Source organism: Pinus tabuliformis, chromosome 5_1 (genome assembly GCF_031772625.1).
Source record: "Pinus tabuliformis cultivar Carrire ecotype Pingquan chromosome 5_1, CPIR1, whole genome shotgun sequence".
Lineage (NCBI taxonomy): Eukaryota > Viridiplantae > Streptophyta > Pinopsida > Pinales > Pinaceae > Pinus > Pinus tabuliformis.
In genome coordinates, this window is record NC_142305.1 from 439,008,529 (window position 1) to 439,080,617 (window position 72,089).

Genomic DNA, 72,089 nt, shown 5'->3' on the forward strand with positions numbered 1-72,089 from the left:
CCTCCTATAGCTCAAGTAGGGTAGTAAAAACATCATACAAATAAGCTTCTCCAACTTGGATTCAATTGACTTCTTTAGTAGTTCATTAGGTATGAACCTCAAACTTTCTCCTCCACTTCCCTAAAACATAACCAAATTGCTTGAGTGATGGCTAAAACCTATCCTTCTCACACCTATTTATAGATATTTTTGGGTGTATGGTAGGGATGACTTTTCCACTAGTTGGTATGACTTCTGAAAAACTTGTAAAAATAGTGACACACACACACACACACATTCAAAAATTCATTTCCCCTCATCTGTGAGGAGTTATGAGGCATGCCAGCTATCATCAGAAAGGTCTCGAAACATAATACTTGACTATGTAACTTTCTCTTTCATTTGGACAACCTTTGACGTCAATAACAAACATTTTCAATAGACCAATCTTCGAGTTAAGTTGATAGATATGAATGTCGAGTTGTCCATATTATTTGAGATAAACATTTTGTTTCTTCAAGTATAAACACTTTGTTTCTTGAATTCCATACTAGAGTCGAAAGTAATTTTTCTTTCTATAGTATATTGTGTTCTTCCAAAAGCACATGAAGATCCCTACATTATTGAAGAAACAATGGCTTCCTTCAAATACCCTATTGTGATTTTCCAAATTTGAGAATATCACTTTGAAAAAACCATCTTCTCCTAGTTACAAGTCCACTTGATCCTTTGGTTGTCATTTCTGCTAGATCTAGTTGATGAGCACCTTTTTTGCGGGAAAAGGACTTATAAATTTGTAGATGAAGGTGTGATATTTTATATATTGGATATAACTATCCATTTTTGTGGAGAATACTACATATTTTGGATCTCTCATTGCTTTTGTAAAGCATTCTTTGGATTTTTTTCCCCAGGTTTCTCCCATAGCTAGATTTTCTCCAAAATTTCCTACCCTATTAAATCCAGGGTTCATTCGATGAGCTTCCCTTTCAAAAGCACTCACTTTAGCTCCACCTCTAATATCCCCTATGAGAATGAATTTGAAGGATGGGTTATCATACCCCGCTCATTCAATTTCCATAATCGGGGTGCTTGGCACTTTTAAATGCAAGCCCTATAAAACGATATGGGAAATAATCTCCATTCAAAAGAGTTTGTACCATTACTGCCGCCTATTAACCCTGTAAAACCCTAATTTTTTTCAATAGTTAAAAGGGTACCATTAGTGCTATGTATCATAGTAATAATTTTGAGCAATGAAAAATGTAAACAATATAAAGGTCGCCCTTTGAATACAATAGAAAATAAATTATAAATAAATTATATGATGATATCTTCAATCTTTATTTTTTATTTTTTCTCATAATTTTCCATATTTCATAATGATGATATGAGATAGAAGTTTCAAATTAAAATTCATTCAAAAATATAAATTAATATTATACTATTGTTATCTCAAAATATACATATTTAAAATTAAATATTTAAATATTAGGCAAAAGATGCACTCTAACTAATAGATAAAATGATCATTTTCTTGGAATTTGGTAATATAATATAAAGAAAGATTGTGATTTCTTCTTATCTAAAATAATCTTTTTGAATGCATAAATAGATTCAACACACTAAAAACTTTAGGGCATTTGAACTTACACAAGTTAAACAACTTAGACTTATGATTCTTAAAAATAGCTATCGGATTTTACAAAATTAACTGAAAAAAGATGCCACAAAATTAGTTTTACCTATTAATTAGACTATGCTTTATAAAAAATATAACCCTAAACCATTCAAAAAATATCTTTATATTAAAAATAATTAATTAAAATATTTTGAAACAATAAATAACTCACCAATACAAAAAAAACATTTAAGGAAAACCACAAGTAAGTTTAGCTTTATATTCTAAATACATTTCACATTGTTAATGCAATTAAGTTTTTACAATAGAATTATAATTTATTGAATATTATAAATTTGTTAAAAAATAAAAGTGAATTAATAAGTGGACAAATCTAACTTTGTGATCTATATATATTAGAGGTAGTCTAGTAGAAGATTTCACAACATTTTTTCTTGTTAATTTTAACATAGATTTTTTGAAAACTTAATTTTTTAATCTATAGAATTGGAATGCCCCAGTGGTTTCCTAGGGTGCTGAATCCCTTTATGTATTTAAAAATGCATTTTAAACAACAAAAAATCACATTCTTGCTTGAAAATGTATCCCTTGTGAGACTACACCCTAAAAAATTGCCCAAGCACTCTATTTTTGCAGATTAAACAACTTAAAGTTATAATTTTTAAAAATATTTACCAATTTTTTGATATATATATATATTTATCCTTTTTCTAAGTGTATCCATCTTTTGCCGAGCTAATTTGCCAGCTATAAAACTACAACCACTGGTATGTAAGTCATGACAACACATAGCTTTAAAGTATTAATATAATCTCATACGTGGCATGAGACTATTAATACACGCTCTCAAGGTGCAACGACATGCTCAACTACTATTTCAAGGTGACCCCATACTTTTAGGGTAAGGGATACACATGAAAATTGAATACTAACAAACAAAAGATATGAGAGTGGGCTTTGGTCCACTTATGTGTGCACTAGTAAAGAGACCATTAATATCCTATATTTGGTTGCAACCAAAAACCACTACCTTAAGGTGCCTCAAGTGCTAAAGAATTTTCATGAGAATGGAACATTAATGAGCACTTGAACCATAAATAACAAAATACATGGAGTGGGATTTGTTCCACTTACACTTGGAGTGTGACTTGGTCCACTTACGCGTGCACAATTCAAGAGACCAATAATATATTCTATTTGTTTCCTTTTTGGTATTAGATCTAATTGTTTAGACAATTTTTACTAAAACTTTTAATTAATTTTTAAAAAATCAATAATACATAAATAAATATGTTACTAAACAAAATATAAAAATAATTATTTATTTTTATAATTACGTCCATAATGGTAATAAATATTATTGTTCTAAAATAGGTTAAAATTAGACCAATTTTAATAATTTTTTATTTAAATTTTTATGTTAATTAATTAATTTTTAAAAATTTAAAGAGTGGCAATAAAATAGAGTTAAATAATCTTAATAATAAAAGTCGTAGTCTAACTAGCTGGAGGAATTGCTCGGAAAGTTATGGAAATTTTGGTCATATTTAGAGAAAATCCGGTAAAGATTTTTGTAAGTTTAAGTTATAGTTGTTAAACTTCAAAATTTTAGGTGCGCTAGATGTTTTTGATGGTGCTGAATCAATTTCCACCATCAGAAACAGGATTCAAATACTGCATTTACAAGATTTTTTGAATTTTTTTTACCCGGATTCCGATCACTTTTGACCATCAAAGCAATTCTTCCACCTCAGACGACTCCATAAAAAAATGTGTTCCTAACTTACTCATAAATGATTATATTTGCGACTTCTTAACCTAAGTTAAGAACGAAAACAAATTTAAAATAATTTAAAAGTTCAAATAAATTTAGAATAATTAGCTATCTTTTTTTTAACGTAGATTGAGCTTAACCTGGGACTAGCCCAATGCTATTTTCTGTGATGAGATAGAGAAAATTTCCATATCTGCAGAGCCTGTCCTAGTGTTACTTGCACCATCTTTCCAGGCCATTGTCTTCATCTGAGTATTTTTTTAACAATGGAAAACTGTTTTCTCAACATCAGGGAGGACATTGTTCATCTCCAGCATCACCTGGACAACTATAGAAATCAGTTGAGAATGTTGTCCCGAGAATTTGATACTATGAGAGCGGCCCCAGCCTCTCATCCACAAGATATGTGGATAATGAGGGTGGAAGAGCTGTCAAGCGCGCTGCGGAGATGTCAAGAAGGGTTGGCGATAATAGGGGCAAATATAGATATATTGTACCAGACACTGAATGATGATAACAGTGAAGAACGGACGACAAGCAACCTCGTAGAACCAGGTGATTCAGATACTTGTTCGACACTTAGCTCAGTGAGTCAAGATGCAGATTACGCCGTTGGCGGCGCAGTGAACGCAGAGGACTTGGAAAGCAGCGGTAGCTGCATAGAGGATGATTAGTTTGCCACCTGTCTCATCATGCATCTGTGAGTCTCCGTTATCACCCTTTTTTATTTCTGCGTTTCGATGAAATTTTGTAGAGCAACGGAATAATATAGTTAGGGTTTTACATTTAAGAAATATTATATATATAGTCAGACGATTATGGGGAGTTTTATTACTATTAGGATAGTTATGTTATGGGTTGATTCTTACCACCACTACTCTATATATATAGTCAGACGATTATGGAGAGTTTTATTACTATTAGTTAGGTATGGGGTCGATTCTTACTATCACTACTACATTATAGCAGTAGGTATTATAACTTTAGGTTAATTAAACGGATCACTATCAATGGATTGTAGACTCTTACTAAGTTGTAGAATCTTACTATTACTACTGAACCATTTATAAAATTTCAAGGGTAAATTGATTGTCAAGGAGTGATTTGCTTGTTGAGTAGCTGAGAAAATTTGCAAATTTGTCTAAATCTCTTGTTTAGACCGTGAAAATAGTTGGATGAGATGTCAAAACAGTGATGGCTCTGTTTTGAAATTCTAGCCATGATTATAACCCTCAGTGCATTGCCCACTACCTAACTTTTAGGTCAACCCCACCTAATATTATAATATTAGGTTCAATGTTCAATGTTTATTGGCGTAATTTTTACAAGGAAGATTTAAGCTTTTTTGTTGGGAGTGAATTTGGCATATTTATTGTATTCTCTATATTGTGATTAGTATATCGATTACTATATATTTTATGAAAGGTCGTATTTAAATCTAATTACTGAAAATTTGAATTTTTACACAATTGTATTATCTTAACAATAATAAGAGTAAGTTAGAATTAGTTTTAAGAGATCAATTGTCATAATTGTAGAAATCTAATGTTATATATGAATGTGATTTTTGTTCAATGAATGAATTTGAGATATTTGATATTTTAGTTCAATGTTTGTATTGTTTGATGTTTTTTTCTAAAAGTGTTTGTCTCAAAATTTCTACACTTTGGTACTAAGGCCAATTACATCAGTGGGTAACATTAAATTGTTTGTGACCCTTGTATGTAATTAAAATGTTGACAAAACTGCTATAGATTTAAGCAAATTGTTAATGATAATAGTAGTATTTATGTCTCTTAGCTTCACTTACTCATCTTTTTGAGTGAGAATTACAGAGCTTTTGGAGTATTAGAATGAAAACTTTATTTTTTTCAAAAGATTTTTGGGATGGGGTGGAAAATGACTATAAGAAACCAGTCCAGATCTTGTTGGTTGGACCCTAGTCCAAAGAAAACAATTAAGTGAAAATTGGAAGAAATGACTAGAAATCTTTTTTCTTTTCATCAAACAAGTATCTCGTGATTATATATATATATATATATATATATATATATTATATATATTGTTCCTTTTCTGCTGCTAGGTAGGGCACATAATCTGAGTAATTTGTTAATGGAAGAGTTGAGACATTGTGATGATTAAATTTGAAATGACTAAATTGGAATTGATGTATTATTTTCTTGGCATATAAGTGAAGAAAATGAATGATAGTGTCATTATTTCACAAGAAAAATATGCACAACCTATGCTAGTTTGGTAGAAAGTCTTATGTATCTTCTTGGGATTAGACCTCATATTATGCAAATAGTAAGGCTGATTTATAAATTCATGCAAAGAGAAAATATGATTTTGGAAAAGAAATTAAGGTTATGTTTTCAAACTAGGAATAGGTGCAATATCATGGTCTTCAAAGAAACAACCAACTATTTCATTATATTCTATGTTCCATATGTGGTTATATGTTACATCTATGCTTTACATCTTTTGAACAACTACCCTTGGCACTATACATTTTCTTTAGAGTAACTCTGGAGGATAATTCCCCCAATTCCTATAGATAGTTTTAGCTTTTAGCAGTTTTTTTTATGGATGGTAGTTCAACACATAGCTGGAACTATCCTTATATTATAATAAGGATAAATTGTGATATATATCTATATAATATACTAAAAAAATTCTAAAATATATCTAAAGTAAAATCTCTATATTAATATATATGTTTATGATTACATCTTTCAATTCTATTAAGAATTTATTTACAACAAAATACATCAAATTAAAACCAAACCTATATGTGGTGTGCGCTATGTAGAAACAACAAAGAAACAGCCCAACATTTATTTTGGAATGCCATTTTGCTAAGGAAACGTGGAGCTTCATCCTACAGGGATTATAGACTCCGTCATTTCCCCACTGTTCTATTGACGATTTTTTGCTGATTGGAATAATCAATACCCGCAAAGAATTCGCATAAAATCCTTCTGGAACAAAGTTTGGACACCCATTCCTTCCCATAAAATCCTTCTGGAACAAAGTTTGGACAGCCATTCAAAAATTTATTTGCTGCCAGATTTGGTTGGCCTGCAACGATCAGATTTTCAATGGGCATCAACTCTCCCCTTTCGAGGTTGTAGCTAAAGCCAAAGCCTTCCTTTTGGAAGCAGCACAACAACAGTTTCATAAAAGGATCCGCTTTTACTCCCTGAAGAAAGGAGGTGGAGTCTGCTCTTCGAAAATCTCCTCCCACACCCCAATCAGCAAATCCAGAATGGCGCAAAAGAGACCCAGAGGATGTCTTCTCAACGTGGTGTAGATCCAAAAAACTAACCACAATCTTCTTCGACGGAAACCCCGGAACTGCTGGTGTAGGATGTATCATTTATTCCACAGATGGGATACTAAAAGACTGTTTTAGCTGGAGTTTAGGACAGAAATCCAATAACCAAGCTGAGATTTATGGTCTCCTCAAAGCCTGCCAAATAGCAAGAGAACAGGGTATTAAAGAGCTGCAAGTTTTAGGAGATTCAGAGATACTAATTAAGAAATTCAATACGGAAGAGCTTTTTAGTAATGCTGCTTTAAACAAAATCCTAGGCAGATTAAAAAGAGTGCTGCAAGATTTCAACACCTATAAGTTCTACCACATCCTCAGAAACTTGAACTGGGAAGCTGATCAAATGGCGAATAAAGGATGCTCTCTCCCAAAAAGACAGTTGATAGTAAATGGTAACATCTTCCTCCAGATACCATAAAGTCGATGTATTCCAAAATCTGAAACAGAAAGCTGCTCACATTGTAATCGGGGCTGCCATGGCAAAGTCCCCTCTTATCTTCTCCACATAAATAAAATTCACAACCCTTTCAGTTAAAAAAAAAATCCAAAGCTAGAAAGACTTTGGTTTTTAAAAATTAGCTTTTCTCTGTTTAAATTACTAACCATTTCCTTTCCTCATAAAAATTGATTTTGCAGATCTCTTACAGTTTACTTTAAACAACGTTCATAGAAATAAAAACATAGAAATGTCCACTTCTGTACGGTGGTCCGTGAAATAATTACGTGTGGCTCTTTTGCAGGGTAGTTTTTGTATCAGTTGTCAGTCATCTGCATACGTTTATCATACTTCGAATTAAATCATTATTACATGGAAACAAGCTTTCAGTTGTAGAGAGATGCTTAATCCAGTTTGCTGGTTTTCTTATATGCTTCTGCTGGATAAAAATCAGTCATATGTTGATGGTTGCATAAATCTCTGACATGTTAGTTGTTGTATATTGCAGTTATGGACGACTTGCCACGTGCCTGCTTCAACTTTTCTGTAATCAAATGTGATTACCATTACCCAGTTTCATAGAAAGAATGGTACTTCAAAACATTTGAAAATTTTATTAGTTATATTTAGCCCACAGTTGGTGCCTTTTATTCAACTTTTACACCGATGGAAAACATATTGAACCATCCGGATATTTGTAGTTAAATATTTAAAAAATCAACATCATGAAGTATTAGTGTTCTATATATGAGCTACCTACAATGCATTTTCTTTTGGCAAGATTCTATAAAATACCACTTATTCAATCATATTGTTTATCGGTGTGATGCATTCTTTTTTGTGCTGTAAATATCTTAGAGTTAAATAGAGAAATTCCTACGCTCAGTTATCTTTATACGTAGACAGATTCAGAGAATTGTGGCTGGAAAAAAGACAAATTCCTACGCTCAGTTATCTTTAGCTTTAGATAGATTTAAAGAATTGCCGCTGGAAAATTTTGAATATTTAGGAATTCCATATCAAGAAGTTTAAGTATTCTATATCGCTCAGTTATCTTTAGTTTTAGAGAATTGCGGCTGGAAAAGTTTGAATATTTAGAAATTCCAAATCAAAGAGTTTAAGTTTTCCATATATGTAACCAAATTACGACTGCATCTTTTAAGACGAGATTGGTTAAAGGATTTATATGTAAGAATTCAGAATTCAAATTACAGCTGCATTTTTAAGACTGCCTTTCAAGAATTTTATTTTGTCTATCATGCATATGCATTCTTTGTGATGTTTTTGTTTTTATAGATGAATTTTCGAGTTATCTTCAGTTATCTTTATTCTTATCATTTTTTTATCATAGATTTTGGGTTTGGTTTTTCTCTAGGTGCGATCGAGTTTAACCTAACCTTAATTACCCCTGCGTTATTTAATGCCCTTGTGATGAATCTTAATTACCCCTGCATTATCTAATGCCCTTGTGATGAATGATTATGGTATAGTTCATCATTTTCTGTTTTTATCTAATTTTAATAGTTTTTGAACTATAAATATAGATTGTTTTTGTTGTTTTGTTTTTTCATTAAACTGAGTTTGACTTTTTTATTACATGACTTTTTTTATTGCATGAAAAATAATCTATTAGATAAATAAATTATTTAGATGACATATCATCATGATTGATTGATTAGAAGCATCTAAATTGCTACAAATTATTAAAATTATTTTATAGTCATTAATAAAATTATAATGTTCTTATCTTGTAAGGCATTTTAGATAGAAAAAGCACTTGCAAAATTCATCTAGGAAAGGAATTTGATGTTAGCTAAATTTTCTTGATAATTTTTTAGAGGATCTATTCTTTAATGATCTCTAAGACCTGTTCTTTCCACAATGGTTATCAATTGAGAATTAAGAGAGCAATGAGTGTCCACACTCCTCCTTCCTTCATGTGAGGAGGGTTCTAGAGTAAAGCAGAAATAGGAGAGGATCCTGTGGGGGGGTACGTTGAGAAAACTAACAATATAGGACACCAAAAAGATCACCAAGCTCAATTCAAATGCATCTCATTTTCCTATTTTTATATGAATATCCATCCTAAACTCCCAATCCAAGTGTTGAAGTGCGTCCATCCTAAACTCCTAGTCCCAAGTGTTGAAGTGCTCTAAGATGGATGTTGCCTTCAATGACATATCAGTCTTGCTCTTGAATGTGCATATTGGAACCTGCAAAATGACTAAAACAAGGAAAGAAAACTACAATATCCACATAGCATAAAATAAAGTCTCTAATCAATGATTCAAAAGGAATTGAAATACATAAACATCAACATGTCAGAAGTATAAGAAAACAGAGTGCTTTTTGTGTTAAAAAATGAAGGAGAGAGTTACAACCATTTATAGATTTTTGACTCTTTGTATGTATCCCCACTTGTCTTGTTCTTCCTCGCCATAAAGAAAACCTTCAAACTCAACCCTAATACATTAATGGAGGATGATTCATTGGGCTCAAAGCAACAACATGAGGGCACTAGTAATCTCCACACACCAACCCATACTATATGGGAGGTAGTGTATTTAGGGTAAAAGTGGTAGTTTAATTTTTACCAATCTACGCTTGAGATCCACATATGAAGGAGGATAAGCTCTAAGGATAAGAGATAAGACCTCTAGAGTAGGCAATCGAGATCGCTATCTATGGTAAATGGTTAAAACTTCCTTAGAAGCTTCTCAAAGGAGAAGTTTCATAAATAATTTTTATTTTTCTGCACCTGCAAATTAGAGCAGCCTACACTAGTCGATGTAGGTGTTTAGTTGTGCAACATGTGATCATCGTAGGAATACTAAAGGGAAGGGTGCGTTGAGGCCAAAAACATGATTTTTGGGCTGATTGACCCAGAAACTCAGACTTTTTAGAGAAATGATGCTTAGGGCTTTGCAAAGGGTAAATGACAAAGTGTTAAGGATGTTGATTGATCTGTATCTTCAGGCCATTTGATTGGATGTGACAAAATGAACTATAATAGTCCACATAGATAGTATATTCTGAATTATCATTAGTTTGTTATGTTTTTCTCTCTCACCATGCTTTGTCTATTCTTACATCAATACTTTCCACAACTTTTCTTAGTCTTATATTGTAGCAACTACAAGTTTTACTTCTTATTGAGTATCTAAGGAAGATTCCTTTATTTACTCTAAAGCCAAATTTTCCTAATTTATGATCATTTACCTTCATGTAACATTATCTCCCAAAATATTTGAAAAACTTAATTGAAGTTGGTCTACCTTTCCGTAGCTCATATGGTGTCTTGTTTTTGTTAACTTGGAGTTGTGCTTTGTTCATGATGTACATTGTTGTAGAAACTGCTTATTTCCAAAAATTATTTGGTAATTTGGCTTCTAGCAACATTGTTCTCACTGTTTCTTGCACTTAGCTATTCTTTCCTTCTATGACTCCATTATATTGTGGAATTCTTGTGGCTGAAAATTGTCTCTTAATTCCCCATTTCTCAGAAAAATAATTAAAGTCATTTAAGGTAAATTTACCTCGCATGTTTGATCTAAAACATTTTATTATAAGATCACTTTCACTTTCAACTAAGGCATTGAATGAAGTGAAAGTATCTAGTGCTTTTTATTTTTCTTTAAGAAATGCAACTCGTATCATTCTAGTATAATAATTAATAAACAACATAACTTACCTTTCACCTTGTAGGGTTGGTGCTCTTATTGGTCCACATAAATATATTTGAACAAACTCTAGTGGTCTTGGTGTCAAGCACTCCCTTGATTTGAAGCTCACATTTGTCTATTTCTCATGTTGGTAAGATTCACAAATGATTCTTTTGGTTTTGAGATTTTGAACATATGACTCACTATTTGTGTTCTACTAAGTTTCACCAAAATTTCAAAGCTCAAGTGTCCTAACCCTTTATGCCACAACCAACTCATTTTTCTGTCCCATGTAGCATTTTTCTCCTTGAATTTCATCAAGAATATATACATTTCCCGGAGTCCTTATCACTCTTCCCACTAATATTACAAAATCAATCTTCCTTATTTCACATTTTTTAACACAAAAAGTGAGATTGTAACCTTGATCAAACATCTAGGTGACACTTAAAAGATTATGATTGAGTCCTTCAATGTATAAAATATTTTGCGCTTTATCCTTACCATGTTTAAGGAATATGGTACCTTTCCTAGCGATTCTTGCAGATCCATTCTATCCAAAAGTCACATTTCCTCCTTTATCTTCTTTTATAGTAATAATTTTTGTTTTGATCTTCGGTCATACATCTAGAGAACCCATTATTAACGTACCACTTACTTTGATTGTTTCGAGCATAGTTAACTAGTACACATTTTTATTTTGGTGGTTCTTCTTATTTTTTCTTCCAAACCTTTCTCTTGATTTAGTAGGACAGTTGTGTGCCATATGTCAAATATTGTTGCATCTATAACACTCTATAATATACATGGATAATGGAGCAAATGAATTATTCTTTTTGTCATCTACGAGCTTATTTCTAGAGGTTTTATGAGAACCCTTTTAACAAACATTTTTGGCCTAATATATAAAATATCTTGCTTGATGTCCAAAATTTTTGCATGAAAAATAATGACTAAGAAAAATAGTTTTCTACTTGGCAATATATGATTTCCTTAATGGCACAATTATTTTGAACTCGATGTGATTTGGAGATGATTAAATTCTTTGTTGTTCCTTGTCCCTTATCATATTGGTACCTGCATTGTAAATGGACTTTTTGAGAGCATCAACATAAATGTTTGGTGTAGCAGTGTTTCCAAAATCCTCTCAACTTATGTCCTTTCTTTTATTGAGATTGGAGCTTTCAAACTTTTTCCAACTTCCTTTCCCAGTGACTTAGGGCTTACATCTTCTTTGTATGAAGTCTCACCCATATAACCAAGACAGGTCCTGTCATATGGTGATCTTTGAATGATGAGAATAATGTTTGGGGATTGAGAGATTTTCATTTTTTGTTGAGCTTATCTATCTCTTTCCTTAATGTGACAATTTATGCTTCAAATTTTTCATAGTTTTCTTCCTTCTTTTAGCTCACTATTCAACACTTGTTCCACTCTTTCTGCTTCATCTTTTTCAGTCTCGAGGAAGATGATTTCCTTGGATGGTATATTTTCTTCTTCCTGAGGTTATCAATATCTTCTAATATACTAATGAGTTATGCTTCAAGATCCACTATGCCTTCAACACCTTCTTCATTTTCTTTTTCTTTTCTCTCATCTGATTTTTGTATGTTAGATTCTTCATTTGTGTATAAAACTTGGATCTCCCTTCTATCATCATCGAAATCATATTATTCTTCTTCAGAAATATAATTATCCTCTTTGGAGTAGATATTTTCCTTTTTTGAAGATTTTCCTTTAAAGACCCTTTTTCTGGGTTCTTCCTCATCATCACTATTTTCCCTAAAAGGACACTTAGCAGAAAAATGTCTTATATTGCCATAATTAAAAAAAAAAATGAGAGGTAAATTACCTTTGAATATAGATCTTTTCTTTAGTTTTCTAACTAGTTGATCCATTCTTTACTAGATTCATCATTAGAACAACCAACAAACTTACATTTTCTCGACTTCCAAGATTTTTCAAATGTTTCTTCCTTATGCTATGAGTTTATCATCATCATTTCATATGAAATGAGAATTATGTGAAGCTCGTCCATTTTAAGATTCTCCAAATCATTTAATTCTTCTATGGTAGAGACTTTGGCATCAAAACATAGAGGAAGAGACCTCAGTTTTTTTTAAAAAACCTTTTTTTCTTCAATTATTTCAACAATTCCTTTGAGATAATTAATCACTTCATCCACTCAAAGCAAATAAGGAGTAACATTTTCTTCATCATTCAATTTTATGCTTTCAAATTGTATTTGGAAGGTCTAAATATTTCCCTTCTTTACTTTGTCATCTCCTTCATAGTTTCTTAGATCTTTGTCCCAAATCTCTTTAGCTAATTCACACTATATAAATTTAACAAATTTTGAATCTGACAAGCCATTTAGAATTGGAGTACATATCTTTTTCACTTGAGATATAGTAGTTTTTCCCATTTTGATCATTTGGAGAAGAATATGGAACCTTATATCCATCTGTAGCAGACTGCCAAACTTCAGCACCAAGAGACGTCCTGTGGCTTTTCATTCTCATCTTCCAAAAGGAAAAAAATGGTCTATCAAACAAAGGAATATTCATTGAGCCTTCTTGACTAGCCATGGTCCGTATAATATGTTCTTCGAGTTAGACTATTCTTGAAAAAGCCCACTTTGATAGAAATTATTGAAATACAAATTGACACAAGAGGGGGTGAATCAATATCACTTACTTTTTAATTATTTTCACTTTATTAATCCTAAAAATAAAATCTCATCACATAATCAATTATCTACACAATACATGAACACAGATTAAAGTGAACATCCAACCTTGAAGAATAAACACTTGAATGATTTTCAAATATTACTTAATTTATTATAACCGCTTGTGAGGACACCAATCATTGGAAAGCACCAACTTACAAAAATTTCAGGTTCCATTCTGTTAAGAAAATGAGGACACCAATCCTTTATAAGCGCCAACTTACAACTGTTCATTGCTCAAGAGTCAATCTTTAAGCTTAGTAAGAGAAGGTTTTCCTTCCTAATAGATTGTACCCAACATTGTTCCTTTATCCAAGACTTTGCATCCTACATAATTAAACCTCCTCATTGTGACTTCACCTCCAACAAAAAAAATTAGAACTTGGCTTGCAATAGAGCTCAACCACATGCAATGCTAGATTTTAGGCTCACTAAAAATTGGACTCAAATAGTCTTCAAAATAGACCAAGAAACCTTTCACAAAAAGATGTGCCAAAGACCCTACTATAGCTCAGGTAGGGCATTAAAAACATCATATAAAGAAGCTTCTCCAACTTGGATTCAATTCACTTCTTTAATGGTTCATGAGGTATGAACATCAAAATATCTCCTTCACTTCCATAAAACATAACCAAACTACTTGAGTGATTGCTAAAACCTATCCTTCTCACACTTATTTATAGCACTTTTGGGGTTTATGGTAGGGATGACTTGTCCATTGGTTGGGCTGACTTGTGCAAAACTTGTAAAATTGATACAAACACACACACACACACACATTCAAAAATTCATTTCTCCTCAATTGTGAGGAGTTATGTGGCATGCCAAAAATCCTGGGAAAAGTCTCGAAATATGATATTTGACTTTGCAACTTTCTCTTTTAGTTGGACAACCTTTGACATCAATAACAAAAAAATTCAAAACACTAATCTTTGAGCTAAGTTGATAGATCTCAGTATCTAGTTGTCCATTTTAGTTGAGATATGTTGTATGAGAGCTTTATAATGCTTTGTTCTTAAGTATTTGTCTATTAAGAGAGCCCCCTAATATTTTTCTAGAAATACACTTCTCTGGAAACCAATAATTCAAACAAGATTGGCTTGAATGACCATATTAGTATTGAATAGATAGACTTGAGATTTTGAAAAATTTATATCCATAGCTTAAATATTCATAAAATCATCAAGGATATGTCAAATGGCATTTTATTTCTCGATCATTGAAACCCATATGACCATGGAATCATCTACAAACTATTGATGGGTGAGCAGGAGATCCTCTCTATAAAGATGCAACCATTTCAAAGTAGAGAGACCTAAACCTTTAATGACCAAGATGAAGAGGAACAATAAGAATAGACTCCCCTGCCAAATTCTTATTGAATCTTTAAATGGAGCTTTAGGGGATCCATTAGGAAGTATTGAGAGTAGTGGCGAGGAGATTAATGCTCAAATACATTCTTCTATGAATCCAAAAGTCCTTAAAATTTCAAAAAGACCAGTCCAAATAAGCTTTCCAAACGCCTTTGAAAGGTCCAACTTGTTAAGTATACTGGCTTTTCCACTTTTTTAAATAGAGTGAATGACTTCATGTGCTACTACAATGACATCTAAAATTTTACGCGCCTCCACATGACTCATTTTTTCCAGCAAAATCAAAGATGGAAGTAGGGGTTTTAATATATGGAGATAATTTTGGAGAAAATATTATATATCACATTGTATAAAGAAATTGGTTTGAAGTTACCAACCTCCATTGTTTTTTTCTGACTTAGGAGCTAGCATAAGAAATGTAACATTCAATGTTGGATAAAGGGATCTAGATTTCCTAGATTCTTGAACTACCAAATGTGTATAATTTCCTAATAAGGGAGATCCTTCTTGGAAGAAATATGAAATGAACCCATCCAGCTTGGGTGCTTGATTCTTTAGCAAATATTTGGGTGCATCTTCCATCTCCAAAATTGATATTTCATGAAGAAATGTCTTCTTTTCCAACTAATATCATAATATTGGATGTAATCTTACAGATGGCATGTATTATGTTGGAGGATGCCTTGCTGAGGAGGGATTTATAGAATCCATTTAGATGACCCTCTAATTTGTTGTGGCCTAGTAATAGGTTAATAGCAAGAAAATGTGATTGTGATTGATGTGCTTAATCACTGACTTATGAAACAATTTTGAATTTTTTCCCCTTCCTTAATCGAAGTGACTTTGAATTTCTTCCTTCATAAGATTTCCTCCTACTTCCTTGTGTCTTCAAGTTTTGTTAAAATGGTTCCCTATTTCTAAGCTAGTTCCTCTGTTCTACCTTCTAGAATTTTTCTTTTTTGAAGCTCTTGAATCTATGGTTCCAATTTGTGTTTTTTTTCTTACCAAAGTATTCCTTGTTCCAAATCTTGATCCTAGATTTTAGAATTTTAAAGTTTTTTTGAAATATTTGCATAATTTAGTCTCCTCGGATTTGTAATTCTTCGAACAAGGTTTTCACATTTTCGAGGAAAGATGGATCTTGAAGCCAAAATATTTCAAATATGAAGGGTCTATTATGTGGTGTGGCTTTTAGATTAGATTGTAAGAAAATGGTATAATGGTAAAATCACACACATTAAAGAATAGAAGCCTCTATAAAAATATCCCTTTTGTTTTGTTTTTTGTTTTGTTTTGTTTTGTTTTTTGTTTTGTTTTTTTTTTGTTTTTTGTTTGTTTGTTTGTTTGTTTGTTTTTTTTTTTTTTTTTTTTTTTTTCTATTACAGATTCAAAGATAAAAATGTTATCTAGATGTGAGATTATTTGGTGCTTACCTCCCCATTGATTATTGCAAGTGTAAATGCCATTGATGGTGTTGATATATACTATGCTTAACTACTGAAAGGTTTTTTTCTTGCAAGGAGGTTATCATATGGAAATCTCCCCGTAGGATCCAAAAGTGTGGTTTTCTCAGAATTCCTAACCTCTTGATCCATTTCAAAAATTGTTCCTTTTCTAATGTTAGGTATGGCCCATAAAAAATTAAGAGGAGTCCTTTTTCATTCAAACCCAGGTACCAAAAACACTTGATATTGTTCCTCAATTGGTGGTCCAATACGAAAACAATACTTTGTGTGGATTCCATAGGATGGCTAGTCCTCTGAGTATGTTATTTGCATCTAGGGTTATAAATCCACATCTCTTTCCAACATTTATAATTCAATGCATTCAGATTTTCTTCTAAACCTTTTGTGTCGTGCAGTATAAATGTTGTTGGCATATCCTTACAAATTCTATCCCTAAGAAGCTTGTAATTTCTCTTATTATTCATACCTTAGATATTCCATGAGAGGATTTTCATTTAGGGGTTGGGGGAATGGGAGAAAACAATCTCGATGATCCAGGTGGATGTTGGTGGCCACCCACCTATCCCATTTGGACCCCCACAACTGTCTCTTTCAGCTTTTTTAGTTTCCTAAATTGTAGCGTAGTTTACTATTTTTAGCAGTTTTTTGGGTCCTGAACTTCCGGAGCCGTTTTGAGGCCCTAAACGACATTTTTTTGGGAATCTGGGGCAACATGGGTCCATGGGTTGCCTCCCAAAGTGGTAGTACTCGGATAGATCTTTCTAACAAGCTATTGTACGCGTCAAACGGAGATCGTATGCCAAAGTTACGACCCTGGGAAATTGATGTACCAATTTACCCAAACGGGGCCCACAATTTGGCGTTTCATCTTCTAGGGTTAGGTTTCGGGATGTGAAAGGTTTTCCATTGTTTCTCAACAATAGATAGGCCTTCGAGCCTCATTGTAACACAGTTTTTAGAACAGTTCAGAGGCATGTAGCCGCCACATCTCTTCTCAGAGATAAGCTACCATCGCCCTAGCTGGTTTCTTTCCATTTCTATTTGCAAGCATATTTCAGTATTTTACAGTAATGAAATGAAGTATTATTTCCGCTGCATCTCAGTATTTATGGTTATCTCATCTCTGTATTTATGGTTATCTCTGTAATTTGTTGCGTTCCTGTCTAAATCCGGATCAGTGGTATCAGAGCGGTCTGCTTTTTCTCTGTTTTTCTTTGCATGTCCCCAACAAGGTCGGGATATAAGGAGTTAGGGCTTGAACTGGTCAAACCTTTGCAAGACCAGCCTCGCAAATCCCGACGGCCTCCCATGGCGGATGAGAAGAAAGACGAGGGAGCAGGAGATCCTATCAAAATCTTGCTCGAAGAAGCCCTCGAGCGACAAAGGAACGCGATGATGGATAGCTTTGCGCAGATCCTTCAGCGGCTACCCAGAGGCGACGCATCGACTTCCAACAGCGACTCTGGAAACGCCACACCATTTAAGGTACAAGTTAATTTTGAAATCCCCATCTTCGAGGGTCAAATAGATGCAGATGCCGTAGATAAATGGTTAAATCTGCTAGATGGGTACTTTTCTGTTCATGAATTTTCAAGTCGGGAAAAGATTGTTTTTGCTCTTCTCAAAGCGAGCCCCCCACGTCAAGGACTGGTGGGAAACCTACTGCGAGCAGAAGGATGAAAGTATAGGCTCACTATTTTCAGCCTCACCCACTTGGAATGACTTCCGGGATGCCATCAAGGAGCAGTACTACCCTATCGGAAGCTATGAGGACAAATACATCAAATGGACCACACTGCGGCAGGGACGAGACCAAGATGTGCCGGAGTTCACAAACATTTTTCATACCCTTCGCGCACAGTTGGGTATCAAAGATTCTGAGCTACATCTGGTACTCAAATACCACGGCTGCCTACACAGATACATCCAAGAAGAGATGGGGTTCTTGAACATCTCCTCACTCGGCACAGCATACCGATACACTGTCAAAATCGAGCAAAAGTTCAAACAGAAGAAGTGAGACTTTGGATCTGCAAATCCAAAGCCCAAAGGACAAAGCCAAGGCGGGGTGACCCAAGACAACTTGTCGAAGCCACAAGAAAAGAACAACACCATGAAGCCGAAGAAGGACACAGGGAAATGGTGTGAGTTCCACAAGAGTCCCACTCATAACACAAGTGAGTGTTGGACCAAGCAGTCGCTGGTGGCTGAGTTGAAGGCTTCCGAATCAGATGCATGTTCCGACCCTGAGCCAGAACCCAACAAGGGGAATGGAAAAGGGAAGCAGATCATTGATGCGGATCCCAGTGCCATTATTGCCACCGCCAAGATCCAAAAAGATGAGCCCGAAAATCCAGAAGAGGGGGAGCGCCTTTTCCACTCACAGATGTGGGTGAAGGGTTTGCCGCTGCAATTCATTGTCGATAGTGGCAGCCAAAAGAACCTCATTTCAACAGAGGTCGTGAAGCGGTTGGGCCTATCGACTACACCACACCCGCACCCGTATAGTATCGGGTGGCTTCACGAAGGATGAGATCTGAAAGTTCGCCAGCAGTGCCGCCTTTCCTACAGCATCAAACCCTTCACAGACGAGGTATTGTGTGATGTTACACCTCTGGATGTTTGTGATGTATTATTAGGCCAGCCATACTTGTGGAGGCGACATGCTGTATATGAGTCCAGGCCTCGTGCTGTCATTATTTCTTTGAATAATTCATTATACAGGATACCGGAGGTAGACCCACCTACTGCCACATCTTTGATCACTGCTAAGAAAGGCAGTAAGCTCATCTCCCAGACCAGGAAATTTATCTGTCTGGTTCACTCCCAAAGTAAGGGGAAGATCGTTGCTACATCCATGACCCCTGCAAAGGGTTCCTCCATGCAGCAGCAGCAGCAAAGGGATACGGTCATGATAGAACACAGGAACAACTTCTCCTCACCCACAGAGATACCACACAAGTTTCAGGTGGGCAACAAAGTCTGGTTGCATCTGCAGAGAGAACGCCTTACCAGAACCCATCAGAAGCTCAGATCACTCCAACAGGGTCCTTACAGTAGTACCAAGGCTGTGGGGAACAATGCTTTGGAGCACATCATTCCTCCATTCCTTTGCCTGCACCAAGTGTTCAATATGGACCATCGTCGACCATGCTTCTCACCATTACTGGTCACAGCAGAGATTGCAGAACAACTCACCAGAGACCCAGCTCAGCAGAAGCTTCCTCATCTCAGGGAGGAACTCAATGCAATGGGGACCATTGCTTCCTAAGGGGGGAGGAATGATCCAGGTGGATGTTGGTGGCCACCCACCTATCCCATTTGGACCTCCACAACTGTCTCTTTCAGCTTTTTCAGTTTCCTAAATTGTAGCGCAGTTTACTATTTTTAGCAGTTTTTCGGGTCCTGAACTTCCGGAGCCGTTTTGAGGCCCTAAACGACGTTTTTTTGGGAATCTGGGGCAACATGGGTCCATGGACCCATATGTTGCCTCCCAAAGTGGTAGTACTTGGATAGATCTTTCTAACGAGCTATTGTACGCGTCAAACGGAGATCGTATGCCAAAGTTACGACCCCGGGAAATTGATGTACCAATTTACCCAAACGGGGCCCACAATTTTGCGTTTCATCTTCTAGGGTTAGGTTTCGGGATGTGAAAGGTTTTCCATTGTTTCTCAACAATAAATAGGCCTTCGATCCTCATTGTAACACAATTTTTAGAACAGTTCAGAGGCATGTAGCCGCCACATCTCTTCTCAGAGATAAGCTACCATCGCCCTAGCTGGTTTCTTTCCATTTCTATTTGTAAGCATATTTCAGTATTTTACAGTAATGAAATGAAGTATTATTTCCGCTGCATCTCAGTATTTATGGTTATCTCATCTCTGTATTTATGGTTATCTCTGTAATTTGTTGCGTTCCTATCTAAATCCAGATCACTCGAGAGCACTGAAACTCACCTAGAATTTAACATTGTCTCTCCTATTTCCTACAACTTTTATCTTTTTTTTTTTGCGTGTTCTCTTATCCTTTGTAGGTCTATAATTTCCTTTTGAAGGGTTGGTATAAATACCTAATCCCATCTCTAATGAGCTTGATCTGTGTGATGCCTCTTTTATACTATGGAATGGTTGTGACTAGGTTAGTGCATGAGTTATTGGAGGCTTCTCTCGCTAATTTACCACTACATTCTTAGTATTCTCTAACTTCTTGGGTTTCAAGCTTTCCTCTTTGACAATATTTCTACCTTTTTTTTGTTTATTACTATCCTCTATGTCAGAGAGTATTCAATCACCTTTTTAAGGTTGTTTGGAGGAGCCTTCCAGTGTCTTGCATTTATTATGAAATGAACCTTTCGCTTCCCTAAATGAGTTTCCCTATTCTACCATGAGATCCTTCATCTCTTGATCTTGGAGAGTATAAAATTGATTCTTCGACTAAAGGGGCTTTCGTTCTATGTTCGTTGGTGGATTTTTGAGGTTGTGGTATTTGTTTTGAACTTTTGACAAGAATCTAGATCACTCTATGTATGAGGATCCTTGGTGTGTTTTGCTAGTGCGAGTGGAAATTCATAGAATAAATTTCCACACTCATGACATCTCATATATCAGAGTGATACATCCTCATAGTCCAAGATTGTTTCCATAATTCATCTTGGAAGGAGATCCCCAATGATTTGGGCGGATATTCGAAAATATTAATTTGAACATAGATCCTTGTGTGTGATGTATATCTACCCCTTCTTATGATGTCTGAGATATTGATAAATTGGACAATGGAGTTGCAAATGATTATCTCAGGCATCTCTTCATCCTCTTATTGTCTCGGTAATGCAAAGAGTCATATCCATACTAGATTTGAAAGTAATTTTTCTTTCTCTAGTATACTGTGCTCTTCCAGAAGCTCATGAAGAGCCCTACATTATTGAAGAAAGAATGGCTTCCTTCGAATACCCTATTGTGATCTTCCAAGTTTGAGAATATAACTATGAAAAAACCATCTTCTCCCAGTTCCAAGTCCACTCGACTCTTTGGCTGCCATTTCTATTCGATCTAGTGGATGAGAGCGTTTTTTGTGGGAAAAAAAACCTATAAATTTGGAGATGAAGGTGTGATCTTTCATATATTGTATCTAACTGTCAATGTTTGTGGAGCATACTACATATTTTGGATCTTTCACTACTATTGGAAAGCATTTTCTCTGGGTTTTTTTTCCCAGGTTGTTCCCATTGCTATATTTTATCCAAAAGTTCCTACCCTATTAGATCTAGGGTTATTTCGATGATGTGCCCTTTCAGAAGCAGTGGATTTGGCTCAACCTCTAATATCTCCTATGAGAATGGATTTGAAGGATCGGTTCTTGTCCCCCCTCCTTGAATGCAAGCCCTATAGCAAGATATGGGAGAGAATCTCCTTCCAAAAGAGTCTGTACCATTACTGTCGCCTATTAACCTTGCAAAACCCTAAAATTTTCCAATAGTTAAAAGGATACCATTAGTGATCTATATCATAGTAATAATTTTGAGTAATGAAAAAAGTAAACAATAAAAAGGTCACCTTATGAATACACTAGAAAATTAACTATAAATAAATTATATGATGATATCTTAAATCTTTATTTTTTCTCATAATTTCCCATATTTCATAATGATGATATGAGATAGGAGTTTCACATTAAAAACCATTCAAACACTTAATTTAATATTATATTAATGTTATCTCAAAGTATACATATTTGAAATTAAAGATTTAAATACTAGGCAAAAGATGCACTCTAACTTATAGATTAAATGACATTTTTCTTGGAATTTGGTAATATAATATAGAGAAAGATTGTGATTTCTTATTATCTAAAATGTTTTTTTTCAATGCATAAATATATTTAACATACTAAAAAACCCTCACATTTGAACTTACACAAGTTAAACAACTCAAACTTATGATTCTTAAAAATATCCATTGGACTTTTACAAAATTAAAAAAATATGCCAAAAGAAGAGTTTTACCTATTAATTAGACTATGCTTTATAAAAAATATAGCCCTAAATATTTTATAAATCCTAAATCATTATATATATATATATATATTATATTTATATTTATATATATATATATAGATATATAGATATAATAATAAAAATATTTTGAAATAATAAAAAGCTCACCAAACAACAACTAAGTTTAGCTTTATATTTTAAACACATTTCACATTGTTAATGCAATTAATTTAATATCATACAATTATAACTTATTGAATATTATATAGTTTTTAAAACATAAAAGTGGGTTAATAAGTTTATATATATATATATTATAGACTTAGTCTAAAAGACGGAATATCCTTTTTCATGACATTTTTTTTGGTTAATTTTAACCAAAATCCAAAAGAGATTTTCAAAAACATATATATATATATATATTAGACGTAGTCTAAAAGACGGAATATCCTTTTTCATGACATTTTTCTGGTTAATTTTAACCAAAATCCAAAAGAGATTTTTGAAAACTTGAGTTTAAGTTGTTTATTCTCTAGAATTCGAGTGCCCCAAGGGTTTTCTAGGGTTCCGAATCCATTTATGTATTTAAAAAAAAAAAAATCATATTCTTGCTTGAAAATGTATCCTTCCTAAAAAATGTTATTTAATTTATAGAAATGTTGAGACACTCTTTTGCAGATTAAACAACTTAAACTTATGATTTTTAAAAACATTTACCAAATTTTTGAATATGTGTGTGTGTGTGTGTACAACTAGGGATATATAAGTTGTCAAAGTCATTAGGGGGTGACACCAATCTATTTATGTATCCACATGTCATTAAAGTATTAATATAATCTCATACAGGGCATGGGACTATTAATATAGTCTCTCAAGTGCAACCACGTGCTCAACCACTATGTTAAAGTGATCCCCATACTTTTGAGGTTAGGGATTCTCATGAAAAGTGAACTTTAATGAACAAAGGGTATGGGGGTGGGCTTTGGTCCACTTATGTGTGAAATGGTAAATAGACCATTAATATCTTATATTTAGTTGCAACCATAAACCACTACCTTAAGGTGTCTCCATAACTTTTGGGATAAAGAATTTTTGTGAAAATGGAAGATTAATGAGCACTTGAACCATAAAGAACAAATACATGGGGTAGGATTTGTTCCACTTAGGGTGGAATGGGATTTGGTCCACTTATGCATGCACAATTTAAGAGACAAAAATATATACTTTATTTGTTTCAAACTTTTACTTTTATGTTAAATCAATTTTGTTTTGAAAATTTTTACTATTTTTTAAAATTAATTTTATAAAAATTAATAATACATAAGTATTATTAATTTTTATAATACTTAAACATAGATTCATCTTGGAAGGAGATCTCCACTGAACATAGATCCTTATGTGTGATGTATATCTACCCTTTCCTATAATGTCTGAGATATTAATAATTTGGAAAATGGAGTTGCAAATGATTACTTCACAGATCTCTTCATCTTATTATTCTCTCGATAATGCAAAAAGTCATATCCATACTAGATTCAAAAGTAGTTTTTCTTTCTCTAGTATATTGTGTTCTTACAGAAGCTCATGAAGAGCCCTACATTATTGAAGAAACAATGGATTCCTTTGAATACCCTATTATGATCTTGCAAGTTTGATAATATAACTGTGAAAAAACCATCTTCCCCCAGTTCCAAGTCCACTTGACTCTTTGGCTGCCATTTCTGCTAGATCTAGTGGATGAGAGCCTTGTTTGTGGGAAAAAACCTATAAATTTGTAGATGAAGGTGTGATATTTCATATATTAGATCTAGCTTTCAATTTTTGTGGAGAATACTACATATTTTGGATCTTTCACTACTTTTGGAAAGCATTTGCTCTGTTTTTTTTTTCCTAGGTTGTTCCCATCGCTATATTTTCTCCAAAATTTCCTATCCTATTAGATCCAGGGTTCATTCGATGATGTGCCCTTTCGAAAGCACTCGCTTTGGCTCCACCTTTAATATCCCCTATGAGAATGGATTTGAAGCATGGGTTCTCATCCCCCCTACCATTAGTGGTATGTATCATAGTAATAATTTTGATCAATGAAAAAACTAAACAATAAAAAGGTCACCATATGAATACTCTAGAAAATTAATTATAAATAAATTATATGCTGATATATTCAATCTTTATTTTTTCTCATAATTTCTCATATTTCATAATGATGATATGAGACAAGAGTTTCAAATTAAAAAACATTCAAATACTTAATTTAATATTATATTAATGTGATCTCAAAGTATACATATTTAAAATTAAAGAGTTAAATATTAGGCAAACGATGCACTGTAACTTATAGATAAAATGACCCTTTTCTTGGAATTTGATAATATAATATAGAGAAAGATTATGATTTCTTATTATCTAATTTTTCATTTTTCTTAATGCATAAATAAATTCAACACACTAAAAAACCATGGGGCACTTGAACTTATACAACTTAAACAACTTAAAATGATGATTCTTAAAAAAATATCTATTGAATTTTGCAAAATTAACTTAAAATTATTACAAAAGAAGTGTTTTACCTATTAATTAGACTATGCTTTATAAAAAAAATATAACCCTAAACCATTCAATATATATATATATATAGAGAGAGAGAGAGAGAGGGGCTCACAAAAAAAAAAAAAACATTTAAGGAAAACCACAACTAAGTTTAGCTTTATATTCTAAAAAGATTTCACATTGTTAACGCAATTAATTTTTTATCATACAATTATAACTTATTGAATATTATAGATTTGTTAAAACATAAAAGTGAGTTAATTAGTTGATAAATTTAAATTTGTTATATATATATATATATATATATATATATATATATATATATAGATGGGGTAGTCTAATAGACAAAATAACCTTTTTCATGATATTTTTTCTCGTTAATTTTAACCAAAATCCAATAGAGATTTTTAAAAGCCTGAGTTTAAGTTGTTTATTCCGTAGAATTCGAGTGCTCCAAGGGTTTTTACGGTGCTAATCCATTTATGTATTTAAAAATGTATTTTAGAAAACAAAAAATCACATTCTTGCTTGAAAATGTATCCTAGGTGAAACATGGTATTTCATTTATAAGTTAGACTAATGCCATAAAAAACTGTTAAGACACTCTATTTTGGCAAATTAAACTTAAAATTATGACTTTTAAAAATATTTACCAATTTTTTAATATATACATATATATTGGATTTTTTTTTTTCCTTTCTAATTATATCCATCATTTGCGGAGATAAGAGATATGTAAGTTATCAAAGTCACTAGGGGATGACATATCACTAAAGTATTAATATAATCTCATATAGGTCATGGGGCTATTAATATACTCTGTCAAGTGCAACCACATTCTCAACCACTATCTCGAGGTGATCCTATACTTTAAGGTAAGAGATTCTCAAGAAAATTGAACTCTAACAAAAAAATGATATGTGTGGGGGCTTTGTTCCACTTATGTGTGAAATGGTAAAGAGACTATTAATATCCTATATTTAGTTGCAGCCATAAACATCTACTTTAAGGTGTCTCCATAACTTGTGGGATAAATAATTTTCTTGAAAATGGAACATTAATGAGCACTTGAACCATAAAGAAAAAATACATGGGGTAGGATCACTTTCACGTGAGGTGGGATTTGGTGGGATGAGATTTGGTCCACTTACACATGCAAAATTCAAGAGACTAATAATATACTTTATTTGTTTTAGCTTTTGATAATAGATCTAATCTTTTTCGACAATTTTTATTAAATTTTTCATTAATTTTATAAAAATTAATAATACATAAATAAATATGTTACTAAAAAATAAATATAAGAATAATGATTTGTTTTTATAATTATGCCCATTAATTGTAATAAATATTATTGTGTTAAAATAAATTAAAAATAGACCACTTTTAATAATTTTTAATTAAAATTTTATCTTAATTAATTAATTAAAAATATATATATAAGTATAATTATTTGTTTTATAATTATGTTAGTTAATTGTAATTAAATATATATATATATATATATATATATATATATATATATATAATTATTTGTTTTTATAATTATTTCCATTAATTGTAATAAATATTAATGTGTCAAAATAAACTAAAAATAGACCACTTTTAATCATTTTTTAATTAAATTGTATCTTAATTAATTAATTTTTAAAAATTTTAAGAGTGACCATAAGATAGAGTGAAATAATCATAATAACAAAATGTATCCCTAACTTCCTCATAAATGATTAGATTTTTCCACTTCTTAACATTAAGAATGAAAACAAATTTAAAATAATTTAATAAGTCAAATAAATTTAGAATAATTAGCCTTCGTTTTTTTTTAACCTAGACTGAGCTTAATCGTGGACTAGCCCTATGTTATTTTTTGTGATGAGGGGGAGAAATTTTCAACATGTGCAAAGCTTGTCCAGTGTTACTTGCACCATCTTTCTAGTCCATTGTCTCACTTGAATTTTTTTCAACAATGACAAACTATTTTCTCAACATCAAAGAGGATGTTGTTGATCTTCAAAATCACCTCGACAACTATAGAAACCAGTTGAGAAGGTTGTCCCAAGAATTTGATACTGATGATGATGGTTAACGTCCACTGAGACCAAATAATGGTCTATTGGACCTAAAGAAACAAATTATCTATTTTGATTTAAGATTTTATTCCTATGCTCAAAAAGCTTGGAGAGAAGCCTCCCGAGCTCACTATAATTTTGACATTGTAAAAGGCTAGGAAGGTCAGTATTGTAACAAAGATTGTGAAACTGAGATCTAATGAAGGCGGCTCCAACGTCTCATCCAGAAGATATGTGGATAATGAGAGTGGAGGAGCTATCTAGTGCTCTGCAGAGATTCCTTATCACTCTTCCCACTAATAATCCTCAAACAATCTTCCTCATTTCACATTTTTTAACAAAAAAAGTGAGATTGTAACTTTGATCAAACATCTAGCTCACACTTAAAAGATTACATTTGAGTCCTTCGATGCATAAAATATTTTGTGCTTTATCCTTACCATTGTTAATGATTATGGTACCTCTTCTAGTGATTCTTGCATATCCATTGTGTCCAAAAGTCACATTTCCTCTTTTTTCTTCTTTTAGAGTAATAATTTTTGTTTTAATCTTTGGTCATGCATCTAGAGTGCCCACTATTAATGTACAACTTACTTTAGTTGTTTCAAGCATACTTAACTAGTACATATTTTTATTTTGGTGGTTTTTCTTATTTTTTCTTCCAAACCATTCTCTTGATTTTGTAGGAGAGTCTCGTGCCACATGTCAAAAATTGTTTCATCTATAACATTCTATAATGTACAACGATAATGGACCAAATGAATTATCCTTCTTTTCATATATGAGCTTATTTATAGCAGTTCGATGAGAACCTCTTTCACAAACATTTTTGGCATAATATTTAAAATATCTTGGTTGATGTCCAAAATTTTTTCTTAGAAAACATTGACTAAAAAAAATAGTTTGATACCTTGCTATGTATGGTTTCCTTAATGGAACAACGCTTTTGAACTTAATCTAATTTGGAGATGATTCAATTCTTTGTTAGACCTTGTCCCTTATCATATTGGTACCTGCATTGTAAATGGAATTATTGAGAGAATCAACATAACTTTTTGGTATAATAGTGTTTCCAAACTCCTCTCAACTTATGTCCTTTCTTTTATTGAGATTGGAGCTTTCAAGATTTTTCCAACTTTCTTTCCTAGTGACTTAGGGTTCACATCTTCTTTGTATGAAGTCTCACCCATAAAACCAAGACTACTCTTGTCATATGGTGATCTTTGAATGATGAGAATAATGTTTGGGGTTTGAGAGAATTTCATTTTTTTTGTTGAGCATATCTAGCTATTTCCTTAATGAGACAATTTATGCTTCAAGATTTTCATAGTTTTCTTCCTTTTCTTTTACTTGACTCTTCAAAACTTCTTCCACTCTTTTTTCTTCATCTTTTCCAATCTTGAGGAAGATGATTTCCTTGGATGGTATTTTTTTCTTCTTCCAGAGGTTATCAATATCTTCTAATGCACTAATGAATTATTCTTCAAGATCCACTATGCCTTCAACACCTTCTTCATTTTCTTTTTCTTCTCTCTCCTTTGATTTTTCTATGCTGGATTCTTAATTTGTGTCTAAAACTTGGATATCCCTTGTATCATCATCAAAACCATATTCTTCTTCTTCAAAAATATAATTATGCTCTTTGGAGTAGATATTTTTCTGTTTTGAAGATTTTCCTTATAAGACCCTTTTTCTCGGTTCTTCCTCATCATCATTATCTTCCCTAAAAGAATGCTTAGCAAAAAAATATCCTATCTTACCATAATTAAAACAAATGCAAGTTAAATTACCTTTGAATCTTGATATTTTCTTTAGTTGTCTAATTAGTTGAGCCATTCTGTATCGGATTCATCTCTAGAGCAATCAACAAACTTGCATTTTCTTGACTTCCTAGATGCTTTAAATGTTGCTTCCTTATGTGATGAGTTTATCATCATCATTTGATATGCAATTTGTTTTAAACAACAATTCTTTCTTGAATTGTTTCACCAAGTCCTTTGACAGAATTAACCACTTCATATACTCAAAGAAAATAAGCAGCGACATCTTCTTCATCATTAAATTTTATGCTTTCAAATTGTATTTGGAAGGTCTGAGTGTTTTCCCTATTTGCTTTTTCATTTCCTTCATAGTTTCTTATATGCTTATCCAAAATCGCTTTATCTAATTCACACTACAAAAATTTAACAAATTCTAAATTTGATAAGACATTTAAAATTGGAGTTCATAGATTTTGCACTTGAGACATAGGAGTTTTTCCCATGTTGATGATTTGAAGGAGAATACAAAACCTTATTTCCATCTATAACAAACTACCAAATTTCAGCACTAAGAGACATCAAGTGGGTTTTCATTCTGATCTTCCAAAAGGAAAAAAATGTTCTATTAAACAAAGGAATTTTCATTGAGCTTTATTGACTAGCCATGGTCCCTATAATACCTTCTTCGAGTTAGAATATTCTTGAAAAATCTCACTCTGATACCAATTGTTAGAAATACACATTGACACTAAGAGGGGGGTGAATCAACATTACTTACTTTTAAATTATTTTCACTTTATTAATCCTAAAAATAAAATTTCATCACATAATCAATTATCTACACAATGCATGAAGACATAGATTAAAGTGAAAATCCAACCTTGAAGAAGAAACTGTTAGGGTCCAATCCTAACCCCTTTATTTATGTAATAAACCCAATAGGTTCGAGTCATAGTCATAGTTAGTTAAAGAGTCAATAAATCTCATATTAATAATTGTAAGTGGTTGACTCGCATTTAAGAAATGGACCACAATTAGTTGCAAACATGCCATAATTAATAAATAAATAAAGTGGTTAACTGATGTTATGGAAAGGACCACTAGTCATTAGGTTGTTCGAGGTCATTTAGTTATAAATAGCCATGGCTAGAAGGGAAAGATCATCGAGTCTTATTTTGTAATTGAGCTCTGCTCTACTAGAGGTTGCCCCCTCGAAGGGGAAATTTAACATTGCATTTATCTCTGAATAATAAAATACTTGTTGTTTTTCTCATTTTATTCTATGTTTTTGGTTGTATTTCTTCGCATATTTGGTATTCTGGAATTTATCACAGGTTAAGCATAAAAAGTGGTATTAGAGGACTTTCCAGGGCCGGTTATACCTCCAATTTCTGCAGTTTTTTTTTTTTTTTTGGCTAGAGCTGTGCTCCAACGTCTTTAAACTACGGGATATGTTGTTGAGCACATAAATTTGTGGATCTGGGGAGGCATGCACGCAGGAAATACAAGAGGTGGTCATGCTTGTTGGACTACCTTGTAACCCCTGTGGGTACCCCTTCAAGTAGTAGCGCATTAGAAAGAACCCCGCATGGATTGGACTTCCACGTACCCTTTGGGTATATCAGAAGCCCCTAAGATCCCCTAAAACCTTCCCTTAGATAAGCCGTCGGCCATCTTGTTGCTGCAGTACACTGAGAACAACACTAAGGGATATTACTCACATGTACGATAAGGTAGTCAAGTAGTACAGCTAAAGGTATGGTTGATCCTCCTTAGTTAGCGCCCTAAAATATTGGGGTGAATACTATTGTTGGGCCCTTATGTATATTGCGATTTGTAGCACCTGACACTCCTTTGTGACCATAGTTCCCTCGGCTCTGTGAAGATCGCCCATTATCTTATCTTCTAGATCAGAACCACTAGTTGGGGTTCTACTGCTGTAGTATAATTTAGATCTAGCAATTGGGGTTTTGTCGCCACTGCACCAATCAGATCCACCAGTTGGTGTTCTACTACCATAGTACAATTTAGATCTAGCAGTTGGGGTTTTATCACCGCCACACCAATGAAGTCCACTAGTTGGGGTTTTGCCACTACAGTACAACTCACATTTATTATTTGGGGTTCGTAGGTGGATCTGACTCTCTGCATAGTGAGGCTTGTTGCTACTATAGTTTGGGCTTGATTTTCATAGGGCATTGGGTAAGATCAAGTTTTCTTGAATTTGGCCACTACAATATTGATCCGCTGGGAGTAAAACTCTGTTTGGGGTAAAAGAAAAGTCTGAGTCCTCCTCGGGACACTTACAAGAGAATTAGCCCATAAGATTCACGATGATGAGCTGATCACAGTGGTACCATTCACTAGTCATTCTCAATTTTCTGGTGGTCCCAAATTTTTTCGAAGTGACTTCAAGTGACTGAGATCTGTGTATGATAGAAACTAGAGCTCAAGTCATGGCCAATGAGAAGATCGAGTGCGTTGAAACAAGGTTGGATTTGTTCAAGGAACAACTGGACAACATCTCAAAAACGCTTGAATAAGTCACCAAGAGCATAACGAGGTATCATCACGAGGCACATAGTATTGATGAACACCTCGAAAGAGTATCTTGTCATCATATTCACTTCTATGGAAATCACCAACATTCCCACCCTCAGTCACCCAAGCTATACATGTATAAATTTGATGGCTCTAATCTTGTAGTATGGGTAGCACAAATGGAACAATATTTCACCCTGAATGATATCCGCGATGATCAAACTAAACTACGTGTGGGATCCCTTTACTTGGACCAAGAAAGATGGCAATGGTGGTGGTGGCATCTAAAATGTTATCTCGAGAACATAACATGGCACGTCTTCTCAAAAGCCCTTTGTGAGTGCTCTAACAAATAATCTAATTTTTTGGGCCATCTCACTAAGCTTCGGAATACAAGCATAGTAAAAGACTACATTATAGCCTTTGAGACGTTGGGGTTCAGAACGAAAGGTCTAGGAGATGAATTCTAATTGGAGTGTTTCATCAGTGGTCTCAAAGAATCCATCCAAGCATGTGTGAGGATGCACCACCCACCTACATGGATAGATGCTTTCAAAAAGGTTGTTGAGGTAGAACTTGCCTTAGCTTTCCAGTCTACTAATCCAAATTTCATAGCCAAGGGGTGTTCCATTCAGGCTCAGGGCCCTACCCAAACACTTAAGGTTCAAAAGGAGTCTCCAACAGAAATGGCTGAACGAAGAAAACAAGAATTGTGCTACTACTGTGATGAAAAATACTCCCCGAGGCATAAATGTAAGGAACCAAAATTCTTTCTAATTGATGTTACTGATCACAGCTCATCTGAGGAAGCCCCACCCCTTGGGGGGCTAGACGATGAAGTTGAGGAAACCCAGCAGGATAATGATCTCATAGCTAAGCTAGATGAACCAATTATCTCAATACATGCTTTGGAGGGCATTTCTGCACCCCAAACTCTCAAAATTAGAGGCTTTGTTAAACATTGCCCTGTATTGGTATTGATTGATAATGGAAGCACTCATAACTTTATCCATAAGCGAGTCACCAAAGTTGTTCATTCTTTTGTAAGGGAAGTCTCTAATTTCGAGGTCCTTATTGTTGATGACAGGAAAATGAAATGTGAAGACCGCTGCGAAAACATTAAGCTTCAGATGGGAGTCTACCACCTAAAGACCCACATGTTTGCGATTAACATGGGTGGTTGTGACATTGTCTTGGGTGCTGAATGGCTTCGCACACTAGGCCCAATCACAATGGATTTCCAGGAGTTATATATGAGATTTAGGAAGAATGACCACATTCATACACTACGTGGACTCCAGGCAGGAGCTCCTTCTATCATCAGCTCGCATCAAATGGAAAAGTTGTTGAAAAAGGGCCATCATGGAGCCATCACCTAGTTTAATGCCATCCAGGCCATAGAATCCACTACTCTTCATATTCATCCTGAGATGAAATTGGTCTTAGACCACCACTAGCAGGTATTTAACAAACCTAAAGAGCTTCTACCCTCTAGAGGTGAGCATGATCATAACATCCCTTTGGTCCCAGGGACCCAACCGCCTAATGTGAGCCCATATCAATATCCTTATGCCCAAAAGAATGAAATTGGAAAAATCATCAAGGAACTCCTTAAAGTAGGTGTTATTCGTGCTACCATCAATCCTTATTCATCACCAATGGTCATGGTGCTAAAGAAATATGGGGAATAGTGATTGTGTCCGGACTTTCGAGCCATCAACAAGCTCAATGTCAAAGACAAATTCCCTATTCTAGTTGTTGATAATCTACTTGATGAACTACATGGTGCTCAATTCTTTACCAAGCTAGATCTTCACTCTGGCTATCACCAAATATGCATGAAAAAAGTAGATATTCCCAAGACTTCTTTCCGAACTCATGAAGGCCATTATGAATTCTTGGTCATGCCATTTGGTCTCTGTAATGCTCCATCTACGATTCAAAGCCTCATGAATCACTTGCTGAAACCATATCTATGAAAATTTGTCCTCATTTTCTTTGATGAAATTATCATCTATAGCGTAACTTGGGAAAAACATCTTCATCATTTAGACCTGATATTGTAATTGTGTGTCGTGAAGGTGTCATGGTCGATCGCAAAATGATACAGACAATGCAAGATTGGCCCCAACCGAAAACCTTGAAGAGTGAGGGGATTATTGGGTTTCACTCGCTACTATCGTAAATTTGTCTGTAATTATGGTCACACTGATAGAACCCTCAATTTGTTTATAATATGCAGAGGAAGAGACCTCAATTTGTTTTAAACAACAATTGTTTCACCAAGTCCTTTGAGAGAATTAACCACTTCATATACTCAAAGAAAATAAGTAGTGACATCTTCTTCATCATTAAATTTTATGCTTTCAAATTGTATTTGGAAGGTCTGAGTATTTTATTTCTTTTCTTTTTCATCTCCTTCATAGTTTCTTAGATGCTTGTCCCAAATCCCTTTATCTAATTCACACTACACAAATTTAACAAATTCTAAATTTGATAAGACATTTAAAATTGGAGTTCATAGATTTTGCACTTGAGACATAGGAGTTTTTCCCATGTTGATGATTTAAAGGAGAATACAGAACCTTATTTCCATCTATAACAAACTACCAAATTTCAGCACTAAGAGACATCAAGTGGGTTTTCATTCTGATCTTCCAAAAGGAAAAAAATGTTCTATTAAACAAAGGAATTTTCATTGAGCTTTATTGACTAGCCATGGTCCCTATAATACCTCCTTCGAGTTAGAATATTCTTGAAAAATATTGCTCTGATACCAATTGTTAGAAATACACAGACACTAAGAGGGGGGTGAATCAACATCACTTACTTTTAAATTATTTTCACTTTATTAATCCTAAAATTAAAATCTCATCACATAATCAATTATCCACACAATGCATGAACACATAGATTAAAGTGAAAATCCAACCTTGAAGAAGAAACTGTTAGGGTCCAATCCTAACCCGTTTATTTATGTAATAAACCCAATAGGTTCGAGTCATAGTCATAGTTAATTAAAGAGTCAATAAAGCTCATATTAATAATTGTAAGTGGTTGACCCGCATCTAAGAAATGGACCACAGTTAGTTGCAAACATGCCATAATTAATAAATAAATAAAGTGGTTAACAGATGTTATGGAAAGGACCACTAGTCATTAGCTTGTTCGAGGTCATTTAGTTATAAATAGCCATAGCTAGAAGGGAAAGATCATCGAGTCTTATTTTGTAATCGAGCTCTGCTCTACTATAGGTTGACCCCTCAAAGGGGAAAGTTAACATTGCATTTATCGCTGAATAATAAAATGCTTATTGTTTTTCTCATTTTATTCTATGTTTTGGGTTGTATTTCTTCGCATATTTGGTATTCTGGAATTTATCACAGGTCAAGAGCATAACAAGTGGTATCAGAGGACTTTCCAGGGCTGGTTATACCTCCAATTTTTGCAGTTTTTTTTTTGGCTAGAGCTGTGTTCCAACGTCTTTAAACTACGGGATATGTTGTTGAGCACATAAATTTGCGGATCTGGGGAGGCATGCATGCAGGAAATACAAAAGGTGGTCATGCTTGTTGGACTACCTTGTAACCCCTATGGGTACCACTTCAAGTAGTAGCACATCAGAAAGAACCCCACACGGATTGGACTTCCACGTACCCTTTGGGTATATCGGAAGCCCCTAAGATCCCCTGAAACCTTCCCTTAGATAAGCCGTTGGCCGTCTTGTTGCTACAGTACACTGAGAACAACACTAAGGGAGATTACTCACATGTACGATAAGGTAGTCAAGTAGTACGGCTAAAGGTACAGTTGATCCTCCTTAGTTAACGCCCTAAAAGATTGGGGCGAATACTATTGCTGGGCCCTTATGTATATTGCGATTTGTAGCACTTGACACTCCTTTCTGACCATAGTTCCCTCGGCTCTGTGAAGATTGCCCATTATCTTATCTTCCAAATCAGAACCACCAACTGGGGTTCTACTGCTGCAGTATAATTTAGATCTAGCAATTGGGGTTTTGTTGCCACTGCACCAATCAGATCCACCAGTTGGCATTCTACTACCGCAGTACAATTTAGATCTAGCAGTTGGGGTTTTATCACCACCACACCAATCAAGTCCACTAGTTGGGGTTTTGCCTCTGCAGTACAACTCACATTCAGTAGTTGGGGTTTCGCAGGTAGATCTGACTCTCTGCATAGTGAGGCTTGCTACTACTATAGTTTGGGCCTAATTTTCATAGGACATTGGGTAAGATCAAGTTTTCTCGAATTTGGCCACTACAATATTGATCCGCGGGGACTAAAACTCTGTTCGGAGAAAAAAAAAATTGAGTCCTCCCCGGGACACTTACAAGAGAATTAGCCCATAAGATTCAGGATGATGAGCTGATCGCAGTGGTACCATTCACTAGTCATTCTCAATTTTCTGGTGGTCCCAAATTTTTTCGAAGTGACTTCAAGTGACTGAGATCTGTGTATGATAGAAACCAGAGATCAAGTCATGGCCAATGAGAAGATTGAGCGCGTTGAAACAAGGTTGGATTTGTTCAAGGAACAACTGGAAAACATCTCAAAATTGCTTGATTAAGTCACCAAGAGCACAACGAGGTATTATCACGAGGCACATAGTATTGATGAACACCTCGAAAGAGAATCTTGTCATAATATTCACTTCTATGGAAATCACCAACATTCCCACGCTCGGTCACCCAAGCTAGACATGTATAAATTTGATGGCTCTAATCCAGTAGTATGGGTAGCACAAATGGAACAATATTTCACCCTGAATGATATCCGAGATGATCAAACTAAACTACGTGTGGGAGACCTTTACTTGGACCAAGAAAGATGGAAATAGTGGCAGTGGCATCTAAAATGTTATCTTGGGAACATAACGTGGCACGTCTTCTCAAAAGCCCTTTGTGAGTGCTTTAACAAATAATCTAATTTTTTGGGCCATCTCACTAAGCTTCAGAATACAAGCATAGTAAAAGACTACATTACAGACTTTGAGACATTGGGGTTCAGAACGAAAGGTCTAGGAGATGAATTCTAATTGGAGTGTTTCATCAGTGGTCTCAAAGAATCCATCCAAGCATGTGTCAGGATGCACCACCCACCTACATGGATAGATGCTTTCAAAAAGGTTGTCGAGGTAGAACTTGCCTTAGCTTCTTAGTCTACTAATCCAAATTTCATAGCCAAGGGGTGTTCCATTCAAGCTCAGGGCCCTACCCAAACACTTAAGGTTCAAAAGGTGTCTCCAACAGAAATGGTTGAACGAAGAAAACAAGAATTGTGCTATTACTGTGATGAAAAATACTCCCCGAGGCATAAATGTAAGGAACCAAAATTCTTTCTAATTGATGTTACTGATCACAGCTCATCTGAGGAAGCCCCACCCCTTGGGGGGCCAGAGGATGAAGTTGAGGAAACCCAGCAGGATAATGATCTCACAGCTAAGCTAGATGAACCAGTTATCTCAATACATGCTTTGGAGGGCATTTATACACCCCAAACTCTCAAAATTAGAGGCTTTGTTAAACATTGCCCTGTATTGGTATTGATTGATAGTGGAAGAACTCATAACTTTATCCATAAGCGAGTTGCCGAAGCTGTTCATTGTTTTGTAAGGGAAGTCTATAATTTCGAGGTCCTTATTGCTGAGGGGAGGAAAATGAAATGTGAAGGCCACTGCAAAAACATTAAACTTCAGATGGGAGTCTACCACCTAAAGATCCACATGTTTGCGATTAACATGGGTGGTTGTGACATTGTCTTGGTTGCTGAATGGCTTCGCACACTAGGCCCAATCACAATGGATTTCCAGGAGTTATATATGAGCTTTAAGAATAATGACCACATTCATACACTATGTGGACTCCAGGTAGGAGCTCCTTCTATCATCAGCTCACATCAAATGGAAAAGTTGTTGAAAAAGGGCCATCATGGAGCCATTGCCTAGTTTAATGCCATCCAGGCCATAGAATCCACTACTCTTCATATTCATCCTGAGATGAAATAGGTCTTAGAACACCACTAGCAGGTATTTAACAAACCAAAAGAGCTTCCACCCTCTAGACGTGAGCATGATCATAACATCCCTTTGGTCCCAGGGACCCAACCGCCTAATGTGAGCCCATATCGATATCCTTATGGCCAAAAGAATGAAATTGGAAAAATCATCAAGGAACTCCTTAAAGTAGGTGTTATTCGTGCTAGCATCAATCCTTATTCATCACCAATGGTCATGGTGCTAAAGAAATGTGGGGAATAGTGATTGTGTCCGGACTTTCGAGCCCTCAACAAGCTAAATGTCAAAGACAAATTCCCTATTCCAGTTGTTGATGATCTACTTGATGAACTACATGGTGCTCAATTCTTTACCAAGCTAGATATTCACTCTGGCTATCACCAAATATGCATGAAAGAAGTAGACATTCCCAAGACTTCTTTCCGAACTCATGAAGGCCATTATGAATTCTTGGTCATGCCATTTGGTCTCTGTAATGCTCCATCTACTATTCAAAGCCTCATGAATCACTTGTTGAAACCATATGTACGAAAATTTGTCCTTGTTTTCTTTGATGACATTCTCATCTATAGCCTAACTTGGGAAAAACATCTTCATCATGTAGACTTGATATTGCAACTGCTCGGGAATCACAAATTATTTTTCAAACAGTCCAAGTGCTCTTTTGGCATGGAAGAAGTCAAGTATTTGGGACACATTGTGGGTCGTGAAGGTGTCATGGTTGATCGCAAAATGATACAGACAATGCAAGATTGGCCCCAACCGAAAACCTTGAAGAGTGAGGGGATTATTGGGTTTCACTCGCTACTATCGTAAATTTGTCTGTAATTATGGTCACATTGATAGACCCCTCACTAACCTTCTCAAGAAAAATTCATTCCTTTGGACTGACTCAAGCTTTCAGAATACTTATGCTCACACTCGTTGCTCTTTCTTTTGGATGGGAATGAAAAATGACATTCTTACTTTTGTAACTGAATGTGATGTGTGTCAACTCTAGAAAGGAGAAACAATCAAGTTACTAGGAACCTTACAACCATTGACAATCCCTGCCTCTGTCTAGATGGATGTTTCTATGAGTTTCATTACTGGTCTCCCAAAGTCAAGCAACAAAATCGTCATCATGGTTTTTGTGGATAGACTTTCTAAATATGCTCATTTTTTCACTCTACCCCACCCATTTACCCCAACTTTCGTGGCTCAAGATTTCATGGACCACATTTTCAAACTACATGCCATGGCAACTTCCATTGTGTGTGATCGTGACCCGAGTTTCACCAACAAATTTTGGCAAGAAATTTTCAAGCTACAAGGCACCCAACTCCAACTAAGTAGTGCCTATCATCCCCAAACTGATGGTCAAACTGAAGAAATCAACAAATGTTTGGAGACATACCTAAGGTGCTTCACTTCAGAAAAGTAGCATCAATGGGTACAGTGGCTACCTTTAGCTAAATGGTGGTATAATACTAACTACCATGAAGCCACTAAGATGACTCCATATGAAGCAGTGTATGTCCAACTCCCACCTTCACCTATTTCTTATATCCCTAGATGTTTTAAGGTGCAAGCAGTTGATCAACTCCTACAGAACCGTGCCACCACACTAGCTTGTCTCAAAGATAATCTCCATCAAGCTCAGAATCCAATGAAGCAACAGGCAGACTAACATCATTCAGAGCACACATTTCAAGAAGGGGATAAGGTATTCCTATGGTTGCAACCATATAAACAAACATCGCTCAAGAAAAGGGCTGCCAAAAATTAGCTCTAAAATTCTACGGACCTTATCAAATACTTCAACACATTGGAGCAGTAGCCTACAAGTTGGCCTTGCCACCAACTTCAAAAATCCATCTAGTCTTCCATGTATCATGCCTCAAGAAAGTGGTGGGGAACAATTGTAGAACTCAAACTAGTGTACCTGAATTGGATGAGGGAGGTTCACTTTGGCTCCAACCAGAACAGGTCCTCGATACTCGTGAAAGACATTTGCGCAGTCGCACGATCAAAGAAGTCCTCATCAAGTGGAAAGACACCTCTCCAGAAGATGTGACCTAGGAACCAACCACTATTCTTCAACAGTTTCTGTAGCTTGACCCTTGAGGACAACGGTGATTTTGATGGGGGAGGGCATGTTAGGGTCCAACCCTAATCCCTTTATTTATGTAATAAACCCAATAAGGTCGAGTCATAGTCATAGTTAGTTAAAGAGCTGATAAAGGTTGTATTAATAATTGTAAGTGGTTGACCCGCATTTATGAAAGGGAACACAGTTAGTTGCAAACGGGCCATAATTAATAAATAAAGTTGTTAACCCATGTTATGCAAAGGAACACTAGTCGTTAGGTTGTTGGAGGTCATTTAGTTATAAATAGTTGTATTTAGAAGGGAAAGATCATTGAGTCTTATTTCTTAATTGAGCTATACTCTACTAGAGGTTGCCCCCTCGAAGAGGCAAGTGAACATTGCATTTATCTTTGAATAATAAAATACTTTCTATTCTTCTCATTTTATTTTGTGTTCTCGGTTGTATTTCTTCACATATTTGGTATTCTGGAATTTCTCGCAGGTCAAGAGCATAACAGAAACACTTGAATGAATTCCAGGTATTATTTAATTTATTATAACCTCTTGTGAGGACACTAATCATTTATAAGAACCAACTTACAAAAATTGCAGGCTCCATCCTATTAAGAAAATGTGGACACCAATCCTCCATAAGCACTAACTTACAACTATTCATTGTTCAAGAGTCAATATTTAAGCTTAATAAAATAAGTTTTACCTTCCTACCAGATTATACCCAACATTGTTCCTTTATTTGAGACTCTATCTCCCACATAATTTAACCTCCTCAATGTGACTTGACCTCCAACAAAACAAACTAGAACTTGGCCTCCAATAGAGCTCAACCTCCTCTAAAATTAGCACTCGATGTCCTCCAATTCAAAATTTTAGGCTCATAAAAAATTGGAGTCAACTACTCTTAAAAATAGACCGAGAAACCTTTCGAAAAAAGATGTGCCAAAGACCCTCCTATAGCTCAAGTAGGGTAGTAAAAACATCATACAAATAAGCTTCTCCAACTTGGATTCAATTGACTTCTTTAGTAGTTCATTAGGTACGAACCTCAAACTTTCTCCTCCACTTCCCTAAAACATAACCAAATTGCTTGAGTGATAGCTAAAACCTATCCTTCTCACACCTATTTATAGATATTTTTGGGCGTATGGTAGGGATGACTTTTCCACTAGTTGGTATGACTTCTGAAAAACTTGTAAAAATAGTGACACACACACACACACACACACACACACATTCAAAAATTCATTTCCCCTCATCTGTGAGGAGTTATGAGGCATGCCAGCTATCATCGGAAGGGTCTCAAAACATGATACTTGACTATGTAACTTTCTCTTTCATTTCGACAACCTTTGACGTCAATAAAAAACATTTTCAATAGACCAATCTTCGAGTTAAGTTGATAGATATCAATGTCGAGTTGTCCATATTATTTGAGATAAACATTTTGTTTCTTCAAGTATAAATGCTTTGTTTCTTGAATTCCATGCTAGAGTCGAAAGTAATTTTTCTTTCTCTAGTATATTGTGTTCTTCCAAAAGCACATGAAGATCCCTACATTATTGAAGAAACAATGGCTTCCTTCAAATACCCTATTGTGATTTTCCAAATTTGAGAATATCACTTTGAAAAAACCATCTTCTCTTAGTCACAAGTCCGCTTGATCCTTTGGTTGTCATTTCTGCTAGATCTAGTTGATGAGCACCTTTTTTGCGGGAAAAAGACTTATAAATTTGTAGATGAAGGTGTGATATTTCATATATTGGATATAACTATCCATTTTTGTGGAGAATACTACATATTTTGGATCTCTCATTACTTTTGTAAAGCATTCTCTGGATTTTTTTCCCCAGGTTTCTCCCATAGCTAGATTTTCTCCAAAATTTCCTACCCTATTAAATCCAGGGTTCATTCAATGAGCTTCCCTTTCAGAAGCACTCACTTTAGCTCCACCTCTAATATCCCCTATGAGAATGAATTTGAAGGATGGGTTATCATACCCCGCTCATTCAATTTCCATAATCGAGGTGCTTGGCACTTTTAAATGCAAGCCCTATAAAACGATATGGGAAATAATCTCCATTCAAAAGAGTTTGTACCATTACTGCCGCCTATTAACCCTGTAAAACCCTAATTTTTTTCAATAGTTAAAAGGGTACCATTAATGCTATGTATCATAGTAATAATTTTGAGCAATGAAAAATGTAAACAATATAAAGGTCGCCCTTTGAATACAATAGAAAATAAATTATAAATAAATTATATGATGATATCTTCAATCTTTATTTTTTATTTTTTCTCATAATTTTCCATATTTCATAATGATGATATGAGATAGAAGTTTCAAATTAAAAGTCATTCAAAAATATAAATTAATATTATACTAATGTTATCTCAAAATATACATATTTAAAATTAAATATTTAAATATTAGGCAAAAGATGCACTCTAACTAATAGATAAAATGACCATTTTCTTGGAATTTGGTAATATAATGTAAAGAAAGATTGTGATTTCTTCTTATCTAAAATAATCTTTTTGAATGCATAAATAGATTCAACACACTAAAAACTTTAGGGCATTTGAACTTACACAAGTTAAACAACTTAGACTTATGATTCTTAAAAATAGCTATCGGATTTTACAAAAATACTGAAAAAAGATGCCACAAAATTAGTTTTACCTATTACTTAGACTATGCTTTATAAAAAATATAACCCTAAAACATTCAAAAAATATCTTTATATTAAAAATAAATAATTAAAATATTTTGAAACAATAAATAACTCGCCAATACAAAAAAAAACATTTAAGGAAAACCACAAGTAAGTTTAGCTTTATATTCTAAATACATTTCACATTGTTAATGCAATTAAGTTTTTACAATAGAATTATAATTTATTGAATATTATAGATTTGTTAAAAAATAAAAGTGAATTAATAAGTGGACAAATCTAACTTTGTTATCTATATATATTAGAGGTAGTCTACTAAAAGATTTCACAACATTTTTTCTTGCTAATTTTAACATAGATTTTTTGAAAACTTAAGTTTTTAATCTATAGAATTGGAATGCCCCAATGGTTTCCTAGGGTGCTGAATCCCTTTATGTATTTAAAAATGCATTTTAAACAACAAAAAATCACATTCTTGCTTGAAAATGTATCCCTTGTGAGACTATGCCCTAAAAAATTGCCCAAGCACTCTATTTTTGCAGATTAAACAACTTAAAGTTATAATTTTTAAAAATATTTACCAATTTTTTGAATATATATATATATATATGTATATGATTTATCCTTTTTCTAAGTGTATCCATCTTTTGCAGAGCTAATTTGCCAGCTATAAAACTACAACCACTGGTATGTAAGTCATGACAGCACATAGCATTAAAGTATTAATATAATCTCATACGTGGCATGAGACTATTAATACACGCTCTCAAGGTGCAACGACATGCTCAACTACTATTTCAAGGTGACCCTATACTTTTAGGGTAAGGGATACACATGAAAATTGAATACTAACGAACAAAAGATATGAGAGTGGGATTTGGTCCACTTATGTGTGCACTAGTAAAGAGACCATTAATATCCTATATTTGGTTGCAACCATAAACCACTATCTTAAGGTGCCTCAAGTGCTAAAGAATTTTCATGAAAATGGAACATTAATGAGCGCTTGAACCATAAATAACAAACTACATGGAGTGGGATTTGTTCCACTTACACTTGGAGTGTGACTTGGTCCACTTACGCGTGCACAATTCAAGAGACCAATAATATATTCTATTTGTTTCCTTTTTGGTATTAGATCTAATTGCTTAGACAATTTTTACTAAAACTTTTAATTAATTTTAAAAAAATCAATAATACATAAATAAATATGTTACTAAACAAAATATAAAAATAATTATTTATTTTTATAATTACGTCCATAATGGTAATAAATATTATTATTCTAAAATAGGTTAAAATTAGAACAATTTTAATAATTTTTTATTTAAATTTTTATGTTAATTAATTAATTTTTAAAAATTTAAAGAGTGGCAATAAAATAGAGTTAAATAATCTTAATAATAAAAGTCGGAGGAATTGCCCGGAAAGTTTTCAAATACTGCATTTACAAGATTTTTTGAATTTTTTTTACCCGGATTTCGATCACTTTTGACCATCAAAGAAATTCCTCCACCTCAGTAGACGACTCCATAAAAAAATGTGTCCCTAACTTCCTCATAAATGATTATAATTGCCCACTTCTTAATCTAAGTTAAAAACGAAAACAAATTTAAAATAATTTAAAAATTCAAATAAATTTAGAATAATTAGCTATCCCTTTTTTTAACCTAGATTGAGCTTAACCTGGGACTAGCCCAATGCTATTTTCTGTGATGAGGTAGAGAAAATTTCCATATCTGCAGAGCCTGTCCTAGTGTTACTTGCACCATCTTTCCAGGCCATTGTCTTCATCTGAGTATTTTTTTAACAATGGAAAACTGTTTTCTCAACATCAGGGAGGACATTGTTCATCTGCAGCATCACCTGGACAACTATAGAAATCAGTTGAGAATGTTGTCCCGAGAATTTGATACTATGCGAGCGGCCCCAGCCTCTCATCTACAAGATATGTGGATAATGAGGGTGGAAGAGCTGTCAAGCGCGCTGCGGAGATGTCAAGAAGGGTTGGCGATAATAGCGGCAAATATCGATATATTGTACCAGACACTGAATGATGATAACAGTGAAGAACGGACGGCAAGCAACCTCGTAGAACCAGGTGATTCAGATACTTGTTCGACACTTAGCTCAGTGAGTCAAGATGCAGATTACGCCGTTGGCGGCGCAGTGAACGCAGAGGACTTGGAAAGCAGTGGTAGCTGCATAGAGGATGATTAGTTTGCCACCTGTCTCATCATGCATCTGTGAGTCTCCGTTATCACCCTTTTTTATTTCTGCGTTTCGATGAAATTTTGTAGAGCAACGGAATAATATAGTTAGGGTTTTACATTTAAGAAATATTATATATATAGTCAGACGATTATGGGGAGTTTTATTACTATTAGGTTAGTTATGGGGTCGATTCCTACCACCATTACTATATATATAGTGAGACGATTATGGGGAGTTTTATTACTCTCAGGTTAGTTATGGGGTCGATTCCTACCACCACTACTATATATAGTCAGACGATTATGGGGAGTTTTATTACTCTCAGGTTAGTTATGGGGTCGATTCCTACCACCACTACTATATATAGTCAGACGATTATGGGGAGTTTTATTACTATTAGATTAGTTATGGGGTTGATTCCTACCATCACTACTACATTATGGTAGTAGGTGGATTTTTACTATTATTATAACTTTAGGTTAATTAAACGGATCACTATCACTTTAAGTTAATTAAACGGATCACTATCAGTGGATTGTAGACTCTTACTAAGTTGTAGAATCTTACTATTACTACTGAACCATTTATGAAATTTGAAGGGTAAATTGATTGTCAAGGAGTGATTTGCTTGTTAAGTAGTTGAGAAAATTTGCAAATTTGTCTAAATCTCTTGTTTAGACCGTGAAAATAGTTGGATGAGATGTCAAAACAGTGATGGCTCTGTTTTGAAATTCTAGCCATGATTATAACCCTCAGTGCATTGTCCACTGCCTAACTTTTAGGTCAACCCCACCTAATATTATAATATTAGGTTCAATGTTCAATGTTTATTGGCGTAATTTTTACAAGGAAGTTTTAAGCTTTTTTGTTAGGAGTGAATTTGGCATATTTATTGTATTCTCTATATTGTGATTAGTATATCGATTACTATATATTTTATGAAAGGTCGTATTTAAATCTAATTACTGAAAATTTGAATTCTTACACAATTGTATTATCTTAGCAATAATAAGAGTAAGTTAGAATTAGTTTTAAGAGATCAATTGTCATAATTGTAGAAATCTAATGTTATATATGAATGTGATTTTTGTTCAATGAATGAATTTGAGATATTTGATATTTTAGTTCAATGTTTGTATTGTTTGATGCTTTTTTCTAAGAGTGTTTGTCTCAAAATTTCTACACTTTGGTACTAAGGCCAATTACATCAATGGGTAACATTAAATTGTTTGTGACCTTTGTATGTAATTAAAATGTTGACAAAACTGCTATAGATTTAAGCAAATTGTTAATGACAATAGTAGTATTTATGTCTCTTAGCTTCACTTACTCATCTTTTTGAGTGAGAATTACAGAGCTTTTGGAGTATTAGAATGAAAACTTTATTTTTTTCAAAAGATTTTTGGGATGGGGTGGAAAATGACTATAAGAAACCAGTCCAGATCTTGTTGGTTGGACCCTAGTCCAAAGAAAACAATTAAGTGAAAATTGGAAGAAATGACTAGAAATCTTTTTTCTTTTCATCAAACAAGTATCTCGTGATTATATATATATATATATATATATATATATATAGATATATTGTTCCTTTTCTGCTGCTAGGTAGGGCACATAATCTGAGTAATTTGTTAATGGAAGAGTTGAGACATTGTGATGATTAAATTTGAAATGACTAAATTGGAATTGATGTATTATTTTCTTGGCATATAAGTGAAGAAAATGAATGATAGTGTCATTATTTCACAAGAAAAATATGCACAACCTATGCTAGTTTGGTAGAAAGTCTTATGTATCTTCTTGGGATTAGACCTCATATTATGCAAATAGTAAGGCTGATTTACAAATTCATGCAAAGAGAAAATATGATTTTGGAAAAGAAATTAAGGTTATGTTTTCAAACTAGGAATAGGTGCAATATCATGGTCTTCAAAGAAACAACCAACTATTTCATTATATTCTATGTTCCATATGTGGTTATATGTTACATCTATGTTTTACATCTTTTGAACAACTACCCTTGGCACTATACATTTTCTTTAGAGTAACTCTCGAGGATAATTCCCCCAATTCCTATAGATAGTTTTAGCTTTTAGCAGTTTTTTTTATGAATGGTAGTTCAACACATAGCTAGAACTATCCTTATATTATAATAAGGATAAATTGTGATATATATCTATATAATATACTAAAAAAATTCTAAAATATATCTAAAGTAAAATCTCTATATTAATATATATGTTTATGATTACATCTTTCAATTCTATTAAGAATTTATTTACAACAAAATACATCAAGTTAAAACCAAACCTATATGTGGTGTGCGCTATGTAGAAACAACAAAGAAACAACGCAACATTTATTTCTGAAATGCCATTTTGCTAAGGAAACGTGGAGCCTCATCCTACAGGGATTATAGACTCCGTCATTTCCCCAGTGTTATGTTGACGATTTTTTACCTGATTTGAATAATCAATACCCGCAAAGAATTCCCATAAAATCCTTCTGGAACAAAGTTTGGACACCCATTCCTTCCCATAAAATCCTTCTGGAACAAAGTTTGGACAACCATTCAAAAATTTGTTTGCTGGCAGATTTGGTTGGCCTGCAACCATCAGATTTTCAATGGGCATCAACTCTCCCCTTTCCAGGTTGTAGCTAAAGCCAAAGCCTTCCTTTTCGAAGTAGCACAACAGCAGTTTCATAAAGAGGATCCGCTTTTACTCCTTGAAGAAAGGAGATGGCTATGCTCTGTGGAGTCTGCTCTTCGAAAATCTCCTCCCACACCCCAATTAGCAAATCCGGAATGGTGCAAAAGAGACTTAGAGGATGTCTTCTTAACGTGGTGGAGATCCAAAAAGCTAACCACAATCTTCTTCGACGGGGCCTCCAAAGGAAACCCCGGAACTGCTGGTGCAGGAGGTATCATTTATTCCACAGATGGGATACTAAAAGACTATTTTAGCTGGAGTTTAGGACAGAAATCCAATAACCAAGCTGAGATTTATGGTCTCCTCAAAGCCTGCCAAATAGCAAGAGAACAGGGTATTAAAGAGCTGCAAGTTTTTGGAGATTCAAAGATACTAATTAAGAAATTGAATACGGAAGAGCTTTTTAGTAATGCTGCTTTAAACAAAATCCTAGGCAGATTAAAAAGAATGCTGCAAGATTTCAACACCTATAAGTTCTACCACATCCTCAGAAACTTGAACTGGGAAGCTGATCAAATGGCGAATAAAGGATGCTTTCTCCCGAAAGGACAGCTGATAGTAAATGGTAACATCTTCCTCCAGATACCATAAAATCGATGTATTCCAAAATCTGAAGCAGAAGGCTGCTCACATTGTAATCGGGGCTGCCATGGCAAAGTCCCCTCTTATCTTCTCCACATAAATAAAATTCATAACCCTTTCAGTTAAAAAAAAAAAACCGAAGCTATATTAGTTTTTAGAAAGACTTTGGTTTTTAAAAATTAGCTTTTCTCTGTTTAAATTACTAACCATTTCCTTTGCTCATAAAAATTGATTTTGCAGATCTCTTACAGTTTACTTTAAACAACGTTCATAGAAATAAAAACATAGAAATGTCCACTTCTGTACGGTGGTCCGGGAAATAATTACGTGTGGCTCTTTTGCAGGGTAGTTTTTGTATCAGTTGTTAGTCATCTGCATACGTTTATCATACTTCGAATTAAATCATTATTACATGGAAACAAGCTTTCAGTTGTAGAGAGATGCTTAATCCAGTTCGCTGGATAAAATCAGTCATATGTTGATGGTTGCATAAATCTCTGACATGTTAGTTGTTGTATATTGCAGTTATGGACGACTTGCCACGTGCCTGCTTCAACTTTTCTGTAATCAAATGTGATTACCATTACCCAGTTTCATAGAAAGAATGGTACTTCAAAACATTTGAAAATTTTATTAGTTATATTTAGCCCACAGTTGGTGCCTTTTATTCAACTTTTACACCGATGGAAAATATATTGAACCATCCGGATATTTGTAGTTAAATATTTAAAAAATCAACATCATTATTAGTGTTCTATATATGAGCTACCTACAATGCATTTTCTTTTGGCATGATTCTATAAAATACCACTTATCGGTGTGATGCATTCTGTTTTGTGCTCTAAATATCTTAGAGTTAAATAGAGAAATTCCTACGCTCAGTTATCTTTATACTTAGACAGATTCAGAGAATTGTGGCTGGAAAAATATAAATATTTTAGAGTTAAAAAGACAAAATCCTACGCTCAGTTATCTTTAGCTTTAGTTAGATTTAAAGAATTGCCGCTGGAAGTTTAAGTATTCTATATCGCTCAGTTATCTTTAGTTTTAGAGAATTGGGCTGGAAAAGTTTGAATATTTAGAAATTCCATATCAAGGAGTTTAAGTTTTCCATATATTTAACCAAATTACGACTGCATCTTTTAAGACGAGATTGGTTAAAGGATTTATATGTAAGAATTCAGAATTCAAATTACGGCTGCATTTTTAAGACTGCGTTTCAAGAATATTATTTTGTCTATCATGCATATGCATTCTTTGTGATGTTTTTGTTTGTATAGATGAATTTTCGAGTTATCTTCAGTTATCTTTATTCTTATCATTTTTTTATCATAGATTTTGGGTTTGGTTTTTCTCTAGGTGTGATCGAGTTTAACCTAACCTTAATTACCCCTCCATTATCTAATGCCCTTGTGATGAGTCTTAATTACCCCTGCATTATCTAATGCCCTTGTGATGAATGATTATGGTATAGTTCATCATTTTCCGTTTTTATCTAATTTTAATAGTTTTTGAACTATAAATATAGATTGTTTTGGTTGTTTTGTTTTTTCATTACACTGAGTTTGACTTTTTTATTACATGACTTTTTTATTGCATGAAAAATAATCTATTAGATAAATAAATTATTTAGATGACATATCATCATGATTGGTTGATTAGAAGCATCTAAATTGCTCAAACAAATTATTATTATTATTTTATAATCATTAATAAAATTATAATGTTCTTATCTTGTAAGGCATTTTAGACAGAAAAAGCACTTGCAAAATTCATCTAGGAAAGGAATTTGATGTCAGCTAAATTTTCTTGATAAATTTTTCAAGGATCTATTCTTTAATGATCTCTAGGACCCGTTCTTTCCACAATGGCTATCAATTGAGACTTAGGAGAGCAATGAGTGTCCACACCCCTCCTTCCTTCTTGTGAGGAGGGTTCTAGAGTAGAGCAGAAATAGGAGAGGATCCTGTGGGGGGGTACGTTGAGAAAACTAACAATATAGGACACTAGGAGGATCGCCAAGCTCAATTCAAATGCATCTCATTTTCCTATTTTTATATGAATATCCATCCTAAACTCCCAATCCAAGTGTTGAAGTGAATTCATCCTAAACTCCTAGTCCCAAGTGTTGAAGTGCTCTAAGATGGATGTTGCCTTCAATGACATATCAGTCTTGCTCTTGAATGTGCATATTGGAACCTACAAAATGACTAAAACAAGGAAAGAAAACTACAATATCCACATAGCATAAAATAAAGTCTCTAACCAATGATTCAAAAGGAATTGAAATACATAAACATCAACATGTTAGAAGTATAAGAAAACACAGTGCTTTTTGTGTTAATAAATGAAGGAGAGAGTTACAACCATTTATAGATTTTTGACTCTGTGTGTGTATCCCCACTTGTCTTCTTCTTCCTTGCCATAAAGAAAACCTTCAAACTCAACCCTAATACATTAATGGAGGATGATTCATTGGGCTCAAAGCAACAACATGAGGGCACTAGTAATCTCCAAACACCAACCCATAGTATATGGGAGGTAGTGTATTTAGGGTAAAAGTGGTAGTTTAATTTTTACCAATCTACGCTTGAGATCCACATATGGAGGAGGATAATCTCTAAGGATAAGAGATAAGACCTCTAGAGTAGGCAATCGAGATCACTATCCATGGTAAATGGCTAAAACTACCTTAGAAGCTTCTCAAAGGAGAAGTTTCATAAATAATGTTTATTTTTCTCAAAATTCTAGAACCATCGCACCTACAAATTAGAGCAGCCTACACTATTCGATGTAGGTTTTTAGTTGTGCAACATTTGATCATTGTAGGAAGACTAAACGGAAGGGTGCGTTGAGGCCAAAAACATGATTTTTGGGCTGATTGACCCGGAAACTTAGACTTTTTAGAGAAATGATGCTTAGGGCTTTGCAAAGGGTAAATGACAAAGTGTTAAGGATGTTGATTGATCTGTATCTTCAGGCCATTTGATTGGATGTGACAAAATGAACTATAATAGTCCACATAGATAGTATATTCTGAATTCTCATTAGTTTGTTATGTTTTTTTCTCTCACCATGCTTTTTCTATTCTTACATCAATACTTTCCACAACTTTTCTTAGTCTTATATTGTAGCAACTACAAGTTTTACTTCTTATTGAGTATCTAAGGAAGATTCCTTTATTTACTCTAAAGCCAAATTTTCCTAATTTATCATCATTTACCTTCATGTAACATTATCTCCCAAAATATTTGAAAAACTTAATTGAAGTTGGTCTACCTTTCCGTAGCTCATATGGTGTCTTGTTTTTGTTAACTTGGAGTTGTGCTTTGTTCATGATGTACGTTGTTGTAGAAACTGCTTATTTCCAAAAATTATTTGGTAATTTGGCTTCTAGCAACATTGTTCTCACTGTTTCTTGCACTTAGCTATTCTTTCCTTCTATGACTCCATTATATTGTGGAATTCTTGTGGCTGAAAATTGTCTCGTAATTCCACATTTCTCAGAAAAATAATTAAAGTCATTTAAGGTAAATTTACCTCCCATGTTTGATCTAAAACATTTTATTATAAGATCACTTTCACTTTCAACTAAGGCATTGAATGAAGTGAAAGTATCTAGTGCTTTTTATTTTTCTTTAAGAAATGCAACCGTTATCATTCTACTATAATAATTAATAAACAACATAAAGTACCTTTCACCTTGTAGGGTTGGTGCTCTTATTAGTCCACATAAATATATTTGAACAAGCTCTAGTGGTCTTGGTGTCAAGCACTCCCTTGATTTGAAGCTCACATTTGTCTATTTCTCATGTTGGTAAGATTCACAAATGATTCTTTTTGGTTTTGAGATTTTGAACATATGTCTCACTATTTGTGTTCTACTAAGTTTTACCAAACTTTCAAAGCTCAAGTGTCCTAGCCCTTTATGCCACAACCAACTCTCATTTTTCTGTCCCATGTAGCATTTTTCTCCTTGAATTTCATCAAGAATATATACATTTCCCGGAGTCCTTATCACTCTTCCCACTAATATTACAAAATCAATCTTCCTTATTTCACATTTTTTAACACAAAAAGTGAGATTGTAACCTTGATCAAACATCTAGGTGACACTTAAAAGATTATGATTGAGTCCTTCAATGTATAAAATATTTTGTGCTTTATCCTTACCATTGTTAAGGAATATGGTACCTCTCCTAGCGATTCTTACAGATCCATTGTGTCCAAAAGTCACATTTCCTCCTTTATCTTATTTTATAGTAATAATTTTTGTTTTGATCTTCGGCCATACATCTAGAGAACCCACTATTAACGTACTACCTACTTTGATTGTTTCGAGCATAGTTAACTAGTACACATTTTTATTTCGGTGGTTCTTCTTATTTTTTCTTCAAAACCTTTCTCTTGATTTAGTAGGATAGTTGTGTGCCATATGTCAAAAATTGTTGCATCTATAACACTCTATATTATACATGGATAATGGAGCAAATGAATTATTCTTTTTGTGATCTATGAGCTTATTTCTAGAGGTTTTATGAGAACCCTTTTAAGAAACATTTTTGGCCTAAGATCCAACGTATATTAGAAGCCCCTAAGATCCCCTAAAACCTTCCCTTAGATAAGATGTCGGTTGTCTTGTTGCTACAGTACACTAAGAACAACACTAAGGGAGATTACTCACACATACGATAAGGTAGTCAAGTAGTACGGCTAAAGGTACAGTTGATCCTCCTTAGTTAGTGCCCTAAAAGATTGGGGCGAATACTATTGTTGGGCCCTTATTTATATTGCGATTTGTAGCAACTGACACTCCTTTGTGACCATAGTTCCCTCAGCTCTGTGAAGATTGCCCATTATCTTATCTTCCAGATCAGAACCACCAGTTGGGGTTCTATTGCTGCAGTACAATTTAGATCTAGCAATTGGGGTTTTGCCGCCACTACACCAATCAGATCCACGAGTTGGCGTTCTACTACCGCAATACAATTTAGATCTAGCAGTTGGGGTTTTATCGCTGGCACACCAATCAGGTCCACTAGTTGGGGTTTTTCCACTGCAGTACAACTCACATTCGGTAGTTAGGGTTTCGCAGGTAGATCTGACTCTCTGCGTAGTGAGGCTTGATGCTACTATGGTTTGGGCCTGATTTTCGTAGGACATTGGGTAAGATCAAGTTTTCTCAAATTTGGCCACTACAATATTGATCCGCGGGGGATAAAACTTTGTTCGGAGTAAAAAACAAAGTCTGAGTCCTCCCCGAGACACTTACAAGAGAATTAGCCCATAAGATTCAGGATGATGAGCTGATTGCAGTGGTACCATTCACTAATCATTCTCAATTTTCTGGTGGTCCCAAATTTTTTTGAAGTGACTTCAAATGACTGAGATCTGTGTATGATAGAAACCAGAGCTCAAGTCATGGCTAATGAGAAGATCAAGCACATTGAAACAAGGTTGGATTTGTTCAAGGAACAAGTAGACAACATCTCAAAATCACTTGAATAAGTCACCAAGAGCAGAACGAGGTATCATCACGAGGCACATAGTATTGATGAACACCTTGAAAGAAAATCTTGTCATCATATTCACTTCTATGGAAATCACCAACATTCCCACCCTCGGTCACCCAAGCTAGACGTGTATAAATTTGATGGCTCTAATCCAGTAGTATGGGTAGCACAAATGGAACAATATTTCACCCTGAATGATATCCGCAATGATCAAAATAAACTACGTGTGGGAGCCCTTTACTTGGACCAAGAAAGATGGCAATGGTGACGGTGGCATCTAAAATGTTATCCCGAGAACATAACATGGCACGTCTTCTCAAAATCCATTTGTGAGCACTTTAACAAATAATCTAATTTTTTGGGCCATCTCATTAAGCTTCAAAATACAAGCAAAGTAAAAGACTACATTACAGCCTTTGAGACATTGGGGTTCAAAACGAAAGGTCTAGGAGATGAATTCTAATTGGAGTGTTTCATCAGTGGTCTCAAAGAAGCCATCCAAGCATGTGTCAGGATGCACCACCCACCTACATGGATAGATGCTTTCAAAAAGGTTGTCAAGGTAGAACTTGCCTTAACTTCCCAGTCTACTAATCCAAATTTCATAGCCAAGGGGTGTTCCATTCAGGCTTAGGGCCCTACCCAAACACTTAAGGTTCAAAAGGTGTCTCCAGCAAAAATGGTTGAATAAAGAAAACTAGAATTGTGCTACTACTGTAATGAAAAATACTCCCCGAGGCATAAATGTAAGGAACCAAAATTCTTTCTAATTGATGTTACTGATCACAGATCATCTAAGGAAGCCCCACCCCTTAGGGGGCCAAAGGATGAAGTTGAGGAAACCCAACAGGATATTGATCTCATAGCTAAGCTATATGAACCAGTTATCTCAATACATGCTTTGGAGGGCATTTCTGCAACCCAAACTCTCAAAATTAGAGACTTTGTTAAACATCGCCCTGTATTGGTATTGATTGATAGTGGAAGCTCTCATAACTTTATCCATAAGCGAGTCACCGAAGCTGTTCATTGTTTTGTAAGGGAAGTCTCTAATTTCGAGGTCCTTATTACTGATGGGAGGAAAATGAAATGTGAAGGCTGCTGCGAAAACATTAAACCTCAGATGGGAGTCTACCACCTAAAGACCCACATGTTTGCGATTAACATGGGTGGTTGTGACATTGTCTTGGCTGCTGAATGGCTTCGCACACTAGGCCCAATCACAATGGATTTCCAGGAGTTATATATGAGCTTTAAGAAGAATGACCACATTCATACACTACATGAACTCGAGGCAGGAGCTCCTTCTATCATCAGCTCGAATCAAATGGAAAAGTTGTTGAGAAATGGCCATCATGGAGCCATCTCCTAGTTTAATGCCATCCAGGCCATAGAATCCACTACTCTTCATATTCATCCTGAGATGAAATAGGTCTTAGACCACCACCTCTAGGTATTTAACAAACCTAAAGAGCTTCCACCCTCTAGAGGTGAGCATGATCATAACATCCTTTTGGTCCGAGGGACCCAACCACCTAATGTGAGCCCATATCAATATCCTTATGCGCAAAAGAATGAAATTGGAAAAATAATCAAGGAACTCCTTAAAGTAGGTGTTATCCATGCCAACATCAATCCTTATTCATCACCAATGGTCATGGTGCTAAAGAAATATGGGGAATAGTGATTATGTCCGGACTTTCGAGCCCTCAACAAGCTCAATGTCAAAGACAAATTCCCTATTCTGGTTGTTGATGATCTACTTGATGAACTACATGGTGCTCAATTCTTTACCAAGCTAGATCTTCACTCTGGCTATCACCAAATATGCATGAAAGAAGTAGACATTCCCAAGACTTCTTTCCGAACTCATGAAGGCCATTATGAATTCTTGGTCCTGCCATTTGGTCTCTGTAATGCTCCATCTACTATTCAAAGCCTCATGAATCACCTGCTGAAACAATATCTACGAAAATTTGTCGTCGTTTTCTTTGATGACATTCTCATCTACAGCCAAACTTGGGAAAAACATCTTCATCATGTAGACGTGATATTGCAACTGCTCTGGAATCAAAAATTATTTTTCAAATTGTCCAAGTGCTCTTTTGGCATGGAAGAAGTCGAGTATTTGGTACACATGGTGGGTTGTGAAGGTGTCATGGTTGATCGCAAAAAGATATAGACAATGCAAGATTGGCCCCAACATAAAACCTTGAAGAGTGAGGGGATTATTGGGTTTCACTCGCTACTATCGTAACTTTGTCCGTAATTATGATCGCATTGATAGACCCCTCGCTAACCTTCTCATGAAAAATTCATTTCTCTGGACTGATGCAAGCTTTACTTATGCTCACACTCGTTGTTCTTTATTTTGGATGGGAATGAAAAATGACATTCTTAATTTTGTAACTGAATGTGATGTGTGTAAACTCTAGAAAGGAGAAACAGTCAAGTTACCAGGAACCTTACAACCATTTCCAATCCCTGCCTCTATCTGGATGGATATTTCTATGAATTTCATTAATGGTCTCCCAAAGTCAGGTAACAAAATCGTCGTCATGGTGTTTGTGGATAGAATTTCTAAATATGCTCATTTTTGCACTCTACCCCACCCATTTACCCCCACTTTCGTGGCTCAATATTTCATGGACCACATCTTCAAACTACATGCCATGCCAACTTCCATTGTGTGTGATCGTGACCCGACTTTCACCAACAAATTTTGGCAAGAAATTTTCAAGCTACAAGGCACCCAAATCCAACTAAGTACTTCCTATCATCCCCAAATTGATGGTCAAACTGAAGCAATCAACAAATGTTTGGAGACATGCCTAAGGTGATTCACTTCAGAAAAGTAGCATCAATGGATACAGTGGCTACCTTTAGCTGAATGGTGGTATAATACTAACTACCATGAAGCCACTAAGATGACTCCATATGGAGCAGTGTATGTCCAACTCCCACCGTCACCTATTTCTTATATCCCTAGATGTTTTAAGGTGCAAGCAGTTGATCAACTCCTACAGAAACATGCCACCACGCTAGCTCATCTCAAAGATAATCTCCATCAAGCTCAGAATCCAATGAAGCAATAGGTAGACTGACATCATTCAGAGGACACATTTCAAGAAGGGGATAAGGTATTCCTATGGTTTCAACCATATAAACAAACATCACTCAAAGAAAAGGGTTGCCAAAATTAGCTCTAAAATTCTACGGACCTTATCAAATACTTCAACACGTTGGAGCAGTAGCCTACAAGTTGGCCTTGCCACCAACTTCAAAAATCCATCCAATATTCCATGTATCATGCCTTACGAAAGTGGTGGGGAACAATTGTAGAACTCAAACCAGTGAACCTGAATTGGATGAGGGAGGTTCACTCTGGCTCCAACCAGAATAGGTCCTGAATACTCATGAAAGACATTTGCACAGTCGCACGATGAAAGAAGTCCTCATCAAGTGGAAGACATCTCTCCAGAAGATGTGACCTAGGAACCAACCACTATTCTTCAACAGTTTCCGTAGCTTGACCCTTGAGGACAAGGGTGATTTTGATGGGGGAGGGAATGTTAGGGTCCAACCCTAACCCCTTTATTCATGTAATAAACACAATAAGGTCGAGTCATAGTCATAGTTAGTTAAAGAGTCGATAAAGCCCATATTAATAATTGTAAGTGGTTGACCCGCATTTAAGAAAGGGAACACACTTAGTTACAAATGGGCCATAATTAATAAATAAAGTGGTTAACCCATGTTATGCAAAGGAACACTAGTCGTTAGGTTGTTGGAGGTTATTTAGTTATAAATATTTGTAGTTAGAAGGGAAAGATCATTGAGTCTTATTTTGTAATCGAGCTATACTCTACTAGAGGTTGCCAGCTCGAAGAGGCAAGTGAAAATTACATTTATCTCTGAATAATAAAATACTTTCTGTTTTTCTCATTTTATTTTGTGTTCTCGGCTGTATTTCTTCACATATTTGGTATTCTGGAATTTCTCGCAGGTCAAGAGCATAACAGAAACACTTGAATGACTTTCAAGTATTATTTAATTTATTATAACCTCTTGTGAGGACACCAATCATTTATAAGAAAAAACTTACAAAAATTGCAGGCTCCATCCTATTAAGAAATTGTGGACACCAATCCTCCATAAGCACCAACTTACAACTATTCATTGTTCAAGAGTCAATATTTAAGCTTAATAAAATAAGTTTTACCTTCCTACCAGATTATACCCAACATTTTTCCTTTATTTGAGACTCTAACTCCTACATAATTTAACCTCCTCAATGTGACTTGGCCTCCAACAAAACAAACTAGAACTTGGCCTCCAATAGAGCTCAACCTCCTCCAATTCAAAATTTTAGGCTCATAAAAAACTGGAGTCAACTATTCTTAAAAATAGACCGAGAAACCTTTCGAAAAAAAGATGTGCCAAAGACCCTCCTATAGCTCAAGTAGGGTAGTAAAAACATCATACAAATAAGCTTCTCCAACTTGGATTCAATTCACCTCTTTAGTAGTTCATTAGGTATGAACCTCAAAATTTCTCCTCCACTTCCCTATAACATAACCAAATTTCTTGAGTGACGGGTAAAACCTATCCTTCTCACACCTATTTATAAAGATTTTTGGGTCTATGGTAGGGATGACTTCTCCATTGGTTGGTATGACTTTTGAAAAAGTTGTAAAAATAGTGACACACACACACATTCAAAAATTCATTTCCCCTCATCTGTGAGGAGTTATGAGGCATGCCTACATTATTGAAGAAACAATGGCTTCCTTCGAATACCCTATTGTGATTTTCCAAATTTGAGAATATCACTTTGAAAAAACCATCTTCTCCTAGTTACTAGTCCACTTGACACTTTGGTTGTCATTTCTGCTAGATCTAGTTGATGAGCACCTTTTTTGGGGGAAAAAGACTTATAAATTTGTAGATGAATGTGTGATATTTCATACATTGGATATAACTATCCATTTTTGTGGAGAATACTACATATCTTGGATCTCTCATTACTTTTGTAAAGCATTCTCTAGATTTTTTCCCCCAGGTTTCTCCCATAGCTAGATTTTCTCCAGAAGTTCCTACCCTATTAAATCCAGGGTTCATTCGTTGAGCTTCCCTTTCAGAAGCACTCACTTTAGCTCCACCTCTAATATCCCCTATGAGAATGAATTTGAAGGATGGGTTATCATACCCCGCTCATTCAATTTCCATAATTGGGGTGCTTGGCACTTTTAAATGCAAGCCCTATAAAATGATATGGGAGATAATCTCCTTTCAAAAGAGTTTGTACCATTACTGCCACCTATTAACCCTGTAAAACCCTAATTTTTTTCAATAGTTAAAAGGGTACCATTAGTGCTATGTATCATAGTAATAATTTAGAGCAATGAAAAATGTAAATGATAAAAAGGTCGCCCTCTGAATACACTACAAAATAAATTATAAATAAATTATATGATGATATCTTCAATCTTTATTTTTTATTTTTTCTCATAATTTTCCATGTTTCATAATGATGATATGAGATAGAAGTTACAAATTAAAATTCATTCAAAAATTTAATTTAATATTATACTAATGTTATCTCGAAATATACATATTTAAAATTAAATATTTAAATATTAGGCAAAAGAAGCACTCTAACTAATAGATAAAATGATCATTTTCTTGGAATTTGGTAATATAATATAAAAAAAGTTTGTGATTTCTTCTTATCTAAAATAATCTTTTTGAATGCCTAAATAGATTCAACACACTAGAAACTTTAGGGCATTTGAACTTACACAAGTTAAACAACTTAAACTTATGATTCTTAAAAACAACTATGGGATTTTACAAAATTAACTGAAAAAAAAAAATGCCAAAAAATTAGTTTTACCTATTAATTAAACTATGCTTTATAAAAAATATAACCCTAAACTCTTCAACAAATATCTTTATATTAAAAATAATTAATTTAAATATTTTGAAACAATAAATAACTCACCAATACAAAAAAACATTTAAGGAAAATGACAACTAAGTTTAGCTTTATATTCTAAATACATTTCACATTGTTAATGCAATTAATTTTTATAATAGAACTATAATTTATTGAATATTATAGATTTGTTAAAACATAGAAGAGAGTTAATAAGTTGACAAATCTAACTTTGTAATATATATATATATATATATATAGATATATAGATGAGAGGTAGTCTAGTAGAAGAAATAATCTTTTTCACAACAAATTTTCTTTTTAATTTTAACCTAGATTTTTTGAAAACTTAAGTTTTTAATCTATAGAATTGGAGTGCCCCAATGGTTTCCTAGGGTGCTGAATCCCTTTATGTATTTAAAAATGCATTTTAAACAACAAAAAATTACATTCTTGCTTGAAAATGTATCCCTTATGAAAAAGGGTATTTCATCTATAACTTAGACTACGCCCTAAAACACTACCCAACCACTGTATTTTTGTAGATTAAACAACTTACACTTATAATTTTTAAAAATATTTACCAATTTTTTGAATATATATATATGATTTATCCTTTTTCTAAGTATATCCATCTTTTGCGGAGCTAATTTGCCATCTATAAAACTACAACCACCCGTATGTAAGTCATGATAGTACATAGCATTAAAGTACTAATATAATCTTCATACAGGGCATGAGACTATTAATACAGGCTCTCAAGGTGCAACACATGCTCAGCTACTATTTCAAGGTGACCCCATACTTTTAGGGTAAGGGATTCTCATGAAAATCGAACACTAACGAACAAAAGATATGAGAGTGGGCTTTGGTCCACTTATATGTGCACTAGTAAAGAGACCATTAATATCCTATATTTGGTTGCAACCATAAACCACTACGTTAAGGTGTCTCAAATGCTAAAGAGTTTTCATGAGAATGGAACATTAATGAACACTTAAACCATAAATAACAAACTACATGGAGTGGGATTTGTTCCACTTACACTTGGAGTGTGACTTGGTCCACTTATGCGTGCACAATTCAAGAGACCAATAATATATTCTATTTGTTTCCTTTTTGGTATTAGATCTAATATTTTAGACAATTTTTACTAAAATTTTTAATTAATTTTTAAAAAATCAATAATACATAAATAAATATGTTACTAAAAAAATATAAAAATAATTATTTATTTTTATAATTATGTCTATAATGGTAATAAATATTATTATTCTAAAAGTAGGTTAAAACTAGAACAATTTTAATAATTTTTTAATTAAATTTTTATGTTAATTAATTAATTTTTAAAAATTTAAAGAGTGACAATAAAATAGATTTAAATAATCTTAATAATAAAAGTCGTAGTCTAACTAGTCGGAGGAATTGCCCGGAAAGTTATGGAAATTCCAGTCATATTTAGAGAAAATTGGGCAAAGATTTTTGTAAATTTAAGTTATAGTTGTTAAACTTCAAAATTTTAGGTGCCCTAAATGTCTTTTATGGTGCTGAATACATTTCCACCATCAAAAACACGATTCAAAGACTGCATATACAAGATTTTTTGAGATTTTTTTTACCCGGATTCCGATCACTTTTGACTGTTAAAGGACTCCATAAAAAAATGTATCCCTGACTTCCTCATAAATGACTAACTTTCTCATAAATGATTATATTTGCCCACTTCTTACCCTGCGTTAAGAACGAAAACAAATTTAAAATAATTTAAAAGTTCAAATAAATTTAGAATAATTAGCTTTCCTTTTTTTTAACCTAGATTGAGCTTAACCTGGGACTAGCCCAATGCTATTTTCTTGATGAGGGAGAGAAAATTTCCATATCTGCAGAGCCTGTCCTAGTGTTACTTGCACCATCTTTCCAGTCCATTGTCTTCATCTGAGTATTTTTTTAACAATGGAAAACTGGTTTCTCAACATCAGGGAGGACATTGTTGATCTCCAGTATCACCTCGACAACTATAGAAATCAGTTGAGAATGTTGTCCCGAGAATTTGATACTGTGAGAGCGGCCCCAGCCTCTCATCCACAAGATATGTGGATAATGAGAGTGGAAGAGCTGTCAAGCGCGCTGCGGAATTGTCAAGAAGGGTTGGCGATAATAGCGGCAAATATCGATATATTGTACCAGACACTGAATGATGATAACAGTGAAGAAGGGACGGCAAGCAACCTCGTAGAACCAGGTGATTCAGATACTTGTTCGACACTTAGCTCAGTGAGTCAAGATGCAGATTACGCCGTTGGCGGCGCAGTGAACGCAGAGGACTTGGAAAGCAGCGGTAGCTGCATAGAGGATGATTAGTTTGCCACCTGTCTCATCATGCATCTGTGAGTCTCAGTCATCACCCTTTTTTAAATGGAATGTATTTCTGCGTTTCGATGAAATTTTGTAGACCAACGGAATAATATAGTTAGGGTTTTACATTTAAGAAATATTATATATATAGTCAGACGATTATGGGGAGTTTTATTATTATTACGTTAGCTATGGGGTCGATTCCTACCACCACTACATTATAGTAGCAGGTGGATTTTTACCATTATTATAACTTTAGGTTAATTAAACGGATCACTATCAGTGGACTGTAGACTCTTACTAAGTTGTAGAATTTTACTATTATTACTAAACCATTTATATAATTTGACGGGTAAATTGATTGTCAAGGAGTGATTTGCTTGTTAAGTAGCTGAGAAAATTTGCAAAATTGTCTAAATTTTTTGTTTGGACAGTGAAAATAGTGGGATGAGATGTCAAAACAGTGATGGCTCTGTTTTGAAATTCTAGCCATGATTATAACCCTAAGTGCATTGCCCACAACCTACCTAACTTTTAGGTCAACCCCACCTAATATTATAATATTAGGTTCAATGTTTATTGGCGTAATTTTTACAAGGAAGATTTAAATTTTTTTTGTTGGGAGTGAATTTGACATATTTATTGCATTCTCTATATTGTGATTAGTATATTGATTACTATATATTTTATAAAAGGTAATATTTAATTCTAATTATTGAGAATTTGTTACACAATTGTTTACAAATTTAGAGTGTTATTATGTTAACTATAATTAGAGTAAGTTAGAATTAGTTTTAAGAGATCAATTAATTAGTTTTAAGAGGTCCATTGTCATAATTGTAGAAATCTAATGTTATATATGAATGTGATTTTTGTTCAATGAATGAATGAGAATAAAAACAAGGCATTGAGATATTTGATATTTTAGTTCAATGTTTGTATTGCTCGATGTTTTTTTCTAAGAGTGTTTGTCTCAAAATTTCTACACTTTGGTACTAAGGCCAATTACATCAGTGGGTAACACTAAATTGTTTGTGAAGCTTGTATGTAATTAAAATGTTGACAAAACTGCTATAGAATTTAAGCAAATTGTTAATGATAATACTAGTATTTATGTCTCTTAGCTTCACTTACCCATTTTTTTGAGTGAGAATTACAGAGCTTTTGGAGTATTAGAATGAAAACTTTATTTTTATCAAAAGATTTTTGGCGGGTGGAAATTGACTATAAGAAACCAGTCCAGATCTTGTTGGTTGGACCCTAGTCCAAAGAAAACAATTAAGTGAAAATTGGAAAAAATGACTAGAAATCTTTTTTCTTTTCATCAAACAAGTATCTCCTGATTATATATATATTTTTTGTTCCTTTTCTTGCTGCTAGGTATGGCACATAATCTTCGAGTAATTTGTTAATGGAAGAGTTGAGACATCCTGATGATTGAATTTGAAATGACTAAATTGGAATTGATGTATTATTTTCTTGGCATATAAGTGAAGAAAATGAATGATAGTGTCATTATTTCACAAGAAAAATATGCACAACCTATGCTAGTTTGGTGGCAAGTCTTATGTATCTTCTTGGGATTAGATCTCATATTATGCAAATAGTAAGGCTGATTTATAAATTCATGCAAAGAGAAAATATGATTTTGGAAAAGATATTAAGGTTATGTTTTCAAACTAGGATTAGGTGCAATATCATAGTCTTCAAAGAAACAACTAACTATTTCATTATATTATATGTTCCATATGTGGTTATATGTTACATCTATGCTTTACATTTTTTGAACAACTACCCTTCGCACTATACAATTTCTTTAGAGTAACTCTCGAGGATAATTCCCCCAATTCCTATAAATAGTTTTAGCTTTTAGCAGTTTTTTTTTTATGGATGGTAGTTCAACACATAGCTTGGTTGGAACTATCCTTATATTATAATAAGGATAAATTGTGATATATATCTATATAATATACTAAAAAAATTCTAAAATATATCTAAAGTAAAATCTCTATATTAATATATATGTTTATGATTACATCTTTCCATTCTATTAAAAATTTATTTACAACAAAATACATCAAATTAAAACCAAACCTATATTAGTTTTTAGAAAGACTTTGGCTTTTAAAAATTAGCTTTTCTCTGTCTTTAAATTACTAACCATTTCCTTTCCTCATAAAAATTGATTTTGCAGATCTCTTACAGTTTACTTTAAACAACGTTCATAGAAATAAAAACATAGAAATGTCCACTTCTGTACGGTGGCCCGGGAAATAATTACGTGTGGCTCTTTTGCAGGGTAGTTTTTGTATCAGTTGTTAGTCATCTGCATACGTTTATTATACTTCGAATTAAATCATTATTACATGGTTATTACATGGTTAATCAGTTGTAGAGAGATGCTTAATCCAGTTTGCTGGTTTTCTTATATGCTTCTGCTGGATAAAACTCAGTCATATGCTTCTGCTGCATAAATCTCTGACATGTTAGTTGTTGTATATTGCAGTTATGGATGACTTGCCACATGCCTGCTTCAACTTTTCTGTAATCAAATTTGATTACCATTACCCAGTTTCATAGAAAGAATGGTACTTCAAAATATTTGAAAATTTTATTAGTTATATTTAGCCCACAGTTGGTGCCTTTTATTCAACTTTTACACCGATGGAAAACATATTGGGAAAGAGCTAACCAGCCATATATTGGGTATTTAATGCCTTCAGAGCACCACGGGACTTAACGCGATAACACGGGAGCGGGCAAATTCGGCATTAAATAATATTTGCCCGCTCCCGTGTTATCGGGCTAAGTGGCGTGCTGCTATAAGGTCATTAAATACCCAATATATGGCTGGTTAGCTCCAGCCAACATATTGAACCATCCAGATATTTGTAGTTAAATATTTAGAAAATCAACATCATGAAGTATTAGTGTTCTATATATGAGCTACCTACAATGCATTTTCTTTTTGGCAAGATTCTATAAAATACCAGTTATTCAATCATATTGTTTATTGGTGTGATGCATTCTTTTTTGTGCTGTAAATATCTTAGAGTTAAAAGGACAAATTCCTACGCTCAGTTATCTTTAGTTTTAGATAGATTTAAAGAATTGCCGCTGGATAATTTTGAGTATTTAGGAATTCCATATCAAGAAGTTTAAGTATTATATATCGCTCAGTTATCATTAGTTTCAGAGAATTGCGGCTGGAAAAGTTTGAATATTTAGAAATTCAATATAAGGAGTTTAAGTTTTCCATGTATGTAACCAAATTACGACTGCATCTTTTAAGACGAGATTGGTTGAAGGATTTATATGTAAGAATTCAGAATTCAAATTACGGCTGCATCTTTTAAGACTGCGTTTCAAGAATTTTATTTTGTCTATCATGCATTCTTTGTGATGTTTTTGTTTGTATAGATGAATTTTCGAGTTATCTTCAGATATCTTTATTCTTATCATTTTTTTATCATAGATTTTGGGTTTGGTTTTTATCTAGGTGTGATCGAGTTTAACCTAACCTTAATTACCCCTGCATTATCTAATGCCCTTGCGATGAATCTTAATTACCCCTGCATTATCTAATGCCCTTGTGATGAATGATTATGGTATAGTTCATCATTTTCGGTTTTTATCTAATTTTAATAGTTTTTGAACTATAAATATACATTGTTTTTGTTGTTTTGTTGTTTCATTAAACTGAGTTTGACTTTTTTATTACATGACTTTTTTATTGCATGAAAAATAATCTATTAGATAAATAAATTATTTAGATGACATATCATTATGATTGGTTGATTATTGCTCAGACAAATTATTAAAATTATTTTATAATCATTAATAAAATTATAATGTTCCGATCTTGTAAGGCATTTTTTTCAGAGGATCTATTCTTTAATGATCTCTAAGAACTGTTCTTTCCACAATGGTTATCAATTGAGAATTAGGAGAGCAATGAGTGTCCACACTCCTCCTTCCTTCATGTGAGGAGGGTTCTTGAGTAAAGCAGAAAGAGGAGAGGATCCTGTGGGGGGTACGTTGAGAAAACTAACAATATAGGACACCAACAAGATCACCAAGCTCAATTCAAATGCATCTCATTTTCCTATTTTTATATAAATATCCATCCTAAACTCCCAATCCAAGTGTTGAAGTGCGTCCATCCTAAACTCGTAGTCCCAAGTGTTGAAGTGCTCTAAGATGGATGTTGCCTTCAATGACATATCAGTTTTGCTCTTGAATGTGCATATTGGAACCTGCAAAATGACTAAAACAAGGAAAGAAAACTACAATATCCACATAGCATAAAATAAAGTCTCTAATCAATAATTCAAAAGGAATTGAAATACATAAACATCAACATGTCAGAAGTATAAGAAAACAGAGTGCTTTTTGTGTTAATAAATGAAGGAGAGAGTTACAACCATTTATAGATTTTTGACTCTGTGTATGTATCCCCACAAGTCTTGTTCTTCCTTGCCATAAAGAAAAACTTCAAACTCAACCCTAATACATTAATGGAGGATGATTCATTGGGCTCACAGCAACAACATGAGGGCGCTAGTAACCTCCAAACACCAACCCATACTATATGGGAGGTAGTGTACTTAGGGTAAAAGTGGTAGTTTAGTTTTTACCAATCTACGCTTGAGATCCACATATGAAGGAGGATAAGCTCTAAGGATAAGAGATAAGACCTCTAGAGTAGGAAATCGAGATCGCTATCCATGGTAAATGGTTAAAACTGCCTTAGAAGCTTCTCAAAGGAGAAGTTTCATAAATAATTTTTATTTTTCTCAAAATTCTAGAACCACCGCACCTGCAAATTAGAGCAGCCTACACTAGTCGATGTAGGTGTTTAGTTGTGCAACATGTGATCATCGTAGGAAGACTAAAGGGAAGGGTGCGTTGAGGCCAAAAACATGATTTTTGGGCAGATTGACCTAGAAACTCAGACTTTTTAGAGAAATGATTCTTAGGGCTTTGCAAAGGGTAAATGACAAAGTGTTAAGGATGTTGATTGATCTGTATCTTCAGGCCATTTGATTAGATGTGACAAAATGAACTATAATAGTCCACATAGATAGTATATTCTGAATTATCATTAGTTTGTTGTGTTTTTTTCTCTCACCATGCTTTGTCTATTCTTACATCAATACTTTCCACCACTTTTCTTAGTCTTATATTGTAGCAACTACAAGTTTTACTTCTTATTGAGTATCTAAGGAAGATTCCTTTATTTACTCTAAAGCCAAATTTTCCTAATTTATCATCATTTACCTTCATGTAACATTATCTCCCAAAATATTTGAAAAACTTAATTGAAGTTGGTCTACCTTTCCATAGCTCATATGGTGTCTTGTTTTTGTTAACTTGGAGTTGTGCTTTGTTCATGATGTACATTGTTGTAGAAACTGCTTATTTCCAAAAATTATTTGGTAATTTGGCTTCTAGCAACATTGTTTTCACTGTTTCTTGCACTTAGCTATTCTTTCCTTCTGTGACTCCATTATATTGTGGAATTCTTGTGGCTGAAAATTGTCTCTTAGTTCCACATTTCTCAGAAAAATAATTAAAGTCATTTAAGGTAAATTTACCGCGCATGTTTGATCTAAAACATTTTATTATAAGATCAATTTCACTTTCAACTAAGGCATTGAATGAAGTGAAAGTATCTAGTTCTTTTTATTTTTCTTTAAGAAATGCAACTCGTATCATTCTAGTATAATAATTAATAAACAACATAACTTACCTTTCACCTTGTAGGGTTGGTGCTCTTATTGGTCCACATAAATATATTTGAACAAAATCTAGTGGTCTTGGTGTCAAGAACTCCTTTGATTTGAAGCTCACATTTGTCTATTTCTCATGTTGGTAAGATTCACAAATGATTCTTTTGGTTTTGAGATTTTGAACATATGACTCACTATTTGTTTTCTACTAAGTTTTACCAAAATTTCAAAGCTCAAGTGTCCTAGCCCTTTATGCCACAACCAACTCTCATTTTTCTATCCCATGTAGCATATTTCTCCTTGAATTTCATCAAGAATATATACATTTCCCGGAGTCCTTATCACTCTTCCCACTAATATTACAAAATCAATCTTCCTTATTTCACATTTTTTAACACAAAAAGTGAGATTGTAACCTTGATCAAACATCTAGGTGACACTTAAAAGATTATGATTGAGTCCTTCAATGTATAAAATATTTTGTGCTTTATCCTTACCATGTTTAAGGAATATGGTACCTCTCCTAGCGATTCTTGCAGATCCATTCTGTCCAAAAGTCACATTTACTCCTTTATCTTCTTTTATAGTAATAATTTTTGTTTTGATCTTCGGTCATACATCTAGAGAACCCATTATTAACGTACCACTTACTTTGATTGTTTCGAGCATAGTTAACTAGTACACATTTTTATATTGGTGGTTCTTCTTATTTTTTCTTCCAAACCTTTCTCTTGATTTAGTAGGACAATTGTGTGCCATATGTCAAAAATTGTTGCATCTATAACACTCTATATTATACATGGATAATGGAGCAAATGAATTATTCTTTTTGTCATCTACAAGCTTATTTCTAGAGGTTTTATGAGAACCCTTTTAACAAACATTTTTGGCCTAATATATAAAATATCTTGCTTGATGTCCAAAATTTTTGCATGAAAAATAATCACTAAGAAAAATAGTTTTCTACTTGGCAATATATGATTTCCTTAATGGCACAATTATTTTGAACTCGATGTGATTTGGAGATGATTAAATTCTTTGTTGGTCCTTGTCCCTTATCATATTGGTACCTGCATTGTAAATGGACTTTTTGAGAGCATCAACATAAATGTTTGGTGTAGCAGTGTTTCCAAAATCCTCTCAACTTATGTCCTTTCTTTTATTGAGATTGGAGCTTTCAAACTTTTTCCAACTTCCTTTCCCAGTGACTTAGGGTTTACATCTTCTTTGTATGAAGTCCCAGCGATATAACCAAGACAGGTCTTGTCATATGGTGATCTTTGAATGATGAGAATAATGTTTGGGGATTGAGAGATTTTCATTTTTTGTTGAGCTTATCTATCTCCTTCCTTAATGTGACAATTTATGCTTCAAATTTTTCATAGTTTTCTTCCATCTTTTAGCTCACTATTCAACAGTTGTTCCACTCTTTCTACTTCATCATTTTCAGTCTCGAGGAAGATGATTTCCTTGGATGGTATATTTTCTTCTTCCTGAGGTTATCAATATCTTCTAATATACTAATGAGTTATGCTTCAAGATCCACTATGCCTTCAACACCTTCTTCATTTTCTTTTTCTTTTCTCTCATCTGATTTTTGTATGTTAGATTCTTCATTTGTGTATAAAAGTTGGATCTCCCTTCTATCATCATCGAAATCATATTATTCTTCTTCAGAAATATAATTATCCTCTTTGGAGTAGATATTTTCCTTTTTTGAATATTTTCCTTTAAAGACCCTTTTTCTGGGTTCTTCCTCAGCATCACTATTTTCCCTAAAAGGACACTTAGCAGAAAAATGTCTTATATTGCGATAAAAAAAAAAAAATGAGAGGTAAATTACCTTTGAATATAGATCTTTTCTTTAGTTTTCTAACTAGTTGATCCATTCTTTACTAGATTCATCATTAGAGCAACCAACAAACTTACATTTTCTCGACTTCCAAGATTTTTCAAATGTTTCTTCCTTATGCTATGAGTTTATCATCATCATTTCATATGAAATGAGAATTATGTGAAGCTCGTCCATTTTAAGATTCTCCAAATCATTTAATTCTTCTATGGTAGAGACTTTGGCATCAAAACATAGAGGAAGAGACCTCAATTTTTTTAAAAAAACCTTTTTTTCTTCAATTGTTTCAGCAATTCCTTTGAGATAATTAATCACTTCATCTACTCAAAGCAAATAAGGAGTAACATTTTCTTCATCATTCAATTTTATGCTTTCAAATTGTATTTGGAAGGTCTAAATATTTCCCTTCTTTACTTTGTCATCTCCTTCATAGTTTCTTAGATCTTTGTCCCAAATCTCTTTAGCTAATTCACACTATATAAATTTAACAAATTTTGAATCTGATAAGCCATTTAGAATTGGAGTACATATCTTTTTCACTTGAGGTATAGTAGTTTTTCCCATTTTGATCATTTGGAGAAGAATATGGAACCTTATATCCATCTATAGCAGACTGCCAAACTTCAGCACCAAGAGACATCCTGTGGCTTTTCATTCTCATCTTCCAAAAGGAAAAAAATGGTCTATCAAACAAAGGAATATTCATTGAGCCTTCTTGACTAGCCATGGTCCGTATAATATGTTCTTTGAGTTAGACTATTCTTGAAAAAGCCCACTTTGATAGAAATTATTGGAAATACAAATTGACACAAGAGGAGGTGAATCAATATCACTTACTTTTTAATTATTTTCACTTTATTAATCCTAAAAATAAAATCTCATCACATAATCAATTATCTACATAATACATGAACACAGATTAAAGTGAACATCCAACCTTGAAGAAGAAACACTTGAATGATTTTCAAATATTACTTAATTTATTATAACCACTTGTGAGGACACCAATCATTTGAAAGCACCAACTTACAAAAATTTCAGGCTCCATTCTGTTAAGAAAATGAGGACACCAATCCTTTATAAGCACCAACTTACAACTGTTCATTGCTCAAGAGTCAATCTTTAAGCTTAGTAAGAGAAGGTTTTCCTTCCTAATAGATTGTACCCAACATTGTTCCTTTATCCAAGACTCTGCATCCTACATAATTATACCTCCTCATTGTGACTTCGCCTCCAACAAAAACAATTAGAACTTGGCTTGCAATAGAGCTCAACCGCATCCAATGCTATATTTTAGGCTCACTAAAAATTGGACTCAAATAGTCTTCAAAATAGACTGAGAAACCTTTCACAAAAAGATGTGCCAAATACCCTACTATAGCTCAGGTAGGGCATTAAAAACATCATATAAAGAAGCTTCTCCAACTTGGATTCAATTCACTTCTTTAATGGTTCCTGAGGTATGAACATCAAAATTTCTCCTTCACTTCCATAAAACATAACCAAACTACATGAGTGATGGCTAAAACCTATCCTTCTCAAACTTATTTATAGCACTTTTGGGGTTTATGGTAGGGATGACTTGTTCATTGGTTGGGATGACTTGTGCAAAACTTGTAAAATTGATACAAACACACACACACACACATTCAAAAATTCATTTCTCCTCAACTGTGAGGAGTTATGTGGCATGCCAAAAATTTTGGGAAAAGTCTCGAAATATGATATTTGACTTTGCAACTTTCTTTTTTAGTTGGACAACCTTTGACATCAATAACACAAAAATTCAAAACACTAATCTTTGAGCTAAGTTGATAGATCTCAGTATCTAGTTGTCCATTTTAGTTGAGATATGTTGTATGAGATCTTTATAATGCTTTGTTCTTAAGTATTTGTCTATTAAGAGAGCCCCCTAATATTTTTCTAGAAATACACTTCTCTGGAAACCAATAATTCAAACAAGATTGGCTTGAATGACCATATTAGTATTGAATAAATAGACTTGAGATTTTGAAGAATTTATATCCATAGCTTAAATAGTCATAAAATCATCAAGGATACGTCAAATGGCATTTTCTTTCTCGATCATTGAAACCCATATGACCATGGAATCATCTACAAACTATTGATGGGTGAGCAGGAGATCCTCTCTATAAAGATGCAACCATTTCAAAGTAGAGAGACCTAAACCTTTAATAACCAAGATGAAGAGGAACAATAAGAATAGACTCCCTTGCCAAATTCTTATTGAATCTTTAAATGGAGCTTTAAGGGATCCATTAGGAAGTATTGAGAATAGTTGTGAGGAGATTAATGCTCAAATCCATTAGATACATTCTTCTATGAATCCAAAAGTCCTTAAAAGTTCAAAAATACCAGTCCAACTAAGCCTTCCAAATGCCTTTGAAAGGTCCAACTTGTTAAGTATACTGGCTTTTCTACTTTTTTAAATAGAGTGAATTACTTCATGTGCTACTACAATGACATCTAAAATTTTACGCGCTTCCACATAGCTCATTTGTTCCAGCAAAATGAGAGATGGAAGTAGGGGTTTTAATATATGGAGATAATTTTGGAGAAAATATTATATATCACATTGTATAAAGAAATTGGTTTGAAGTTACCAACCTCCATTGTTTTTTTCTAACTTAGGAGCTAGCATAAAAAATGTAACATTCAATGTTGGATAAAGGGATCTAGATTTCCTAGATTCTTGAACTACCAAATGTGTATAATTTCCTAATAAGGGAGATCCTTCTTGGAAGAAATATTAAATGAACCCATCCAGCTTCGGTGCTTGATTCTTTAGCAAATATTTGGGTGCGTCTTCCATCTCCAAAATTGATATTTCATGAAGAAATGTCTTCTTTTCCAACTAATATCATAATATTGGATGTAATCTTACAGATGGCATGTATTATGTTGGAGGATGCCTTGCTAAGGAGGGATTTATAGAATCCATTTAGATGACCCTCTAATTTGTTGCGACCTAGTAATAGGTTAATAGCAAGAAAATGTGATTGTGATTGTTGTGCTTAATCACTGACTTATGAAACAATTTTGAATTTTTTTCCCTTCCTTAATCGA